Here is a 72,089-nt window from a genome sequence, read left to right as displayed (position 1 = left end):
TATACATACAATGGAGTATTCCTCAGCTATAAGAAAGAATGTGGTATTAACATATGGGATTACATGGATGAGTCTTGAAGACCTTATGTTTTTATTTTAAAGATTTATTTTTATTTATTTCTCTTCCTTCCACGCGCTCCCCCCCCACCCCAGTTGTCTGCTGTGTCCATTCACTGTGTCATCTTCTGTGTCCGCTTGTATTCTTATCAGTGGCACCCAGAATCTGTGTCTCGTTTTGTTGTGTCATCTTGCTGCATCAGCTCTCTATGTGTGCGGCACCATTCCTGGGCATGCTGCACATTTTTCATGCTGGGCAGCTCTCCTTACAGGGCGCACTCCTTGCGTGTGGGGCTCCCCTATGTGGGGGACATCCCTGCGTGGCATAGCACTCCTTGCATGCATCAGCACTGTGCGTGGTCCAGCTCATCACATGAGTCAGGAGGCCCTGGGTTTGAACCTTGGACCTCCCATGTGGTAGGCGGACGCCCTATCCATTGGGCCAAATCCACTTCCCGAAGACCTTATGTTGAGTGAAGCAAGCCAGGCACTGAAGGACAAATATGACATGACACAAAATCATTTTTTAAAATCTTGAAAGAATATGACCCTTATAACGTAGTGAAGTTCTTTTTTACTTGGTTTGAAAGTAAGCACTTCTCTATATCACTGGAGTTAGACTAATGTTAAGAAAAGAACTCTTCAGAAATACTTTCAAAACATACCTGTATAATAAGGTTATTAGAGGAGCCAATAGTTCTACTGTCTTCAACGTAATGGAGTTATGTAACCAGGTTAGCTTCACTCTTTATTTTATGGTCATGGAAGCTCCTTAACTATGTTTCACAATTGTGTCTTACTCAGTGTAAAAAGACATAAATAATGCTAGTCTAGGTCAGAACAATGATCCATCCACTTCAGCGATTTTCATTTCTTTTTTCCTAACCATAACCTAGTGGGTGAGGAAAAGACCCTGTAGGAAGGCTCTCCTTCCCTACATGGTCCCACTTTTTAAGATATAAAGAACTTGATAATAACAAAATGACAACTACACATAAGTTCACAAGAACAACTAGCAAATATACATGTGCTGTCCAATATGCTAGCCATTAGCTGCATGTGGCTACTGAGCACTTGAAACGTGGTACAGATTTGTTTGAGATGTGCTGCAAGTATAAAATACATACTGGATTCAAGGGTTAGTACTACAGAAATAATTAAGTAATATTTGTTTTATATTGAACACATATTGAAATGATAATATTTTGGATATATTGGGTTAAATGAAGTATTAAAATATTTTTTCTGTTAGATTTTTACTTTTTAATGTGGTGTCTAGGAAATTTAAAATTATGTATGTAATTCACATATTTTTATTGGACAGCATTGTTAGATACTACGTTCAGTGGTGAGGAGCACAGTCTGAAGTCAGACTACCTGTATTTGAAACACAGCTTTGTGACATTAAAAAAACTATTTATTCTTTCTTGGGCTTCACTTTCATCATTTGTAAAATTAAGTTAATAATAGTACCAATCTTAAATAGCTGTGATGATTAAAGGGGCTTTTACATGTAAAGTCCATATAACAGTGCCTAACATGTATTATGCAATCAATACATGTTCTCTGCTTATAATCCTGGTTATATTAATACTAGTGTGTGAACTCCAAATTTTAGTATTTCACTTAATTTTAATGACTTAGTGGCTTAAATGTGTATCAAACTTAAAGCTAATGGACTCATAATTTTGGATCTGTTAATAGCTCACCAAGAGGACCAGATGGCTACAGATCACTGAGAAATACTCATTTTAGTCAACAGTTATGGCATAAAGAGTATTTGGCAGAAGGGCATGGTGTTTCCCCATGACACCAACTCCAAAACATTTCTGTTTCCAAGTGTAATATAATTCATTTAGTATGAATTGAATAGTCCTGAATTTAAGAACAACGTTTTATCTATATTACTTCTTGGAGTATTGAGTTAATAACTGCCTGTTGGAAAAGGTTGTTTCTTCTTATTTATTCTAGTTTCTTTGTCAAATTCCAAAGTGTACCCCTAAATTTCTGAATTTTTGAATTTGACAGAAATAGTCTGTTTAAATCGTAAACAGTACCTCTTCTTTGCTTATAGTTTCTCTCAGACATAAACTCTCCACAACCAAGATCTGTGTTATCAGTCCATCTTTGCTCAGCAATCTTTTATTCTCTTAATCATTTTAGAACCTTTATCATTTTTTCAAGTTCTTTCCTTGAGATTCAGTATCCAAAATTAAACAGGTGAGGATAGGATGATTTTCTGTTTTGTTTCTAGTTTGGAGTTTGATGATGTGTTAACCATTTAACTTCTTTGTATGTTTAGTTCAACTTCTTTTTGCTTGTGTTTGTTTTTTGGCTGAGGCAACATATTAGGTCAAAGGCTCCAGGAAATAATTCAAATGGACTCCTATATCCTGTCCCTATGTTGGAAATCACAGCTTGGAATTCTTTAGCCATATGCATCATTCCCAAATTGCAAGTCTTATACTGACCCATCTGCTCGTAGCCTCATTATATCTTTCCACAGTTTATCAACATCAGCATGGTGTCTTCACTCTCTAGTGAGTTTAAATACCATGAATGCACTTCAAAATTTTCTATGTACCTCCTTTTCTGGACAATTTTTAAGTGTTAAATAAGTTCTATCACAGATTCCATTTCCATTTCTCTATACAAAGAAGTGACAGTAAATTTAACTCGATAAATATTTGCTAAGTACCAACTATATGTGAGACATTAAATGGGGGTAAAAGTTAAATGGGGAAAGCTAATGTATGTTTCCTTCCCATTTAGCAGAGAGGCAGCTATGTCAACAACTCCATGACAAGCAGAATTAAATAGTACCAACCAGATTTAAGTTTGACAGAAACTTCTAATTTCTAATTAGGGTGCCTGAGTAAGGCCCCACAGAGTATGGGACATTTGAACTGAGGCAGTAAGAATGAGCAAGTTTCTGACTGATACACCAGCATGAGGACAAAATCCACATACAAGAGCCAAAAGAGTCCCAGAGAAATGGAGCCAGAGCCCACACCTAGAAATCACCCTACCTATTATTTGCACTCTGACATAACTCATTTCAAACTCTAAACCTGTATTTGTAATGCTCAACTAGGCATCTCCAAATGTATTTCTCAATAACACCTCTTATTATAATGGGTTGTCTGAGAAGCAGATGCCACAATGGGATTAAATGTGCAAGAGATGTGCTGGAAAGGAAGATGTGAAGGGAGCCGGTGAGGCTGAGGAAGGCATCAAACTGCCTATGGCCCTTTTAAAGAGGAGAAGGATAGAAGATTGGGTGGAAGAGCCTTAGAATGCTACGCAGTTCTGAAAAAATTTGGCAAGACTGAAGGAAAGTCCATGAGCCAACATTGCTGGTGGAAGGAAAAAAATGCCTACATGTGCCAGCCACACCAGGTTACTGCCCGGGACCCAGTCATGGGAGAGGTGGCCTAGGTCTGATTGATGTAATGGATGTCAGAATGTTGCCACAGCTGGAGCCCTTGGTCACTCAATCTCCTGCTACTTAGCAAAGTTTCTGTAAGGTGCAGTTTCCTGGCCTCCACACCCCTTAACCTCACCCAAACTGTGTTTTCGTACCCAGCCCCCAAATCACTCCCTCCACCTGAGCTACCTACCTTCCTAGTCATCCAAAACAGAAATTACATAGTCATCCTTGAGTTCTTCCTCATCTTCACATGTCATACCCAACAATACCACCTATTTTAATGATTCTACCTCTAAAACGTCTCTTTCACCACCCCTTCTACCAGGCCTGTTGTCACTTGCCTAATCCAGACTTTCATCTCTTGCCTGTAATGTTGCAGGAATCTCTCCTATCTCCTAGTCCAGCTTTCTTTGCACTACATCAAACTACCTCCAACAAATTTATCCTTGGAAAGACTCTTAAAATGCCATCTAATTCATTCTTCTTCAGCCTTTGTACCGCACCTGAGAAATTCTGATATGCTGCTCAACTCCCCCAGTAAGTACTAACAATCTTTTTTTTTAATGTAGAGGGTTAAGGGAATCGTCCTGTGCTCAGAACACACCATTGTTCTGTGCAAGGTCTTCTCTGGTTTTATTTATTTAGACCTCTTTATCTTCATTCCCCACTCACATTCCTCTCTTTACCAATAGGTAACCATTCTAATGTGTCTGATGTGCATCCTTTTATTCATATGTGTTTCTATAATACACATATTGCTTAGCTTATATTTTTAATGTTCATAATTGGTATTTTGCTATAAACGTCACCTTATTTCTTACTTTTTTATTCAGCCCCAGATTTTTAAAGTTTTTACATATTGCTGTGTGAATACATGATTCATTATCTCTGAACTGCTTTACAGTATTCCACAGTGTGCATCTAGCACATTTTAAAATTTTCACTCCCTCAGTGATAGACACCTAATTTGTCCCCCAGCTTCCCAGTACCACAAACAACTCAGGGATTAACTTCCACATATGTGTTTCTTTACAGACCTTTGGAGTAATTTTCCTTGAATATACATATGCCTGGAAGAGAACTGCTGTTTCATAAGAACTAGGTACATTTAATTTCACCATATAGCCCAAATTGCTCTCTGAAAAGGCTTCAGCAGTCTTCTAAGTAGAGCTTGAGGGTCCCCTGCACTCAATGCCTGACAACATTCTGCATCACCTAACTGGCTAATTCTTGCCTATCTGATACATGGAAAATGCTGTGTCATTATTATTCTCATGCCCACTTTCTAATTACTAGTGTGCTTTAGTATCTCTTCATATACTTGTTAATCTTTTGAGTTTTCTAGCCTATGAATTGCTTGTTCATAACCGTTGCCTATTTTTCTATTGGAGTTCCTGTCCTTTACTTGCTTGATTTGCACGAGTACTTTGTGTATTCTATATAATAGATTATAACAAGTATCATTCCCCAGTCTGTCATCTGTTACCTTTGTCTACATGATTCTTTGTTAAGTGAAATGCTTGATTTTCATATAATGTGCTTCCCCACCTTGGGTCATAAAGATAGTATTCCTATATTATCTTCTATTAACTTTATAGTTCTAACTTTCTCATATAGGTTAAGTACTTAATCATCTTCCACCTACCTTTGTAAACAGAGTTAGATAAAGACCCTGGAAGCTTTCCTGAAGAGATTACATTTTTTTTTCTTTTGTTATTTGAGAAGTTGTGAGTTTTAACAAAACAATCATGCATACCACACAGGATTCCCCTACATCGCCCTACCACTGACACCTTCCACTGTGACACGTTTATTACAAATGATGAAAGAAAAACTCATCATCATATTACTGCTATCTGTAGGCTATAGTTTACATTTGGTGTATTTTCCCATATCCTATTGTTAACATCATGTATGTATTGCATATTTGTTATTGTTCATGAGAGAACGTTCTCATATTTGTACTATTAACCACAGTTTATCATTCACCATGGGGTTCACTGTGTTATACAATTCCCTGTCTCGTATAATCCATCCAAAGTGTACATTCATTGGCTCTCAGTTTCATCATAGAATTGTCCTGTCATCAGCTCAGTCCATTTCAGAACATTTTCATTACTCCAAAAGGAAAAAAATCCCATACTCCTTTACCCTCCCATTATTGATACAGCATTGATATAGTACTTTTTTTTTGCCTCTGCCACAAAAACATTGCAATATTACTGTTAACTATAGTCTATACATTACATTAGTGGTATTTTTTCCATATATCTCCAAGTTATTAACACCTTGTAATAGAGGAACATTCTCGTATTTGTACTATTCACAACCATCATCCACCACTGAAATCACTATGTCATACAGTCCCTAGATTATCCTCTAGCTTTCTCTCAATTGACATTAACCTTCCTAGATGACCTCTTTCAGTCACAATCATACTTATAAGTCAGCAATGTTGATTATAGTCACTATGTTACCATCAACTTTAACCATTTCCTCACATTTACAACCCCCCCTTATTAAACATTCTACATACATTCAGCATCAGCTTCTGCTTCTCAACCCATACTCTGTCTCCTAGTAACCTATACTCCATAGGTAAACTCCATGAATTTACTCATCATATTTAGTTCATATTAGTGAGACCATACAATATTTGTCCTTTTGTGTTTGGTTTGCTTTACTCAACATAGTGTCTGAGGAAATGACTTTTTAAGCTACAATTTGAAGGAAAAGCAGAGTTGTTAAGTTTAAAATGGGGAGAGCAGTGCTCCATGCAGAGGTAGCTGCATTTGCAAAGGCCTGGATTTCTATTTAAGTGAAAGAGGATTTATATTAAGTTTGAGTAACTAAAAGAAGTTCAACATGAATGGAGTATAAAGTCACGAGATGAAAAATGAGAGATGAATTGGAAGGGCAGTGGAGAAATAATGAAGGATATTATAAATCAAGTATAACCCAATGTCAACTAGATAAAGATCTAGATACACCAGATCTGAATCCTTATTCCATGGGAGCTGGGAAAGTACAATGCTTTCACCAGGGTTCCAGTGAATTTCTGGTAGGTTTTTATCACTGACTTTAAATTCCTGCTTTAGCTGAATTAATTCATTTAAGGATCATCTCTTTGATGAATGAGTAGTGGTCCTATTCCTACACAATGTTGATCAAGGCATGGGGCCAGCCTTTCTTCTCTTTTACTTACACACACGCACATGCACACATACCACAATAAACCACATAGCCAGATAATTTGTGTAAATGGCAGATTTTACAGAGAGTAAGAGAGACTTACATCATTGCAATGTAAAACTAAAGTGGACAGTAGAATCCTGATTCTCTAAAGTCCTCAGTTACTTCAACATTAGGAGTTTCACCAACTTCATATTTCTATTTATTTTACTCGGCAATGGTTTTTTTTGTTACTATGGCTTCTGGCATCTTATGTCAATAGAGCTTGTCCAGTCTATCCCCAGAAGTTCTTGAAGTATTTTTCTTAACAGAGATCATTTTCTCCCTAGTAAGAGAAATCCTGGTGCCTATTTTAGGATAATAAATGTTCAACCCTGCTACACAGGTTTAGAAGTTTTGGCTTTATTTAAGGGCAAAAGGAGGCCCTTGAAGTGTTTTAAATAGGGGCAATGCATGATCAGATGAGCCTGGGTGATAGATCTCTCTGAGTACAGTGTGGAGAATGGATTGGAGAAGCAAATGACTGAAAGCAGCAAGATAATTTAGGAGACTGTGGTAGGAGTCCAGGAGAGAAATTATGCAGAGCCATACAAGCATCTTGGCAATAGGGTGACGGAGACATTGATAGATACCAGAGATATTCAGTAGACAGAAGCAGCAGGACTTGGCAAATGACTGAATGTGAAAGGTTCCTCAGTTTCTGCCTCAGGAAACCCAGTGAACTATTTTTAAGATAGCAAATACTAGTGGAGGAAGAGGGTTGAGGGAAGATCCTGAGCTATGATTTGGTCATGTAAACTTTGAGACACTTTTGGGATATTCAGGTAGATATATCAAGCAGACAAATGGGCAAATTGGTTTGGAGCTCAGGAGAAATTTCAAGGCAAGAGATACAGATTTAGGAGTCAACACTTTGTAGATGGGGATGGATGGGATTGCCTAAGGAGAGAGTAAGTCTAAACTAATAAGAGAATAGGGCCCAGGGCAAAATTCTACTAATTCCAACATTTAAGAGACAAGTAGAGGAGGAGGAACTATGAAAGGAGAAAATGAGTAACCAGAGAAGTATAGCAAAAATAAGAAAGTTATAATATCTCGCAAGCCAAGTAGACTGAATATTTCACAATGGTGGGAGTGTCTGAAGCTCACCTTTACAGATAAAGAAACTAAGATTAAGAAAGTTTAAGGGAAGCAGATTTGGCCCAACAGATAGGGCGTCCACCTACCACATGTGAGGTCCAAGGTTCAAACCCAGGGCCTCCTGACCCATGTGATGAGCTGGCCCACGCACAGTACTGATGCGCGCAAGGAGTGCCGTGCCACACAGGGGTGTCCCCCACGTAGGGGAGCCCCGTGCGCAAGGAGTGCGCCCCATAAGGAGAGCCACTCAGCGCAAAAAAAGTGCAGCCTGCCCAGAAGTGGTGCCACACACATGGAGAGCTGACACAGCAAGATGATGCAACAAAAAGAAACACAGGGAAGCGGACTTGGCCCAGTGGTTAGGGCATTTGTCTACCACATGGGAGGTCCTCCTTGACCCATGTGGAGCTGGCCCACACACAGTGCTGATGCACGCAAGGAGTGCCCTGCCACGCAGGGGTGTCCCCTGCGTAGGGGAGCCCCACGCGCAAGGAGTGTGCCCTGTAAGGAGAGCTGCCCAGCGCTAAAGAAAGTGCAGCCTGCCCAGGAACTGTGCCGCACACACGGAAAACTGACACAAGATGATGCAACAAGAAGAAACACAGATTCCCGTGCCGCTGACAACAACAGAAGCAGACAAAGAAGAAGACGCACAAATAGACACAGAGAACAGACAACCGGGGTGGGGGAGGAGGGGAGAGAAATAAATAAATAAGTCTTAAAAAAAAAGAACACACACACAGATTCCCCGTGCCACTGACAAGAATACAGGTGGACACAGAAGAACACGCAGCAAATGAACACAAAGTGCAGAAAACAGGGGGTGAGGGGATGGCAGGGGAGGATAGAGAAATAAAAAATAATAATAATAAATCTTTTTTAAAAAAGTATAAGATGCCCAGAGATACATACACGTAAGCTGGGATTCAAAGCCAGATCTCTCTGTGTTCTTAACCACTTTATCTTTGTGGACCTGCTTCCTCCTCTGTAATGTATTAAGGAAGTGGGGTGAGGAGGAAGAGATTGGGCTGAATACTTTGTATGATCCCCTTCCAGCTCTATGGTTGTGTAAATGAGGAAGAAAAGTCTGAAATATAGTGTATGGGTAATTGTTGGTGCTTCATTCCTTTACTCCTGGGAGTAGAACAAAGCAGACATGCAATAATCATTTGCTGTTTTGAACATGGACACACAATGATTATTACCAAAGCAAATTCTTCGGCTGCCATTAAATGTCCACGAATTTAGTAGGCATTAGAAGCACAACTAAAATCTATTAGTAAGTTGTCATTTGTTCCCCAACTGCCATTTGCCCCTGCCAAATGCTGGTTTCCTTCCCCCTAGTGGTTGTTTCTTGGCCTGCCCCCTCAAAGAAAAAAGAGTGGTAGTAGCTGTAGCTATTACACTGTTATGTGGAAACATGATTCGAACTGGTTTAAAAATGGGGTTACTTAATATGTATGGTTGGAGGGTGAGGCTGTATGTGCCATTAATTTGAAGAATGAAATGATCAGAAATTGGGCCTAGGGCTCTCTCCAAAGCCCAGAAAGAAAGATGTTTGGGTTTAGTTTTACTGAGAAAGATATCTCTACTCTATAAGGACTTCCTTCCTGCTGGACCACCCAGGGCAAGAGCCAGATTGGTGAAGGAAGAGCTCTTCTCTCATCGCAGCCCCACTCGATGCCTTCCACATTCCCTTAACCCCATGCCCGTGTCAGAACCCTATGAACCAGGAGACAGACTTGGTCCTATTGGTTCATTTGTTACTCAGTAGTTGAATTTCACCTCAGCATTCCAAGTGGAGGCTTTTTTTTCAATCCAATGCCCTAATGTAAAATTCTATGCCTACAACTCCTAGAGGCTGTGTGGTATATTGGAAAGAGGCAGCTTTTGGAACTAAAGAGATAGTTAAGAGTCCCTACTCTGATGCTTACAGGCTATGTGACTTGGGGAAAGTCACTTAACCTCTCCAAGGATCAGTTCCCTCATCTCTAAAATGGGACAATAGTACTTACCTTGTACGGTTGTTCTGAGGTTTTGAGATAATATATGCAAAACATCTGGCATAATATCTGGTATTGAGAGGATTCCCATTAAATGGTATTTTCATGAACACACAAAAAATACACATTTCAATTTAAAGAATGATATATTGTAAAGCACGAGTTTGCTTTTCAAAAATTCAAAATAATATACTCTTGTCAATGTCTATTTGCTAAAGAGAAACTATTTAATATCAAGATACTTTATTCCAAACTTTGGCTTCACCATCATTTCATTTCTGATTTGTTCATAAATCATGATAGTAAAATACTGCCTCCCTGTGGGTCTGAATCTCTGAGCTCCAAAACCCAAAGGATTATTCTGTTTTTCATCTCCCTTGGGGTTTCAGCTTACTAATATTTTCATTAAACATTTAATTATTTTGTCGTTAAGTTATTCTTTCTCCATTCAATACCCAATCAAAGCTAAATAAGTGGAAAGATTTAACATAATTCTTATAGTAAAGCATCTAGGGTTGGAGTTAATCCCTAAATTACCTGTATGTAGACATAACTTTAAGAAGACACACTAAGAAGGAGAAAGCAATTCCTTGTGTCCTGTTTTGTAAGGGAACAATAAGGTTAAAGGCAGAAAAACAGCTTCTGTTCAGAGGAGGCCCACAATGAATTAAGGTTAAAGGGATTTGCCCTTGCAAGCCCCAGGTCTCTAATGGGGGCCTTCAATTTTCGTAATCCAGAAGGACTGGGACCAGACGCTTCTAGATTACTGCCAAAACCCACAGGTGATTTGTAAGGAAAAAAACAATTAGTGTCCAAAAAAAAAAGAGAAAAGAGTCATTTAATGAAACCTGATACAGGCCCAGCCAAGGCAGAGGTGCTTAGTGAATATTCAGCCATTAGCAAAGGAGAGGCAAGTCTATTTATTTTCCCTCTGCAGTTTTAAATCTCTCTGAATATATGAGGTTTTTCTTTCCAGAGCACATTAATTTACCACTTTAATGGGAACGCAAGGGTGATTAGACCTATACTGAAGAAAGATGGTTTTCTTTGTAACTCTACAATCTGTAAAATAAGAGTAATAAAAATAAAACCCATCATATAAAGGACTCGAATTTCATGTACTTTTGTTCTGTTAACAACATGAAACCTATGTGAAGAATATAAAATCTTGCAAGCCCATTAAACTGCAAGAGCAATCCAAGTAGGAAGATTGGTGTAGAAGGAAGATTCTGGAAGTTAGGCTTCAAACTTGCAATGGTTCTCAGTCTGGGCTACGCATTGTAAAGATTTGAGAAACATTAAAAATACCAATGGCAGGAACCCAACCCTGAAAATTGTGATGTAATTGATCTGGGGGTAGCCCATGCATTGGGATTTGTAAGAACTTCCCAGATGATGAAGAAGTGCAAACACTCGTGCTTTACAGAAAAGTCAAAAAGGAGGATGGAAGACGATTATCTGCTCCATTCAGAACTAGCTGTATAATTTTTGGGACCCTATGCAAAATGAAAATGTGGGGGCCTTTTTCAAAAATTATCAAGTATTCAATATAGTGACAGAAGAGCGTTAAACCAAGCAGAGGGCCCTATGTGACTGCACAGGTCTCACACCCATGAAAGTAAGTCTGCTTCCAATCTTTACTAAATAAAGCTATTTTATTTTTTAGGGTTTCTTTGGAATGGTTAGGAAATAGGTCTTCTCTCAATGCAGTGTTAATTGTGTCAATAGGATCTTCCAAATAAATAATCTCCATTATTTATTTAATTAGACAGTATTATTGTCTAATTAAACAGCTTGATTTGTTGAAAGCTTCCTTACTTTGTCAAGACTAACAAAGGTTGAACTATATAACCAATGTGTAGTGACATTTGGGAATTATACTTTGTATACCCAACCACAATAGGTATATTACCTATGAAAACTGAACTCTGAGTGAAGACTTCTCTGTTTGAAAGTAAGGCAAAACAAAACAAAAAACCTGAGTCTAGAACTCATAATTAATATATTTTAAAAATTCACTAATTCTCATGTATCTGTCCCACACATCTCAAAATGATGTATTTGACATTACAAATTTTATTACCAATATCTATAGTAAAGACAAACTTTCAAGCCTCCATTTAATTTGCAAGTTGTTCTTAATTACTTACCAATCAGTAATTTTAAATCCTTGTTATCATTTCAGGAAAAATATAATCATCAAAATAGTGTAGAAATTCCCCAACTGCAAATTTTTGGAAAGCTTCTGATCAATGAAGATATCAGCATAAACTGCTCCACAGTGCTGTTTCCCACACAAAATCTTTTGACTATCTAGCAAAAACTTGCAGAGCCATTTTCCTCAAAACTCCAGTAAAGAGAGGATCTCCGAACAGGGCAAGGGCCTAATCTAGAAAACACAGCTTTAGCAATAGTAGGAGAAGCCCATGACACACTTGCTGGTCCCTCCCCCACCGCCTCCCCAGCACATTGTGAAGCCAGTCTCTACTCCCATTGTGGGTCGCTGGTCCTGTCTGGGAGGGAGCAGAGTGACTCAGGCACATACTGGGGTGCCTGTAAGTTGGTGCTAGTGGATCTGGTGGCAGGAAACTCAACTCAGGCTCACCCTCCAAGAACTTATCCTGGAGGCAAAAAAAGGTTTCTGACAGCTAAATTAGCGTAAGAAACAACTGAATCAAAGTGGTCTGAAGCAAAGGTTATCTGTTAAGTAATATAATAGAGCACCCAGGAAGGGGAGAAAGTCTGTTTCACAGGGAATAGAGGGAGCATTCAAATTCCTATAATCTGCTGGGGTAGGGAGTGGGAGGAAGAGATGAGATGTGGGGGCGTTTTTGGGACTTGGAGTTGTCCTGGGTGGTGCTGCAGGGACAGTTCCCGGACATTGTATGTCCTCCCATGGCCCACTGGGTGGACTGTGGGAGAGTGTGGGCTGTGATGTGGACCATTGACCATTAGGTACGGTGGTGCTCAGAGATGTATTCACCAAATGCAATGAATGTCTCATGATGATGGAGGAGATTGTTGTTATGGGGGGAGGATAGTGAGGGGGGTAGGGGGTGTATGGGGACCTCATATTTTTTTAATGTAATATTAAAAAATAAATAAAGACAAAAAAAAATTCCTATAATCAGGGCAATTCCTAAAGCCATGAGCAAGCATAAGCCCAGGACAAACCCCAAGCTCAGAAAAGGAGAGGACCCTGCACTTCACATTCAGGCTGATCTTCTACACTGAAGGCTACACTGAAGAGTGCCAGCCAACACAGAGGCCATTTGCAATGACTTTTTTGCATTTGGTTTGTTTGGTTTTGTTAGCTTGTGGCACTCAAGGAAATCTCTGTCATATCATTAGCTGAATACAATCTTAAGGAACGATCAGTAACTAAATCCCAGAGTTAATGTTTAAAATATTAAAAGGAGCAGTGTGCAACAAAATACTAGAAGACAAAAAAAGAAACAGGAAATGATGAGCCATCTAAAAGAACAAGATAAAAATCCATAAACCATCAACAAAGAAGAACAGGCTTTGGACAAAGCAGATGAAGACTTAAAAATAAATGATCCTGGGAAGCAATGTAGCTCAAGGGATTGAGCTCCCACCAACCACATGGGAGGTTCTGGATTCAGTTTCCAGTGCCTCCTAAAGAAGATAAGCAAGACGGCTAGCTGACGCGACAGGCTGGTGTGGCAAGCTGATGCAACAAGATGATGCAACAAGAAGACACAAGTAGGAAAACCTAATGAGAGACACAACAAAGCAGGGAGCAGAGGTGGCTCAAGTGATTAGGCACCTCCTTCCCACATGGGAGTTCTTGGGTTTGGTTCCCAGTGCCTCCTAAAAAAGGAAGATGACTACACAACAAACAGACACAGAGAGCCCAGCGAGGGGGTGGGAAGAAATAAAAATAAATCTTTAAATAATCTTCAGTATGCTCAAGGAGAAAAAGGAAAACAGAAATAACTAAAGGATATCAGGAAAACAATGAATGAACAATATGAGAATCTCAATAAAGAAATAGGAATTTTAAAAAAGGAACCAAACATAAATACTGTAGTTGCAGAAGTCCCTAGAGGATTTCAATAGCAGATTGGAGCTGGAAAAAGAATCAGTGAACTGAAAGACAAAAACAGAAATCAAAAAACTGAAATGCTTGAGGTTGAAGAGTAGAAAAAGAAAAAAAAAGAAAACAGTGGACAGAGCCTAAGTGACTTGAGGGACACTCTCAAACATACCAATATGTGCAATATAGGAGTCCCACAAGGAGGAGAAAGAGGAAAAGGAGCAAAAGAAATATTTTAAAAATAATGGCAGAAACACCCCAAATTTAATGAAAGACATGAATATGCACATTCAAGAAGCCCAAATAATCACAAACTGGATAAACTTCATGCCCACATAGAAGTCAAACTACCAATCGCCAAGAACAAAGAGAGTTCCAAAAGCTGCAAGAGTAAAACAACATGTTATGCGCAAGGGAACCCCAATAAGATTAAGTGCCAATTACTCATCAGAAACCATGAAGGCAAGAAGATAGCGGGACAGAAAATTTAAAGTGCTGAAGGAAAACAATTTCTAACAGAAAATTACATATTCAGTGAGACTGTATTTTAAAAATGCAGGAGAGATTTAAGACATTCCCAGACAAACAAAAACTGAGTGAGGGACTACATCACCATCTGACCTGCTCTACAAGCAGTGCTGAAGGAGAGAACAGACAGCATAAGGAAATAAAGATTTTGGTAAAGGTATCCATATGGGTAACTATAAATGCCAGTATTATTGTACTGTACTTTTTGGTATGTAACTCCACTTTTTACTTCGTATAGTTTCTGAAATGCAAATGCATTTAAAGTAAAGATGGGAAGAGGTTGTGGCTCAAGCAATTGCGCTCCTGTTTACCATATGGAGGACCTGGGTTCAATCCCCAGGCCTCCTGGTAAAAAAAAAGAAAAGAAAAGAAAGGAAAAAAGGCCTCAGCTCAGAGATAAGTGCAGGCCCTTAGGTGGCAAAGCGACACACCAAAAAAGACAATGACACAAATAGATAGAGAAAAATAAATAAGTAAATAATGGTAAATCTAAGGTTCTGGACATATGAAGAATAAAGATAGAATGTGTATCGTACAAAAACAAGGTGGATAGACAAAAGGGTACAAAACAGTATATTTGGATACTATTGAAATTAAGCTGGTATCAAAACCACTATCCTTGCTATAGATTTAGGATGTTAAATTTAAGCCCCATGGTCACCACAAAGAATATATATGAAAAATACATTCGGAAAGAAATTTTATGCCAACTGGGCCATGGGCCCCAACAGAGTTGCAACACCTACTCTCCATTTCGTTGGACTTTCCAAGGTCAGCAACAGGGAAGTGAGGATGGTCAACCACCACAACAGGGAACTGAGATAGTTTACAACTGCAAGCAGGAGAATCCTATCCATCAGCCATGTACTATCTAAGCCTCCTCTCAATTTAGAGGTGGCGTGGACATCACCACCCCAGGGTCCTCAGGATGGAGGAATAAGATATATATTACAGTGAACTTACTGGTATTTTACTGTAGAATTATTGGGACTCTACCAATGGAAGAAACTATATCACTGATGTGGAGACAGTGACCACAAGAGTTGCTGAGGGCAGGGAGAGGGAAGAAGAGGCATGATATGGGGTCATTTTTGGGACTCAGAGTTGTCCTGAATGATATTGCAGCAACAGATGCAGGACATTATATATCCTGCCATAACCCACTGAATGGACTGGGAGAGAATATAAACTACAATGTAAAGTATAATCCATGCTGTGTAGCAATGTTCCAAAACACATTCATTAAATGCAATGAATGGGCCACACTGATGAAAGAGGTTGTTGATGTGGCAGAAGTGGGGGTGGTGGGGAGTGGGGGTAAATGGGAACCTCTTATATTTTCTAATGTAACATTTTGTGTCATCTATGTATCTTTTTAAAAAAAGATAATAAAAAAACTACATTTAAAAAAATAAATTTGAGAGTAGGTACTAATAGAAGAATTGAGGATCAAAAAATGTATAAGACTTACAAAGACAAAAGAGCAAAATGGCAGAAGAAAGTCCTCCATTATCAGTAGTTCCTTTTTAAAAAAAACTTATTTATTTCTCCCCTCTTCCTCCCCCTTCCCCATCTGCTTTCTGTGTCCATTCACTATGCATTCTTATGTGTCTTTTCTGCTCTCTGTATCCATTTGCTATGCATTCTTATGTGTCTGCTTGTCTTCTCTTTAGGCAGCACTGGGAACTGATCCTGGGACCTTCCAGAGTGGGAGTGAGGTGCTCAATCTCTTGTGCCACCTCAGTTCTCTGATTAGCTGCATCTCATATTGTCTCTCTTCTGTGTCTCTTTGTTGCATCATCTTGCTGTGCCAGCTCTCTGCTCGGGCCAGCTTGTCACATGGGCCAGCACTCCTGTGTGGGTCAGCACTCCTGCATGGGCCAGCACTCTGCTCAAGCCTGCTGACCACTCAGCAGAGTGCAGGCCAGAAATCCATGTGGGCCAGCTCTCTGCTCAGGCCAGCTCACCACATGGGCCATCTTGCCTTCATCAGGAGGCTCTGGGAATTGAACACTGGACCTGCCATATGGGAGCCCAATTACTTGAGCCACATCTGCTTCCCATCAGTAGTTCCTTTAAATGTAAATGAATTAAACTCTCCACTTAAAAAGTAGAGATTTCCAGAATGGATAAAAATGCATGACCAACTATTTGCTGTTAACAAGAGAGTCACCTGAAATTCAAAGACAGAAACAGGTTGAAAGTGAAAGGATGGAAAAATATATGATGCAAATTGTAACCAAAAGAGATCTGGAGGGGAGCAGGTGTAACTCAGTAGCTGAGTGCCTGCTTCCCATGTATGAGGTCCTGTGTTCAATCCCTGGTACCTCCTTTAAAAAAAAAAAAAAAAAAAAAAGCTGGAATAGCTATACTAATATCAGATAAAATAGACTTTCAGTCAATAACTCTTACAAGGAAAAAAGAAGGTCACTATATACTGACAAAGGGGTCAATTCAACAAGAAGACATTACAATTATTAATATATGTGTACCTAATGGCAGAGGCCCAAATATATGAAACAAATATTGACAGATTTGAAGGGATAAAGAGATAATTCTACATTAATAGTAGAAGACTTTGATGTATCACTTCAAAAAATAAATAGAACATCTAGACAAAAGGCAAATAAGGAAATAGAAGAGTTAAATGATACTCTAAACCAACTAGACCTACTAGATACATAGAGAACATTTCACCCGAGAGCAGCAGAATACACATTCTCCAAGATAGACCATCTGTTAGCAAAGAACAAGTTTCAATACATTTGAAGATATCAAAATCATACAGAGTATCTTCTCCAACCACTGGAATGCAACTAGAAATCAATAATAGGGAGAACTGGAAAATTCACAAATATGAGAAAAGTAAAAATTTGCTCTTAAACAACCTATGTGGCAAAGTAGAAATCACAAGGGAAATTAGGAAATATCTTGAGATGAATGAAAATGAAAACACAACATATCAAACTTATGGGACGCAGCAAAGGCAGTGCTGAGAGTCCTCCAATGGCAAAAGGCTTGAATAGACATTCCTCCAATGAAGATATATAATTGACAATAAGCACATGAAAAGATGCTCAACATTATTAGCCATTAGGAAAATGCAAATCCAAACCAAAATGAGATACCATCTCACATCCACTAGAATGGCTACAATTTAAAAGATAGAAGACAACAAATATTGGAGAAGATGTGGAGAATTAGGAACACTCATTCATTGTTGGTAGAAATGTGAAATGGTTCAGCCACTATGGAAAACTGTTTGGTGGTTCCTCACTAAGTTATATACAGACTTGCCATATGATTTGGCAATCCCACTTCCAGATACTTGCCCAGAAAGATTGAAAGCAGGGACTTGAATAGATATTTTTATTCTGATTTTCATAGCAACTTTGTTCACAATTGCCAAAAGTTGAAAGCAACCCATGTGTCCATCAATGGACAAATGGATAAACAATGTGATATACATATACAATGAAATATTATTCATCCATAAAAAGGAATGAAGTTCTGATGTATGCTACAAAATGAACCATGAAGACATCATGTTGATTAAATAAGCCAGATACAAAAGGGCAAATATTGTATGGTTTCACTGATATGAAATATATAGAATAGGAAAATTTCATGATGTCAAAAACTAGAATACAGGTTACCAGGGGCCAGGGAGTTAATGCTTAATTGGTACAGATTTTCTGTTTGGGTGATAAGAGTTTTAGTAATGGATGTTGGTGATGGTAGCGTAATCAACAATACTGAATTATGTATTTGAATGTGGTTATAATGGGAAATTTAGGTTGCCTATGTTTTACTAGAATAATTTTTAAAAAACAACAACATAGGACTGCACGGCACAAGTAGTGAACCTGAATGTAAACTATGGACTATGGGTATTAGAATAATATTATAATACTATTTTTTCATTTGTAATAAAGGTGCTACATCAATGAAAAATGTTAATAATAGGGAAAACTGAGGGGGGAGCCAAAAATGGGAACTCTGAATTCTATATTTTTTGCATGATTTTTCTGTAAACCTACAACTTCTTTTAAAAAAAAATCTCTAACATTTCTCTCTTCCACAACTGGAGTATTCATTTATACAATGTTAGGAGAGCCCTCTGGTGGTAACAGTAAAATTCTACCATCGGCAAATTCTAAATAAATGGAGCACAACAGGAGATTCCCTGAAATGAAAAATTCCAGAAGAGGCATGTATAGCTTCCATTCCCTACCCACCCCATCATCTCATTATCACTGCTATTGAACCTAATGGGAGAATATTTGCAATTTTTAGAGGACCCATAGATTCAAAATTAGAAGCAGCTGTGAAAAACAGAGTCCAACTTATAGGGGGATAAACATCACGGTAGAACTCCTAGAGATGGACTTCAAGATGTCCACTATCCCCAACACACAAACACATGTCTCAGCCTCTACCTCACCATTCTACACTACACTTCCTTCCCGTTTTCATTTTGCAGTGCTCCACTCTGTGAGATCCACCCCATTTAGTAAGTATCCTTTTTTAAATGCAAACCTCATTGGATTCTATAGTGGCTATCTAATAGACTAATGGTCCTCAAAGCGTGGTCCCTGGACCAGCAGGAGGAGTGTCACCTCGTACTTGTTAGAGATGCAAATTCTCAGGCCCATCTCCAGTAGCAGTGAATCAGAAACTCTGAGAGTGAGAGTCCAGAAATCTGTGTTTTAACAAGCACACCAGGGGATTCTGATGCATGCTAAAGTTTGAGAACACTGATTTACACTACTGGTTCTTTTGATGAAAGAAGAGATTTCATTTCAGAGGTACTGGCACCAACTGTGCATAAATTATTCAAGGAGTTGGTTATAAGTCTAGATACATTCCCAGCCCCCAGCATTGGAAATTCTGACTCAGTAGGTCTAGACTGGGATCCAGAAATCTGTTTTTAACAAGCACTCCCAGCGATTGTGATGCAGGAGGTGCAAAAACCATACATCCCAAATCACTGCTATAATGAGCAGCATGGGTAATTTTAGAACATGAAACACATTAGGAATACGTTATACTTGGGTTGGAGCCACAAGGTGGGAAACATTTAGGATAGTGGGGGATCCTGGATCCCTGGGAGAAGGATGCAAAAAAGGGAAATTGGCACTGGCCAAATATAAATTTTGCTTGTTTTAAAATTGTTTGCCTAAGGTTGGCTTCAGCCTCATAAAAGCAGAAAAAAATCGACCTCCTTTTCATCTTTATACCGCATGGCTCCTTTCCCCAAAGCCCCAGAAATCAGACTGGAGTTATTATAAATGTGACTATGGCTTAATTGAGATGTTGTCAGCTAGCCATAGAAACTAACCATCATATTTGATCCTTTTTATAAGAATGTGTTCTGACTTCCAAACAAAGATTTTTTAAAAAATTTTGTAACCCAACCCATTTACAAGTTGGGGATTGGCTGATGTATTTAATTTTCCATAATTTTGTGTTGAATTTATAGGTATCCGAAAAGCAACAAGAGTTTTACAGAGGGTAGGTGCCAACTTAATATTTGTTCATTTGACTTGAACTTTAGACTATATAATTAATGATTTATATAGGCCTGAGTCTTCTAAGTAGTAGTCCTTTTATGGCTTGCTGTGTGTCCAACAATACCCAAAAAAAGCAACTGCATACATTATTATAACAAATGTATGCAATTTATATCTACATTAATGTTGCATAAATCACACATGCATAAGGTATTATATACTTGTCGGATGTATTTTCATATATTATATGTATTTTACATACTATACTGCATATATTGACATTTAATCATACATATAATCAATTTAGGAAAAAACAGTATCATAAGAGGTTATGTGGCAGTACACTGTTTTTACCACCCCTTGCACTGAATAGATTAGAAGGACATGAGCACTGGTATAGTTCCATTATTCATACCACTTATTCAAAACAATATTTTGCAAAGAATATATGATATAATTTTCATAGTCTTTTGAACATATTTTATAGATTTTTTTCCAAGAATATTTCAATCCTGAATGCTAATGAGACCCATGACCAAATGCCAGATTCTAAAGAGCAAGTGTAGACTGTGGTTTCCAAACGGGGCCAGATGAGAGAGTGGACTCAGTGCACCTATCCTGCAAAAACCAGTTCAGGAGAGCAAGTGAGGCTCAGTGGTTGAGCGCCTGCTTTGTATGTACAAGGTCCCAAGGGGTGGGAGTGGGGACAAAAAGCCTATGCAAAGTAACCTCATCTCCAATGGGGGGAAATCATATTTTTCTAAAGCAGCAACCCCAAATTATTAGACTAAAATTAAAATTCTTCCCCTTTGTACCCTGTGTGGAACTTTTTCTTTTAAACCTCCCTCCATAGCCTGCTTTCTGCCACACTTCCTGGAGAAGGCATAAGCGGAGAGAGCCCTCCACTAACTGAGCTGGAAGTCCTCCATTTAGCAAGAAGGTGGGTGTGGCCCAGCAGTCACCTCAGTGGGAAGAAAACCTGTATTCCTGATCCACCTGGTCAAGCCAACCCATTCTCCCCTGGGAAAGCCTCTAGCAAGCCCTTTCGTCTTGGACTGCATCCAGCCTACCCTCCCGCACTACAACTGCTGCTTTAAGCTGATCACACCCCTCAACATTCCCAACTAAGGTCCTGCTCAGAGTGTTAAGGGCCCCCATGTGGGTATTTTAACATGGACTCTGCTTTTTTTTTCCCTTGGTCTTTTGAAACATCCATAAACACCTAATAACTTTTCTTACCAGAAATACTGCAGCAATTGTTAAAAACTCTAATGCAATTCAATGCTTTGGGGCCTCCCGCTCCTGCCTCCATTTTAAACTTCCAAGAAGCCTTCAACAGCTAAGCCCATTCCAAAAATTTGTCAGGCCAACCAAAATCACAAAATAAACAAAAAACCCAGGGAATTTAAGTAGTAAATACCATATTTCTCAAGAACACTCCCAGGAAAGCCCCAATAACATTTAGTGCAAGCAAAAGCATTCCCTCGTAAAATGGAAGACAGCGTTTCAGAGATCAAGTAGGGCTTTTCATTCATAAAGCAAGTGTACCAAGGAATTAAAAGCTCTGTAAGTGCAAAGAGAATAAGGTCTAAGAATTCAGTTATCAGCACTGGCCAAAAGATGATACATGATTCCAACCTACCTCGAAAAGAGCCAGCCAGTTCTTGCTACAGAGCAGCAGCACCACCTCGTGTACAAAGGCTTTTCATTTTGTTTCCCCAACAACTAACCAGTAGCCTACATTTCTCTGTGCTTTGAATCATGGATTCTTCACCAGTTTTTCAGAAAAGGACCGCTGGTAGAGAAAGACCATCCCTAGCTTCCCTCTGGCAAAAAGGAGGAAACTGCTGGAATTAGCTGTAAACTTTATCTCTAGTACAGCCTTTAGTATGTCGTATTTTAACTATTTGTTTACTCACCTGATGCCCACTGACTGTGGACTCCTTGAGGGAAGAGACTATGGCTTCCATCTCTGCATTCCCAGAAAGTATCTCAGCCTTTGGCACAGGGACTGGCACACGTTAGAGACTCAATAACTGGCTGATGAACAAAAGGACTCACTGGAAGCTTTAGATGGGAAAACATATCAGCCCTAACACTAATAGTAAATATCTTCTGTCTACTAGCTTTGCAGCTTAAACTACAAAACTTACCATTAGAACATGATCAGATTCAAGAGATGAAACCAACTTTGGTATATTTTACAAAGGGCCATCGATGTGACTGGAAATTTCAAGGTTGGAAAATTAAGTGATTCCTAATTGGTTTCTCTCAGGGACGAATTATGATGTAAATGAGAATTTCTTAAATAGGTAGTCTCATCACTTACATAGACAAAATCTCCAGAATCATCTTGCCAACTCTCATGAACCTAAATTACATCTGATATTTTATATTCTCTGCACAATGAGAGATATTTTTGAGAATCTTACAATGGTGAAACAACCTAAGAACACCAGGGTTTTCTTACATTCATACCTACCCAACTTCTTTCTAGGAGTCCTGTTAATGTGCTACCATTCAGAAAGTAAATAAAATTGATTTATTAAAAGTTACCCCACCCCATGTAATGTTTTGCCTAATATAACAAAGAAATTGCAGCCAATTCACGTACACCCTTCATCTGTCAAGAACCACAGCAGTGAATTCAGCAAGCCAACAAAACTAACAAAATTACATAGGCCTCAGCTTCCAAGAACAGTCTCCATCCAAAACCCTTACAAATTCCAAGGCCAGAGAACAGTGTGACTAATTCTAACTAAAATAAAAACCAGCTGTCCAAAGCACTATAACCAGTATAAATAAAAATTTAAGAACAATGCTCTGTGATTTAAGTAGAGGTAGAGAAAGGTACTGAATATAACAGTAGCGAGGAGAGGTGAGTTTGAGAATAACCCCAGCTGGCTTCTAATTCTCAAGTTCTGTTTTAACAACAGTTCAAAGAGAATACCCTTTTTTACTGATTACTGACAAAAAACTTTGAAACTGACAGTCATTCCTAGTTGATGATAAAAGTCATGTAGGTGGTGGCATCATTCAAAATCCTGATTACTGAAACAACTACATCAATGTTCTGGGTGGAAATAAGATTTATGTATTTCATCATGGCTGGAAATCAAAATCTTTTCCTGTTTAGCCATAATGTTAAACCTTTATGGACCTTTTAGTCCATAAAATATATGCAATTCATATGATGGCCCCTCTGAGCTTCTAAAAGTAATTATTCTTTTCCTTTTAAGTTGCCCATTAAATCTAAAAATATAGTTGCTTTTTGGAATTTCAGGAGGAGGGAAATAAAAGGGCAACGTTAAGGCTTTAAAAGCAGCTGTCTGAAAAGCTTAATTCTTTTTGAAATTAGGCTTTTTGCTATTTACATTAAAATGACCATTCATGATGAGGCCACACTGAAGGAAGACTATACTAAGATACCTGGCGGTACCGACAAAGTCAGCCAAAAATAAATACTCGGAGCTCCAACACGGGCTGTGGGGAAACTTTGTGTCTGTTTTCTTTGAATATTTGCAGATTGAAGGCACATTGGAAATGCCATGGTGATATATAGACATTTATATTTTTCATAGCAGCTCTGGGAAGTAAATTGAAATAACTAGCCCCTCCCTCTTCCCAGATGAGGAAATCAAGACACAGGGAATTCAGGAAACCTAATCAGCAGCACTGGGCAAGACTGAAACTGGTATGTGTGGATACCGCATTTCAGTCAAGTTGATGACCTTGCATGTTGACAGGCACTGTGATATGAAAACAAACTCTAAAGTACAATCCCTGTCCGCAAGAATTAGAATTTAATTAAGAAGAAAAGATACACCTTTGAAACATCTATGAGCAAGAGAGCATGGTGTACGCTTATAAATGCTTCCAAGGTTGTATGTTTCTACAGGCATTAATTTTGTGACCATCAAGAGGATTAGATAAGACTGATTACCTGGATAAAATAGCACATTTGAAAGGCAAAGGATTTGCATGATTCTTGGCTAAACCATTTGACAAGCAAATTCCACCAGCAGTTAATCAGTTTCAGGCACTAAGAATGTTCTCTAACTCCCATAGTTCCATTAATGTGCATTAAGAACCAAAGAAGCTTATATTCATTAATGAAAATATAATTAACATGTACTAAGAGCATGCAGAGGGCCAGACTGCTTGTTAAGCACTCGATATGTATTATTTCATTTAATTCACACTACAGAGGAAGAAAATGAAACTTAGAGTTGCCCAATGTCACACTGCTAGGAAATAGTGGCATTAGCACTGGAAGCTAGTCATCAGACTCAAGAGCCCATATTCATAGTATAGAGTTCTTTACCCTGCCTGCAAATTCTTATTATGTGGGGAGTTCGAAAAGAAAAAAAAAAGATACCCATGCCAGGTCCAACATCATACCCAAAAGAATCAGAACCTCTGAGAGTGAAGCCAGAGCACTAGTTATTTTTTAAGTCCTCCCAGGTACTTTCTAATGCACAGCCAAGGACCAAATGTGCAGTGCAGAGACCAAAACTATTTCATACATGCCGAAGACTCTTCATCTTCATCTTCAGCAATGAGCTTAGGTGATTCTAAAGCAGGTGATAAACAGTTTGAGAAAACTAGTCTACAGCAATGGCTCTCAAACTTTAGCATGCATCAAAATTACCAGGAGGGCTTATTGACACAGTTTGCTGGGCTCCACTCTCCCTGAATTTCTGATTCAGGAGCCTAAAAGTTGCCATACTAACAAATTCCAAGGTGATACTGACAATGATGGTCATGATCACATTTTCAGAATCAGTGCTTTAGGACATCAGCAGGGAAAATACATGGAAAAATCATGGAAGGAAAAGATAGGTAGATAAAAGATCATGTGGATATCTACATACATGTCCATAATATACATTTGTGGAACTTTGTTCATTCTTTCTTTTGATAAACATTCAAAGGTTTCCATAATGTATCAAGCTCTGTACTAGACTCTGGGATTTAAATATGTATCCTGCTCTCAAGGAGTTTATAACCTCTGACTGAAGAACAAAAGGGTCCATGACAGCCCAAAGAAGGAAGGGCTTAACTCTACACAAGAATAAGGGGAGGTTAGAGTGAAAGACTCTTTAGCAGGAGTGATGCTTAAATTGAATGGTGAAAGTGAAGTAGAAGCTGCCTGGGCTGACAGGGCAGGGAAGGGCAGTCCAAGCAGCTTGGAAATTTCAAGCCAGAATAAGGTTGGAGCATGGAGTCCAAGGTGGGAGATGGTGAGAATTAAGGCTGAGGAGAGAACAGACCATGAAGAATGGTGCAAGGAGTTTGGGTTTTATCCTGCAGATAATGGGGAATCCTTGCGTGGTTTTAAAAGTGGGGAGTAACATGATAAGATTTGCATTTTGTAATACCCATTCAAGCAGCAGTATTTGAAAACAGAGAAATGGGGCCAAGATCTGAGTCAGGAAGACAAGTTAGGAGACTATTGAAACAGTCCAGCAATAGAAGATTAGGGTATGAACTAAGCCAGTAACAGTGGGTGTGCAAGAAAAAGATAGAAACCTTAGATTTCATGGAAGTAAAGTTAATAACAAATAGAATGTAAGATCTAAAATGACTCCCAAGTTTCTGACTTCGGTGATCAGTAGACCATGTGGCTTTTACAAAAATAGGAAGTGGGTTTGGGAAGAAATAATTAACATTTATGGGGCACATGTCGAGCACTGTGCCAAATGTCTTGCATGCATTATCTCATTTAACCTTAACAGAAACAACAACACCAACAACCATGCAGTAGCACTATCAGTCTCATTTTCCAGGTGAGAAAACTGAGACTGAAAGAAGTAAAATAATTTTCCCAGGTTACATGGGGAGTAACCTGAGATTCAAATCTCAGCCTATTTAACTATACAAGAGATCAGCAAACTCTTACTATAAAGGGCAACATAGTAAATATTTTAGACTTTGTGGGTCATACAATCTCTGTGGCAACTACTCCTCTCTGTCACTGCACTGTGAAAGCAACCATAGACAAACATAATAACATAAACAAATGGATGTGACTGTGTTACAATGAAACCTTCCTTATGAACACTGAAATTTGAATTTCATATAATTTTTACATGTCACCAAATATTATTCTTCCTTTGATTTTCCCCCAAACATTTTCAAAGGAAAAATCATTCTTAGATTGCAGATTGCACAAAAAAACAGACAACAGGCAAATTTGGCCCATGCATCTTGTTTTGTCAATTCCTGAGCTATACAATACTACTTTTCTTTCTTTTTTTTTTAAGATTTATTTTTATTTATTTCTCTCCCCTTCCCTGCCTCCCCCCCCCCCCCCCCCCACCAGTTGTCTGCTCTCTGAGCATTCCTCTGTGTCTACCTACACTCTTGTCAGTGGCACTGGGAATCTGTGTCTCCTTTTTGTTTTGTCATCCTGCTGCGTCAGCTCCCCGTGTGTGCAGCGCCACTTTTTTTGTGCTGGGTGGCTCTCCTTACAGGGCGCACTCCTTGCGTGTGGGGCTCCCTTACGCGGGGGACACCCCTGTGTGGCAGGGCATTCCTTGCACGCGTCAGCACTGCATATGGGCTAGCTCATCACGTGGGCCGGGAGGCCCTGGGTTTGAACCCTGGACCTCCCATGTGGTAGGCGGATGCTCTATCCGTTGAGCCAAATCCACTTTCCATTTTTTTTCTTTTAATTTCTCCCTACCCCTCTATGTTTTGCACTAGCTGTGTCTGTTTATTCTCATTGTTTCTTTAGGAGACACCAGAAGCTGAATCCCAGACCTCCAATGTGGGAGGGAGGTGCCTAATCACTTGAGCCACCTGTTCTCCCTGCTTTGTTGGATTTCTCCTTATGCTTTTCCTCCCTGTGTCTCTTGTTCCATCATCTTGTTCCATCAACTCACTGCACCTGACCATCGCGCCAGCTCGTTGTCTTCCTTAGGAGGTACTGGGAACCTCTGCTCCCTGCTCTGTTGTGTCTCTCATTATATCTTTTTTTCTTCTTGTGTCTCTTGTTGCATCACCTTGTTATGTCAGCTTGCCGTGCCTGACTATCATGCCAGCTCACTGTCATCTTTAGGAGGCACCAGGAACTGAACCAGGGGCCTCCCATGTGGAAGGCAGGATGTGCTTGAGCCACATCCACTCCCCAATACTACTTTTGAGAAAGATAACTTTCAGTTTTGGAATATTGTGTTGAGAATGTCTCTGGAATACCCAGGTGGAAATGTCCTGTTGCATGAATGGATCTGGAGTTCAGAAAAGAAATTTGAGCTAGAGAACTGAATTTGAGAATCATTCACACATTGAATATAGCAGTGGCTGCATACATAAATTGAAAGATTAGATTTGTACCATACTAATGAAGAAGTTTTTATGTGGGAAATGTGGGGGGTGTGGGTGTGGGGAGTGGGGCATATGGGAATCCCCTATATTTTAAAATGTGACTCTACTTGTAGAGTTCTCCCCTGGAGAACAGAAAGAAAGAGAACAGAATTATATGTGACACCAAAAGTAACAAGACAGGAAAGATGAAAAGCCAAAAGGGAAAACTAAGAGAAATCAGACAGAAAAATCAACAACAAAAAATTAAATAGCTAAAAAATGGGCAACCCCCCAGCAAGGGCAATGACTCCCAGGGATGAGCCTCTCTGGCACTAAGGGATTACTACCAAGCACTGGCTGGTGATGCAACTAGAAAAAGGCCTTGAATTAAAGGGGAAATTTTAAAGACAAATTAGTTTGCATGGGTAAGAGACTTCAAAACTAGTTGGGAGTTAATCAAAGGGGTGGTGCTTATGCATGTCTCAGCAAGATCTCATAGGCAGCCAAGGAAGATCCTACCCCAGGTAGTGGTGCTCCTTAGGTCTACAGAGACACCCAAGTCCTGTGGTCATGGTAGATGGCTCCGGAGTTTGGTGCCTTCCCAGTGGGCCCTACTTTGGAGTTTGTGCTCCCGAATGTGACAGACTTGAATCAGATGTGACTTCTTTACATATGCCCCTTCTGTCCCTTTTATTGAACCTGTGGCTGTCACTGGGGTTAGTGGGTATATGTCCAGGAGACTTGAATCTCTGGGTATCCATGTGCCAACTGGGCTCTGAGCCTCAGCAGAGTTGCAATACCTACTCTCCAGTTCGTTGGACTCACCCAGGACAGTTAACAAGGAGGTGAGGATAGACAACCATCATACCAAGGAACTGAGAGAGTCTGCAACTGCAAGCAGGAGGGTCTCATCCATCAGCCATGTGGGATCAAAGCCCCTTCTCAATTAAGAGATAGAATGGGCATCACTGTCCCAGAGTCCTCAGGATTGGAGAATAAAATATGGACTAGAGTGAACTTACTGGTATTCTACTATAGAATTATTGTGATTCTAGTAATGGAAGAAATTATATCATTGATGTAGAGACAGTGGCCATTGGATTTGCTGAAGGCAGGGAGAGGGAAAAAGAGTTATAATATGGGGGCATTTTCGGGACTTGGAGTTGTCCTGAATGATATTACAGGGACAGATGCGGACATTATATATCCTGCCATAACCTACTGAATGGACTGGAAGAGAGTGTACACTACAGTGTAAACTATAATCCATGCTGTGTAGCAGTGCTCCAAAATGTTATTCATCAATTGCAATGAATGCACCACACAAATGAAGAAGTTTTTGTGTGGAAAAAGTGGGGGGTGTGGGGAGTGAGGCATATGGGGATCCCCTATATTTTTTTAATGTGACATTTTGTGTGATCTATGTATCTTTTAAAAATAAATAAAAAATATATATATTTAAAAATGGGCAAAAGACTCGAATAGCCATTTCTACAAAGAAGATATACAGAGACCAATAAGCACATGCAAAGATGCCCTATATCATTAGCCATTAGGGAAATAAATGCAAATCAAAACCACAATGACTACCACTTCATACCCATTGAAATGGCTACTATTTAAAAAACAGTGGAGAGGATGTGGAGAAATAAGAACACTTGTACATTGTGGGTGACACTGTAAAATGGTGCAGCTGCTACGAAAACAGTTTGGCAGTTCCTTAAAAAGTTGTAAATAAAGTTGCCATATGGCCTGACAATCCCATATCTAGGTATATACCCAAAAGATTGAAAGCAGGGACTTGAACAGATGTTTGCATACTTATGTTCACAGTAGCATTATTCAAAATTGACAAAAGATGGAAGTAACTCAAGTGTCCATCAACAGATAAAAGGATTAAAAAAATGGAGTATATATACACAATGGAATATTATTCAACCATAAAGAGTAATGAAGTTCTGATACATGAGACAACGTGGATGAATGAAATAAGCCAGACACAAAGGGACAAACTTTGTGTGATCTCACTGATATGAAATATTTTAATATGCAAATTCACAGAGTCAGAAACTAGAATGCAGATTACTAGGCATCAAGTGGGAGTCGGGAATGGAGAGTTAATGCTTAATTGGCATTGAGTTTCTGTTTGAAATTATGGCAACATTTTGATAATGGACGGTGGTGATGGCAGCACAAGATTATGCATGTAATTAACATCAATTAGTTATATATTTAAAGGTGGCTATAATGCGAAATTTTACGTTGTATATGTGTTACCAGAATAAAAACTTTTAAAAAAACATGAAACTGTACAACACAAAGAGTGAACCCTAGCGTGAACTATGAACTATAGTTAATAGTATAATTATAATAATATTGTTTCATCAGTTATAACAAAGTTACTATACTAAAGCATAATGTTAATAATAGGGAAAACTGTCAGCAGGGGAACTCTATACTTTCTGCATAGTTTTTCTGTAAACCTACAACTGCTCTAGTAAAAAGAAATGAAAAAGAAAAAAAAAAGGAATGTATTAGTCTGCCAAAGGAGTGCCAATGCAAAGTACCAGCAATCTGTTGGCTTTTATAAAGGAGGTTTATTTGGGGTAAAAGCTTACAGTTCCAAGTCCATAAAAACTCTAACTCAAGGCACCATAAGGGTGCTTTCTCACCAAAGTCAGTTGCCACATGTTGAAGCAAAATGGTCACCAATCTCTGGCTGGTCTCTGCCTTCCCCTCTGGGCTCACCCTTTCCTCTTGAGCTTCATGAGCCCAGACTATTGAGGCTTCATGCTTAAGTGATCCTGTAGTTCTCTCTCTCCTGTCTTGTTTCTTTCTAGGCCTCCTATATCAATCTCGACTGTTCTGCTCCCTTCCCAATCTCAGCTGTAAACTGTCAGGCAAATGAATGGCTCATCTCTCCCAGGGGTCTCAGCTGTTCGAGCCTTCTCCTTCTTGTCACATAGCCAGATCAAAAATGACAGAGCTCTCTCTCCCTCTGTGTCTGTCTGGCCATGTGAATCCATTTGTATGAGACCCAGCAAGGGCGTATAGACTCGACCTGAGTCACACCTTACTGACATAGTCAAATCAAAGCCCTAAACTGATCTTATCAAGTAATCTAATCACAGTCCTTTCAGCTGAATTTAATGCAGTCAAAGGGTATCAGCCCAGAGGAAGAGATTAGTTTACAAAGATAATCTTTCTCTTTTTGGGATTCATAAAATAATCTCAAACTGCCACTTGGAGGGGAAAATTAAAAAAAAGGAAGTCAAAGAAAGAAAGTGTTAAAAAGGGAATGGGAGTGGTCAGTAAGGGTAAATGTAATTGCATTCCCAAGAAAGACCATTGGGAAGCCCAATGGATAGGGAGTCCGTCTACCACATGGGAGGTCCATGGTTCAAGCCCCGGGCCTCCTTGACCCATGTGGAGCTGGCCCATGTGCAGTGCTGATGCGCGCAAGGAGTGCCCTGCCACGCAGGGGTGTCCCCTTCTTAGAGGAGCCCCACGTGCAAGGACTGCGCCCCATAAGGAGAGCCTCCCAGCACGAAAGCAAGTACAGCCTGCCCAAGAATGGTGCCACACACACGGAGAGCTGACACAGCAAGATGACACGACAAAAAGAAACAGATTCCAGTGCCCCTGACAACAACAGAAGTGGACAAAGAAAAACATGCAGCAAATGGACACAGAGAACAGACAACTGGGGAGGGGGGAAGGGGAGAGAAATAAATAAATAAATCTTTTTAAAAAAAAGGAAAGAAAGACCATAAGCTATGAAGACTCCATGGATTTGGTAATTAGGAGTTCAATGGTTCCATTTGCGATAGCAGTTTCAGGGAATTGGTGGGGCTAATGTTTCACTGCAGTGCTTTTAAACTAAAGCAAATGTGAGATGAGTGAGAGAGAGAGCAGATACAATTATCTGAGAAGTGTGTCAATTATTTGAGAAGATATAAATAAGGAGATAGCCAGAGACATAATTAGCTATATGGACCCCAGGAAAAGACATCCTCCTTCCTGTCCATTCCCACATCAAGCTATCTGCCTTTCCTGAGTTTTGGGGCTGCTGGGATCTTTAGGCAACTGGTTGTAAGTGCAGCCATAGCTATGGGGGGGGGGGGGGGTCCTAGTGGTGTGACTGGTGTGCAGACTCAGGGATGAGGACCAGAAGCAGTGGATGCTGGGAAGAACTTGGCATTCAGCAAACTGTGGCTCCTAGAGATGGCTGAACTCTACACATTCCATAAGTAACTATCCTGGTCTTTCTAACCCCCAAAAGCCAGCAGAGAGCTAATGGTAGGGCTACCTTTTCCCTGATTTTTTTATAGTCAGGGTTGACACATGAACTTTACCATCACATCTGACCTCCAGTATGGTGGAACGCAGGACTGGCAAAGAGCAGATGGCCTCCTCCAGATACATCTTGGGCACTGAATGGTGAGTGAGAGACTCCTTTGCCTTGCACTTCCCGCAAGATTCCTGCCATTTAATAAAACACCAACAACCAGTCCTGAGTCTCCAAATGAGCCCAAGAAAAAAATAACGCCTTACCTAAAAAGAGGTGGAACAGGTAGGATAGTTAGGATGTAAACACAATGAAATAAAACTAGTCCTGGAGGAAGCAGATGAACAACTGAATCAATAATAGTAAAAATACTTAAGATGTCGCAAAGCAGCTGTCCCACCAGAGTGAAGCATTCGCATTAAAATAGGAGGAGAGGCGGTGGACTTGGCCCAGTGGTTAGGGCGTCCGTCTACCACATGGGAGGTCCGTGGTTCAAACCCCGGGCCTCCTTGACTCGTGTGGAGCTGGCCCATGCGCAGTGCTGATGCGTGCAAGGAGTGCCCTGCCATGCAGGGGTGTCCCCCGCGTAGGGGAGCCCCACGCACAAAGGAGTGCACCCCGTAAGGAGAGCCACCCAGTGGGAAAGAAAGTGTAGCCTGCCCAGGAATGGTGCCGGACACACGGAGAGCTGACACAACAAGATGATGCATCAAAAAGAAACACGGATTCCCATGCTGGTGACAACAACAGAAGTGGACAAAGAAGAACACACAGCAATTAGACACAGAGAACAGACAACCGGGGAGGGGGGGAAGGGGAGAGAAATAAATAAATCTTTTTAAAAATAAATAAATAAAATAGGAGGAGATGCAATCGGAAAAAAAGGGTAGGATCCAATTTTGGAAGGTTTTTAAAATTATACAGAAGTGTTTGGAATTAAGTGAAGACAAGTTGTGGAAAGCCCTTAGCACAGTGTCAACTCGTAATTAAAGGGCTTAGCAAATGATAGTTGCTCTTGCTCTTGATGCTGTTGTTCGATTGCTATGATTGTTGATGTTGAGCAGGGAAGAGCTGTGGGAGATTTCTAAGAGATGTACCACAAAAACAGTGCTTTGAACTAATTTGGCAGTTGTGTGCATGATGGCCTGAAGAGGAAACAGCTAAATATAAGAAAACCACTGAGGAGGTTGCTGGGCGAATCTCAGACACATGACCAGTGGCAGTCTCGCCGCCCTTGCCTTCCCTCCCCCACCTCCTCTTTTATTTCTCTCCCTTCACCCCACCCCCACCCTAGTTGTCTGTTCTCTGTGTCCATTTGCTGCACGTTTTTCTTTGTCTGCTTCTGTTGTTGTCAGCGGCATGGGAATCTGTGTTTCTTTTTGTTGCATCGTCTTGTTGTGTCAGTTCTCTGTGTGTGCGGCGTCATTCCCGGGCAGGCTGCATTTTCTTTCGCGCTGGGCGGCTCTCCTTACGGGGTGCACTCCTTGCGCGTGGGGCTCCCCTATGCAGGGGGGTACCCCTGCATGACAGGGCACTCCTTGCGCATATCAGCACTGTGCGTGGGCCAGCTCCACACGAGTCAAGGAGGCCCGGGGTTTGAACCACTGACCTCCCATGTGGTAGATGGATGCCTTAACCACTGGGCCAAGTCTACTTCCCCCTTCTTTTCTATTCTGTGCTGAGTTTCAGTCTGTTTCCATTCCACAACCCCAGGGGGGAAATGTTAGATCTAATGAAAAGGCCTGACCATACCTTAAACCCAGAAACCTGGAACAAGCAGCCCCAGATGCACATCAGGGCAGGGCCCCCTCCCCCTGGGTTGTATAAAAACTCAACACTCAAACCGCACTGGGTCTCTCCTCTCCTGCGGGAAGCAGGGCATGAGGAGCTACCATCCACCAATCCTGCCCAGAGCAGTTGGCCTCCATGGAAAACCAGCCACAATGGGATCTCTTCCCCTGTTCTTTTGGACCTTTTGTGCTGCGTAAGTAATAAAGTGATCGTTTGCTGAAAGTTTCTGTTGTCCCTGAGCCTGTGTTCCCACGATGCACCATGTAGCAACTCACTCCACAGAGGCAGTGGTCCAGGAGTGAGATAATGAGAGAAGAGGAAGGAAAAATAATTTTCACTGCAACTAGTAATTTCGGTCTGTCAGCCACTTCTCCACACAGCCACCAAGTGAACACTCAAAAGAGCAAAAATCTTCCCATGTTAGGATCCTGTGAAAACAGAGCTCAATAATCCTTCAGGCAGTCAGCTATTAGTCTAGCAGTCTCTGAGGTGATTCAAGTTTTGGGAGATTTTGTGAAAGGTGAGATTAGGCAGTAGAGGGACCATTTATTTAATCCTTAGCCTGCTCCACCTAAGCCCTGAAATCCCTGGTGGTACCCTCCCTACAGTATACCCAGGAATTCCTTGGGGAGCATTCTCATTGCTCAGAAACCCTGACTTTGCAAACTCCACTTAGTACCATATTAGGAGAGTAATAGGCAATTCTCCCCAACATATCAGGAGGGAATGAAGCCTGCAACTGCAGAAGAAAAGGCAGAGCCAGTAAGTGTCTTGGTTAATTTCCTTTCCTCGCTTAGATAGAGTTGCCCCTAATTCCTCATACAAGACAAGCATTCCAGCAAGTTAGAGAGCTTTAGTGGACATCACCAAGTCTTGCTGACCTTCTTTAAAAAGTTTCTTGATTAGTTGACCTCCACCAGGTAACTACATTGTGTATATGATATAGGTTTTAAAGCTAATAACTTACATACAATGCCTCTGGTTCTTAGTGCTACTGTTTAACTGAGTAATATTGGGCAGCTTCTAAAATGTTCCATATCTCAGTTTTCTGCTCTCTGTGCCAAAAAAACAATCACATTCACTTCACAGGGAAGATGCAAGCCTTAATTAATGTTTGCAAAACACAGGGACATCCTCTAATTAAAAGTACCATATCTCAGTGACATATAATTAGAGGCAGGTTTGTCCCTATGATTGTTGGGAGATAAAATCCATATAGAAGCAATAATTTCCATATCTATCAGTGTTGCTCATTCATCAATCAAATTCTTGGTAAATAAATCTTAAATACTTCTTAAACTCCTAGTAAAGAAACCAAGTCTTTAATGGCTAAAAATAAAACACATAAAATTACCACATTACCTCCTGCTTCTATAGACAAGGACACCTTTTCTTCTTCTACCAGAGCAGCAATTCCGGGATCCATTCCAACTTGTTTACATGCAGCAGGGGGAAAAATACCTAGACCCAAAAGAAATTAAATGACTTGTCTAAGGTCAGTCTGTATTTGGCCCCATTTATTCCAATTCTATATCTCTAATTCTTCTTCAAATTAGTCTGAATTGAAGAATCAAGTCATCGAAAAGAGTTTAAAAGGCAGAAGGAATTTTTTTTTCTGGTTGAAATACCAGAATTTTCTGAAACAGAAGTTATTCTCTATACCAACCGTGTTAAGGACTCCTGAAATGTCCTAATTAAGTGAGTATGGGGCAACGACTTCTCTTCCAAAATATTTCCATATCTGGGAAAGAGCATTTTTAAATACACAGCAGATTTCTCATATTTTCTCTGGAAGCCTTCCCCAAACTATTTCATAATAGGTGGTTTGCTTCTAAAGCCTATGCTGTTCCCTCAGAGCAAAACTCCACACATTCAGTTTCCTGATCCAGACACCACAGTGTATGGACAGGTCTGATACCAAGGAATTCTCTTCAAAACGTCCACATTTTTCCATCTGATTTATGTGCTCTTCCATCAAAAAGAGTTTTGTGAGAGGCAAAGTTTTTCTCTTTAATCTCAGTTGCTTATAAAAAAAATTGTGAAAGATCTGATTTTGCTCTGAAAAAACATGATTTATTGAGAATGGCTACTTTCGTGCCAATGACTCGCTTTCCTCCAAGGTGGACCTACAATAACACATTTTATGGATTCCTGAGAGAAAATTCTGGAGAAATTAATTATAAGAATATTTGGACCTACAATAACACATTTTATGGATTCCTGAGAGAAAATTCTGGAGAAATTAATTATAAGAATATTTACCTCATTTCAGTACTCTTTATTTTTTAATGTATGGGACTTAAATAAAGGCACTAAATATATTTATATATGGTAATATGGTTAATGGCCTATTATTCCGTTATTTAGTTTTTAATACAGAAATGTATTGGAATTAACCAGTTCAGTTTTTTCCAACAGGAAATTATAATGATTTTTTCAGTTTGAGGGAAAGGATGCTGGATGGAAAATTGCTCATTTCTAGAGAAGGAAAATTAGAATATTCCTCCCTTGATAATCCACATAATGTGTTTTTACTTTAGAGAAATGAAATAGCACTAATTATAAATACACTTACATATTCCAGTACTCTATACAATTTTTAAAAAGATGTTGGCTGTGCCATTCTTTTTTTCTTTTTTAAAGATTTTCATTTGTTTATATATCTCTCCCCCCCCCCCCCCCCCCCAGTCGTCTGTTCTCTCTGTCCATTCACTGTGTGTTCTTCTGTGTCCACTTGTATTCTTGTCAGTGGCACTGGGAATCTGTGTCGCTTTTTTTGTTACGTCATCTTGCTGTGTCAGCTCTCCATGTGTGAGGTGCCACTCCTAGACAGGCTACACTTTTTTCGTGCGGGGCAGCTCTCCTTATGGGGCACACTCCTTACACATGGGGCTCCCCTACGTGGGGGCCACCCTTGTGTGGCACGGCACTCCTTGCACGCATCAGCACTGCACATAGGCCGGCTCACCACACGGGTTAGGAGGCCTGGGGTTTGAACCCTGGACCTCCCATGTGGTAGGGGGATGCTCTATCCATTGAGCCAAATTCACTCCCCTCTATACAATTTTTTTTAATCCTGGTTAAATGATATAATAGCCTTGAAATATACAATTGGCTATTATTTAATCGAGAGGTTAGCAGCACCAACCACAAAGCAAAGCCAAGTACAACATGTTACAAGAGGGATACCATAACTTCACGTTCATGGTGAAACCCATATATGGAAAGAAAATCTGGTATTAAAAACAAACAAACAAACAAAACACAGAAAAACAAACAGGCTTGCAATGAATGCAATATTTGCTGTCATTTTTCCAGAAATGTTTTTATTATTAGAATTAATAGCATTTTTTAAGAAGAGAAAATAGAGGAGAAAAGGAATAAAGAAACACCTTCATTATTAGGCAAGAATACAAGGAATGTGATTAGATGTAGGAGTGGGGGGGAGGACAAAAAATTTATGTCATGTGTTCCATAGGTGTGCAGCTTCTTTTCTGAGCTTGTCACAGACTTCAGCCTTGTCCTTCCCCAATAAGGATGTGAGTATTACACATTTATGCCTGGTTTCAAACTCTATCTCCACAACCACTAGCTTTGTGACCTTGCTAAGCTACTTTACCTTCCTCTGCCTCAGTTTCCTTACTTGTAAACTTGTTTTATTAGTCCTTACCTTGTAGCCTTGATGTGATGATTAAATAAGGTGATTATGTAAAACATTTAGATTATTGCCTAGCATACAAGAAAGACTTTTAAGTATTAACATAGTATTATTATCAACAACATCTTCATTTAAAAACTTGCTTCCAACTAAAGTGCCTTTCTTGATAGAGTGAAAATAGGTGCTTCCATACCAAATTATAATTATTGCTATCATTTCCATGCAATTATGACATCACTGATTTGTTCTCACCATTCTGTATCACACCCTCAATTCTTTGGGGAGAACCTACAAAACACACATGTACACAACTGAATAGAGTACAAGTCATCCATGATAAGTGCATGATTGAGGGTCACACAAAGCCCTGGGAGGCAGTAAGGAGAGCACAATTATGTCTGCAGGAATCAGAAACATTTTATGGAGGAAATGACATCTGAACTAAGTCTTAAAGGATGAACAGGAATTTGAAGTGGAGAAAAGTAAGAAGGAAAGAGTCTATTCTAGATCATGGGAACAAATCACCCAGTGTGAAAGAGTCAGGGGAGGAGGTAAGGAAAGGAAGTGAGAAGATATGAGCCTGGAGAGTTGGCTCAAATCCTGAAGAGTTGAGATTTGGAGACAAGTATTATGAGGGGAAATATTCAAGGGCCTGAATTCCCAGCTCCCACCCTCCACTGCCTTCTGAGGAGAATTCTCTGGCTGTGCAAGAGTCCTTTGATGTGCTTCCAGGGCTAATAGGTAAAGTTGTAAAATTAAAGACTAAAGAAGGATTGATTTGCTAAAGTGAAGGCAAAAAGTTTCTCTTGCATTAAAGACTCAATTCAAATGGAGAAGGAAAAGAATAAAAGAGAAGCGGACAGATTTTTGAGGTGGTATTAGCAAAAAGAAACGGGGTTGAGTGCATACTTTGGATAGACTGTACATGCAAGAGAATATATAACACAGCAAACCATGTGGAGGAAGATGGACTGTGGTTAATAGTACAAATATGAGAGTGTTCTTGCATGAACTATACCAAATGTACAATACTGATAGATGGTGTTAATAATAGGGGTATGGAAAATGTACCCTATGTACTCGATGGACCATAGTTATTGGCAATATTCTGATGATGTTCTTGCATAATCTGTAACAAATGTTCCACAACAATGTACAGTGTTGGTGGAGAGTTGTTGTATGGGAATTCTGTACATTATGCACAATTGATCTCTAAACTCATGACTTTTCAAATTATATATATATATATATAAAATGAATGGGGGTAAATGTAGCTTAATTGGTGACTTCAGGTAGAAAGCTGAACAAAAAAGGATTGGGGAGAAGTTTTGCTGTGAGCCTAATGTGCTCATTTTCCCAGGAGACACCCATGAACACCACCACTGTTTTTTGGACAGATTTGTGTTTCATTGAGATGAACTATCTGCTGAGAGGGTCCTTAAGGTGGGAGCTAAAAGACCCAGCTTTATTTGAGTTGCTCAAAACAAGTTTTAAGGAAAAAATGAAAGTACAAATAGGAAGGAAAATTATTCACCAGAACTCCTTTCAGGAAAAGTGTTCTCCTCAACCTGGATTGCATTCAGCTGAATAGCAGAAACCCAATAGTGACTTGCCTAAATAAGGACTTTTGTTCTATCCCATACAATAAATCCAGAGTTAGACAACTCTGGGCAGTTTGGGCAGCTCAAAGAAGTCTGAAGGCAGTCCTCTGTGGTAGGTTGAATTATGTACCCCAACAAAAACATGCTCTTAATCTTAGTCCACATCCCTGTGGGTTTGAACCATTATAATTATGACTTTTTGAAAATGTTATTTTTAGCTAAAATGTGGTTAACTGATGCAAGGCAGGCCTTAATCCAGATTACTGGAGGCTTTATCAAGAGAATCTGAAAGTCACAGAAGCAAGAAAGGAGAGGGCCTCGCCACATAAGAGGGGGCAGAGATACAAGCCAGGGAACCCCAAGGATTGCCAGTAGCAAACACCAGATTATAGAGACTCCAGGAGAAAGTATGTCTTGCCAATATCTTGATTTTAGACTTCTGGCCTCAAAACCATTAGCCAATAAATTCCTGTTGTTTAAGCCAACCCGTTGCATGGTGTTTGCCATAGCCGACTGGAACACTTAGGCTACCCTTATTTTCCTGCTTGGTCATTCTTCATGGTTACACCGCCTGTAAATCCTTCTGTTTTTCCAAGCAGGAAGAAATGAAAGAACATCAGGATCCTATCAGCTGAGCCTGTCCCTTTATATCTGGAAATCATTGTTTTCCCTAAAGCCCCACCTAACCCGCCTAGGTCTCACTGGCTACAAGAAAAGCCTGGGAACTTTAATACTTTAGCTGGGTTCTACTGGGAATGGAAGGGAGCAGATGAGTATTGAGTAGGCAAGTGGCAGAGTGTGCCACATTCAAAACATTTATTTGGAAGAAATTCCTTGACAAGTCTATTCTGATAGAAGCTAAGACCTTGAGCTGATCTGAAGGAGGGCAGAACTGCCCTGCCTGAGAAGAGGACAGGAATTTCTTGATTGCTCCTAAAGCAGACAAGGAGAGAATGAGAGGAAGAAAGGCAGGGAGCCAGCAAGATGAAGTTAGGCAGAGCAATGCACATCACACCCTTCACTTTGATTCTTTCCAAACCTTCAGTTAAAGGGAACTATTCCCCCCACCTCCCCAAAACTCAAAAACATTCAATATTCGTAGATTTCTTACAGAAACCAGGAAAGGTGTGTGTATTAGTCCGCCAAAGGGGGGCTGATGCAAAATACCAGAAATTGGTTGGTTTTTATGAAAGGTATTTATTTGAGGTAGGAGCTTACAGATACCAGCCCAAAAAGCGTTAAGTTACTTCCCTCACCAACATCTGTTTCTACGTGTTGGAGCAAGATAGCTGCCAATGTCTGCTAGGGTTCAGGCTTCCTGAGTTCCTCCCTTCCAGGGTCTTGCTCCTCTCTGGGTTCAGGATTTCCTCACTTCCCAGGGTTCCAGCTTTAGCATCAAACTCCAACATCAAAACTCCAACATTAAGAACCCCTGTCCTTTGCAGTGCCTTTTATCTGTGCATTCCCATCCACCAAGGGGTCCTCACCCACCAAGGGGCGGGGACTCAACACCTTAATGATGTGTCCCAATCAAAGCTGTAATCCTAACTCAATCATGCCCAGGTACAGACCAGATTACAAACATAATCCAAGATGTATTTTTAGAATTCATAACCATATCAAACTGCTACAGTATGGAATTCCACATCCAATATTTTATGGGTTGGAATATTAAAATTCTTTTTGGTTTCAGGAGCATGGATTCAGTGAGAACTGGAAAGAAGTAAGCCACAAGAAGTCCTAGGAAGTGTCCATGGAAGTGCCTTACTCAACCACACACCCAAGCACAACAAAAACCCTTCATGTCCAACAATCAGAATTTTAATATTATACCTGCTTTTGCCAGAATGAGAATCCAAAGTTTCAACCTATTGCAATGAATCTATGTTCATTTTCACTATCTTCTTCAATCCTGTATCAAAATCAGGAGACATACTGAGAACCACCAACTGTGTTTTGTGAATGAAGTGATGTGTAGTATTTGGGTACAACCTCTTTCATTTACTTAGCAATACTCTTCTTTGCTGGACACATAAGTAATTCTCCATCAGTATCACCTCAAGACAAATTTTCCTTTCTGTATTAGTTTTCTATTGCTCAGTAACAAATTACCACAAAATTAGTGGGCTAAAGAAATACCATTATTATCTCACAGTTTCCATGGATAAGGAGTCCAGGAACAGCTTGGCTGGATCTTCTGCTCAGGTCTCACAGGCTGCAATAAAAGTGTTTCACCATTTAGGATAATGATTGCACTAGGTAAGTGATACATATTTTTATCCAGATAAAGTAGTTCCCTCCTACTTCTATTTACTGCGTATTTTTAATAATTAATATATTTTTCTGCAACTTTTGAGATGATCATATGGATTTTTCTTTTTTAATATATTAATGTGGTAGTTTTTGTTCATGGATCATTCTAATATTAAATCATTCTTGCATGTCTGGGATAAATCCAACTTGATTGCCGAATATTATCTTTTTTGATACACTGTTGGATTCAATTCACTAATATTTTGCTCAGGATTATTGCATTTATATTAATGAGTGAAATGGGTCTGTAATTTTCCTTTCTTATAACATGTTCTTGGTTTTGTTTTGAAAGGTTGTGCTGGCCTTGTGGTGGAACAAATTGGATAGAATTCTCTCTTTTTCCATTGTCTGAAATATTTAGTATATTTTGATTATGTGAGCTTTAAAAAAATTACATAGAATTTTTCTTAAAAACTATCAATGTTTTCTCCATGGAAAGATTTTCAGCCATTGCTTTAGTTCTTGTAAGAGAGTAAAACTGTTCAAGCCTATTATTTCTTCTGGTAAATTATATTTTTTCTTGAGTTTCATACTTTTCACCTAAGCTTTCAAAATTGTTGGTATATAAAAGAGAGTTTCACACCCTGTCAGGCAGGGATGAATGTCCCTACCAAGCAGAAAGCCGCTTCAGAAGAATGACCATCGCCCTTCAGCTTTCTTTTAAGAATAAGAGTGTAAACTCTCTGAGGGGGCAGTTGAGGCAGGTTAGTATAGGGAACAAGGGAAGATGTCCTGTCATAGCTGGGACACAGCAGAGAACATAAGACCCTGCCTGGACCCCCTGAGGGAAGGCTGCTACTCAGAGCAAAGCTGGGGGAAGCAGATGTGGCTCAAGTGATAAGGCCTCTGCCTACCATGTGGGAGGACCCAGGTTTGATCCCTGGGACCTCCTGGTGAAAAAGAAGAGAAAGCATGCCTGTGCAGTGAGCCAGCACCTGTGTGGTGAGCCAAGTGCCCACGTGGTGAGCCAAGTGCCCATGCGAGTGCCTGTGTGGCGAGCCTAGTACCCTCATGATGAGCCAAGTGCATGTAGTGAGCCAAGTACCTGTGCAAGTGCCGTGTGGCGAGCCGAGTGCCCACATGAGTGCCCACATGGCAAGCCAAGTTCCTGTGTGGTGAGCCAAGTACCACATGAGTGCCCACATGGCAAGTTGAGTGCCCACACAGCAAACCGAGTGCCCGTGCAGTGAGCCAGTGCCCACAAAATAAGTCACACAGCAAGGTGATGACACAACAAAAGAGAGACAAGGGGAGAGTCAAGGTGAAGCACAGTAAAGACAGGGAACTGATTTGAGGGAACTTCTCTCCAAATCAGAGATCCCCAGGATCGAATCCTGGTGAATCGTAGAGGAGAAAGACAAGAAGAGAAGACCAAAAGAGAAACAGATAAACAAGATCACACAGCTAATGGACACAGACAGCAAAAACAGTGGGGCAGGAGAGGTGGGGAGGAGAAGGGAAAAAATAAATATAAAAAATTTAAGAAAAAAAAAAGAACAAAGCTGGAAAGACCCCACCAAAACCCTGGCCACAAGATCCCATTTGGAACTCCCTGACTCAAGAGGAGGCCCTGGATAACTCCAAACAGGACTCCCCATTGGTCCCGTGAGAGCTAACTGGTGAGAATCAAAAGACAACCAACCAGAACAGCAAGCAGCTGGGGCCCCTCCCCAACATTAAGAAAGGGGAGGAAGGAAGAACAGCTTTAATAAAGGCAACCCCCCCCCGTCCTCTCTACCTGGAGGATGCCTGCATCCATGTTCTTTTCTCTCATTTCTCAAAAAACTCTTTTTTTTTACTGGCCTAAAAAAAATGTTGGCATACAAATTGTTGATAGTATTCTCATGTTCTTTAATCTCTACTTAATCTTAGTTATGTTCCCCTTTTCATTCATAAAATTGTTTGTATCTTCTTCCTTCTCTTAATCTTTTCAGTGGTTTTGAAAAATCACCTTTTGGTTTTGTTGGTCTCTACTGAATTCTTGTCTTCTTTAATTTTTCTTGAATCTTGCCTTCTGTTTTCTTTGTATATATATTCTGCGCTATTTTTTGCTTTTATTTTGTTTTTTCTTTGTTTATAGTCTGTAACTCTTTGACTAATATCTTAAGATAGACTTTTATCTCATTAATTTATCTCATAAAAATTTTTCCTAAAACCACAATTTTTCTTGCATCCCACAGATTTTTGATGTAGTAATTGTCATTCACCTCTAGGCATTTTTGAATTTTCCATTTTTTTTAAACAAATGAGTTAATTAGCAAAGTGTTTTCTAGGTTCTGAAATATTAAGGTATTTAAATTTTTAAAATCTTTTCGTAGTTAACATAACTTCACTGTACTAGGTCAGAGATCATGGTGTGTATGATGATTAATCTTTGAAATTTGTTGAGACTTTCTTAATAGCCTACTGCATGAATAATTTTTAAAAATATTCTAAAAGTGCTTGATAAAAGTATGTATTCTTTATTTGTTGTATATAGAACTCTATATTCCTACATGATTAACTTATTGTTTTGTCTAGTTCTTCTATATCTTTACTGCTTTTTGTCTGCTTGATCTAGCAACAATTAAGATTAACTGCTTGAAATCTCCCATAATAATTGTGGTTTTATGTATCCATTTATTTCTGTACAATTGTTTCAGATATTTTGAGCCTATTTTATTCTGAGTGTGTATGTATATATATATAAATTATATATCCATCATACAATGATCCTCTCCATCCCTAAAAATATTTTTTATCTTATGGTCCATTTTATCTGATAATAAAATAACCACACTAGTTATCTTTGACTTTTATCCAATGCATCTTTTTTCCATTCTTTTGCTTTCAAGCTTTTTGTGTCATTATTCTTTACATGAGAACCTTATAAATAGTATGTCTGGATTTTTTTGAAGTACAAACTATCTTTGTCCTTTAACTGTAAGTCTATAATCCACTCATATTTATTGTTACTATTAATATGTTTTAACCTGTTTTCACTTCCTGAATTTTGATATTTTAAATTGTCCTACCTTTTTATTTTTTTAGCCCTTTTAAAAAATTAATATATACACCCACCTTATAAGACAAGAAACTTTAGTATACTTTCATATCCCTTACCCTTCATTCCTCTATTCCCAGCTCCCATCACTCTGATATTATCCAGACTCAATTATGGTTTATTATAGGTATAGTTCTTTTATTATTTGGCCTTAACTCTATTTTAAAGACAAAAATAAACTTTACCAAAGTAGTTGATTGTTTTACTACATATATCTCTTGAAACATCACCTGGGTTTATTTTCATTGTGGTTCTTTTTTGTGGCAAAACTTCTCAGGCCTTGTATGACAGAATATTTAATTATATCCCTGAGCTTAAGTGACAGTTTGACTTGATATAAAGCTCTAAGCTCTCCATTACTTTTTAAGTATTTCCACTTCCATTTTTCTCTCTTTTTAAAGATTTTTTATCTTTAAAATATTTCCTTACCTGAAGAATAAAAATATTATTTATATTCTCATAAACATTTTAAAGTTTTTATTTTTATGTTTCATTCTTTAATCAACCTAAAATCTATTTTTCTAAATGGTAAGGATTAGGAATAAAATTTTACTTTTTCCATAAAGATTGTCAGTTGGCTCAGCACCATTATTGAACAGTCTATTTATCCCACTTACATGCAATGCTGCCTCTGTCATATAACAAATGTCCATATTTGCATGGTTCTACTTATAGGCTCTGTATTAAATCCATTGATCTCTTTGTCATCATTGCTCCATTATCACACAGTTTTTTTGTTTGTTTGTTTGTTTTTAAGGGTTTATTTTATTTATTTCTCTCCCCTCCTCCGCCATTGTCTGCTCTCTGTGTCCATTCACTGTGTGTTCTGTATCCACTTGCATTCTTGTCAGGTAGCACTGGGAATCTGTGTCTCTTTTTGTTGTATCATCTTGCTGCGTCAGCTCTCCATATGTGTGGCACCACTTCTGGTTGGGCTGCATTTTTTGTGCGGGGTGGCTATCCTTGCAGGGTGCACTCCTTGTACGTGAGGCACCCCTACACAGGGGGCACCCCTGCATGGCACAGCACTCCTTGCGTGCAGCAGCACTGCACATGGGCCAGCTCACCACATGGGCCAGGGGGCTCTGGGTACCAAACCCTGGACCTACTATATGGTAGGCAGATGCTCTATCAGTTGAGCCACATCCACTTCCCTATCACACAGTTTTGATTATTACAGTTTTACAATTAAGCCTTGATATCTGGGAGAAGTTTTATTTGTTTTGTTCTTCAAAATCATCTTGGCTATTCTTGGACACTTGTTCTTAAGAATTTTAACATTTTCCACTTCTCCCTCCATAATCCTCACCACAATCACCAAAAGTAAACAAACAAGAATACCTGTCAAGGTTTTAATTGGAATTGCATTGCGTTCATAGATTAATTTGGGGATAGTTATCAGCTTTATGATTGTTTCCCTTCAAGAACATGATACATGTTTCTTTTTATTAAGATATTTCATAACTTTCTTCATAAATATTATGCATATCTGGGAGTAGATGTGGCTCAAGAGGTAGAGCACCTGCTTCCATATGGGAGGACCCAGGTTCAGGTCCTGGGGCCTCCTAAAAACAAACAAACAAAGAGCAAGAACACAAATGACAAAATCAACTCAGGAGAGCTGATATGGCTCAGTGGTTGAGCACCAGCTTCCCACACACGAGATCCCGGATTAATCCCCAGCCCCAGTACCAAAAATAAAATAAAAATTATGGATATCTTTTATTAGAAATACAATAGCATTTCCATTGTAAATGGTATTTTTTAAAAAAAATATATTGTCTAGCTTCTTTTGGGGGTTTTGAGTTTGGTATATTAATCTCGTATTTCTGATACCAGCAATATTGTTGAGCTTTCAAATTGATTATAATCATTTTTCTGTAGATGTTTTTGGGCTATCTATGTAGACTATCATAGTGAACGCAAAACTGACAATTTTACTTTTTTCTTTCCAGTTCTTCTTTCTCTTGCTTAACTGATTAGTTAGGATCTCTAGTACAATGTTAAATTGAAATAGAATGATGAGAGCAGGTATCCTTGATTCATTCCTTATTTTAAAGTGAATGTTGCTAACATTTTACCATTAAATATGTTTACACTAGGTTTTTGATAGCTATCCTTTATCCAGTTAACAAAGTTTTCTATTCCCAATTTACTGAGTTTTATCATGAATGGGAATTGAATATTATTGAATATTTTTTCTGTATCCATTAAAATAATCATATTCCTTTTCTTTTTTAATAGTCTAAGAAGGTAGACAAATTTACTTAGACAAATTTTCTAACTTTTTTTTTAAAGATTTATTTTATTTATTCCTCCCACATACACACACCCTCATTGTTTGTGCTTGCTGTTTCTGTTCATTGTGTGCTTATCTTCCTTTTTTAGAAGGCACTGGAACCAAACCTGGGACCTCCCATGTGTGGTAGGTGGGAGCTCGGTAGCTTTAGCCATATCTGCTTCCCATAGTTTCTAATTTTCAAACATCTATTCTGCCCTAGGATAAACTCAACTGGTCACGATATCTAGTGTAAATAATTGGCCTATTACTGTCTTTCCTCAAATGTTCTTCTCATAATGTTCTTACCTGGACTTACTATCAAAGTTAAACTCATAATATTAGTTGAGAATTATTGTCCTCTTTTTATCTTGCCTGGAAGAGTTTGTACAAGTGTGGAATTATCTGTTCCTTGAATGTTTGGTAGCATACTCTAAAAAGTTATCTGGGTTTTGTGCTATTTGTGTTGGGGGAGAAAAGGGTCAAGGTAAGTAGATTGTTGTTTCAATTTCTGTAATACTTTTTCTTAAGTATTTTTTGGGCTGTCTATTTCTTCTTGAATCAATATTGACAAGTTATGTGCTTCTAGGAAATCATCTACTTTACCTATATTTTTAACTTATTAGTATAACATTGTTCATAGTTTTCTTGTATCATTTTCAGTTTCTGCTGATTGTGTACTATATCTCTTTTTTCATTTATAATATTTATTTATGCATTTTTTTCTCATCATTATTCTTGCCAGAGTTTTCTTAGTCTTTATGAAAAACTAACACTCTGATTCTATTTTAACCTTATTTTTTCCATTTCATTAATGTCTACTCTTAACTTTATTTCTTCTATTTTCTTTGGTTTATTCTGCTGCTCTTTAAAAAAAAAAAGATTTATTTATTTATTAATGTCTCCCCCTCCCTCCATTGTCTCCTCTCTCTGCCCATGTGCTGTGTGTTCTTCTGTGTCTGCTTGTATTCTCATTAGGCAGCTCTGGGAACCAATCCTGGGACCTTCTCGAATGGGAGAGAAGCAGTCATTCTCTTATGCCACCTCAGCTCCCTGATCTGCTGCATCTCTTATTCTCTCTCCTTTGTGTCTCTTTTTGTTGCATCTTCTTGCTGCTTCAGCTGTCCACGTAGGCCAGCCCTCCTGCATGGGGCAGCACTCCTGCACCAGGCAGCACTCCTGAGCAGGGCAGTAGTCTGTGCAGGCCAGCACTCCATGCAGGCCAGCACTTTGCGTGGGCCAGCTCTCCACATGGGCCAGCTCACCTTCATCAGGATGCCCTGGGCCTCCTATATGGTAGATGGGAGCCCAATTGCTTGAGCCACATCCACTTCCCTCTGTTGTTCTTTTACAATCTTGAATTAAGTTTGGCCTTTTTTCCTTTCTAATATTGACATTCAAGAATAGAAATTTGCTCATTTTGTACTTAGTGTCCCTATTGTGAGTAGTTCTAAGCATTTACAAATTTCTATTTTGATTATACTTTTATAAGTATAATAAATATATTTTGATTATACTTTATTTCATGAGTTATTTAATAAAATGCTTTTAAATTTCCAAATCTATGGGTTATGTGGGTTTTATTTTAACTTTTCACTGAAGAATGAATTGCACAAAGGACACATATAAATACACAGCTCAATGAATTTTCACAAACTAAATATACTGCATGTCACAAAAACCAAAATCGAGAAATAGAATTTTGCCAGCACTCCAGAAGCCACCCAGATGCTCCCTTCCAGTCACTATTCCTTCCCAAGAGTAAACACTTTCCTGACTTCTAACAGCACCTATCTATCTGTATTTAATATAAATGGAATCCTATGCTATGAAAGATTTGGTGTCTGACTTCTTCAACTCAAACATTATATTTTTTAAATTTATCCATATTGTAGTTTGTTGTTATTATTGCTATAGAATATTTCATTGTATAAATCTAACACAATTTCTTTATCCATTCTACTGTCATTGGATATTTGGGTAGTTTCTTGTTTGTGGCTATTGTGAATAGTGCTGCTGTGAACATGGCAGTACATATCTTTTTGTTGAACATATGTATACATTTCTGTTAGAGCAAAAAAATTTCTGGGTATTAGGTTATGTTCCTTTTATACTCACCTTTAAGTGACATGGCCAGAAAGTTTTCTAAAGTTGTTGAACCAATTTATACTTCCAGCAAAAGTGGTTTTTTTTTTTTGTTTTGTTTTTTGTGTTTTTTTAATATGTATTTTTATTTTTAAATAAGCTTTATTTTTTTTTTTTATTTCTCTCCCCTTCTCCCCCCCCCCCCCCCGCCCCAAGTTTCTGCTGTGTGCATTTGCTGTGTGTTCTTCTGTGTCTGCTTGTATTCTTGTCAGTGGCAGCTGGAATCTGTGTCTCTTTTGCTGCATCATCTTGCTGTGTCAGCTTTCTGTGTTATGCGGCGTCATTCCTGGGTGGGCTGCACTTTTTTTGCGCTGGGTGGCTCTCCTTATGGGGCACACTCCTTGTGCATGGGGTTCCCCTACGCAGGGGACACCCCTGCATGGCACGGCACTCCTTGAGCACATTAGCACTACGCTCGGGCCAGCTCATCACACGGGTCAGGAGGCCCTGGGTTTGAACCTTGGACCTCCCCTGTGGTAGACGGACGCCCTATCCTTTGGGCCAAATCTGCTTCCCTTAAATAAGCTTTAGATTACATAAATGTTACATCAAAAACATAAGGGATTCCTGAACCTCACCCATTCTCCCTCCCCACTTTCCCATAGTAACAACATCTGTCATTAGTGTGGTACATTTGTTACAATAGATGAACATATATTGAAGCATTATACTGGCCAAAGACTATAGTTTACATTAAAGTTTACACTTTGCCCAGCACAATTTTATAGGTTTTGACAAAATGTATAATGATCTATACTTATCATTGAAATGTTATGCAAGACTATTCCAGTGTCCTCAAAATGACCCCAAGTTGCACATATTCTTCCCTCTCCCTCCCTTCAGAACATCTGGTAGACATTGCCTTTATATCAGTGATACAAGTTCTTTCGTTGCTAGAATAATCATAAGTCTACTTTAGTCCATAGTGGCTTTCCACCCATATGTTTGTTCATCTCTCAATCGAGTATTTTGAGATGGTGATACCACCCTGTCTTCGACTGAGAGAGGTCTTAGATCCCATGGGATAGATGGATGGAACTGTCTTGCTTGCAGTTGCAGACACTCTCCATTTCCTGGGACAGGCATTGTCCATCATCATCCTTTTGTTGGTTGGCCTGGATTAGTCCAATGACCTGGAGAGTAGATGTTGCACCTCTGCTGGGATTCAGAGCTCAATTGGCATATGAACAGACCAAAGATTTGAGTCTCTGGGCATATATTTTAATGAGTATAGTGCTAATTATAGGTTCAAATAAAAGGGGCAAAAGAGCCATGTATAGGGAAATTATAAATGAGTCTAATTCTGTTACATTGGGGAGCATGTGTTCCAAAGTAAGGCCCATTGACAGGGTGCCAAATTCCTGAGATTGTCTGCCCTGTCTACAGTGTCCAGATGTCTCTAGAGCCCTCAGGAGCCCCACTGTTTGAGGCACTGTTTACTGTGGCAGTCAATGAGATCTTGCTGAGACATGCATAAGCGTAACCTCTGGAATAACCTCCCAACTCACTTTGAAGTCTCTTAGCCATAAATATTCATTGTTGTTGACTTTCTAACTTAAGATATTATGTCATAAAGTATGATTGGTATATTACCAATTTTTTTTTTTTTTAAAGATTTATTTTTATTTCTTTAATTCCCCTCCCCTCCCCCGGTTGTCTGTTTTCTGTGTCTTTTTGCTGCGTCTTGTTTCTTTGTCCGCTTCTGTTGTCGTCAGCGGCACGGGAAGTGTGGGCGGTGCCATTCCTCAGCAGGCTGCTCCCTCCTTCGCGCTGGGCGGCTCTCCTTATGGGTGCACTCCTTGCGCGTCCGGCTCCCCTACGCGGGGGACACCCCTGTGTAGCAGGGCACTCCTTGCGCGCATCAGCACTGCGCATGGGCCAGCTCCACACGGGTCAAGGAGGCCCGGGGCTTGAACCGCGGACCTCCCATGTGGTAGACAGACACCCTAACCACTGGGCCAAAGTCCGTTTCCCGGTATATTACCAATTTTTGAAGTTTGTTGAGATTTGCTTGCTGTTCAGTTTTCCACCAGCTTCCACGTGTACTTGAGGAAAAATGTGCCTTCTGTAATTATTGAATATATGATTACATATAGACTCAATCTTATCAACTATCAAAAGTTTTTCCATACTTTATTTTTGTCTGCTTGATCTATCAATTTCCCCTTTCCTTATTTATACCTTTTTTCTCCAACAGTGAGCAAGCCTACTCTCTTTTTTTTTTAAAGATTTATTTTTTATTTATTTCTCTCCCCTTCCCCACTGCCTCCCCCCAGTTGTCTTCTCTTTGTGTCGATTCACTGTGTGTTCTTCTATGTCCGCTTGTATTCTTGTCAGTGGCACCGGGAATCTGTGTCTCGTTTTTGTTGCGTCATCTTGCTGCATTAGCTCTCCATGTGTGTGGTGCCATTCCTGTGCAGGCTGCACTTTTTTCATGCTGGGTGGCTCTCCTTATGGGGTGCACTCCTTGTGCGTGGGGCTCCCCTATGTGGGGGACACCCCCGCATGGCACGGCACTCCTTGCGCACTTCAGCACTGCATGTGGGCCAGCTCCACACGGATCAAGGAGGCCCAGGGTTTGAACCCTGGACCTCCCATGTGGTAGGTGGACGCCCTATCCATTGGGCCAACTCCACTTCCACTACTCTCTTAATTTGCCAAAGGCTGCTGATGCAAAAAAAACTAAAATGAGTTGGCTTTTATAATGGGAAATTTATAGGGGATAAAGCTTACAGATCTTGAAGTCCTGCCACATGGTGAGGCAAGATGGTGGATCTGCTGATTTCTCTTTCTTCTTTCTCCTGGAGCTCAGCTGTGGGCAATCGGGCATCTGTCCCTAGACCTAGTCTCCTTGAGCCTTTCAGGGTTTCTCTGACTTTGTGCAGCTGTAGGCAAACCTGGAGTTCTCTTTCTCACCTGGCCAGGTCAAAATGACAGAGCTCCTTTGTGTCTCATCCTTCTCTCTGTGTAGTCTCAGTTTATATAAGACACAGCAAGAGGGTGGAGATGCAAGTGGGACACACCTTACTGATATAGTCCAATCAAAAGCTTTAAAGTAGGAGTAGATGTGCTCAAGCAGTTGAGCGCCTGCTTCCCTCATGGGAGGTCCTGGATTTGGTCCCAGCTGCCTCCTAAAAACAAAAACATATAACAGGGAAGCACACTTAGCCCAATGGATAGGGCACCCGCCTACCACATGGGAGGTCCAGGGTTCAAACCCCAGGTCTCCTTGACCCATGTGGAGCTGGCCCATGCGCAGTGCTGATGTGCGCAAGGAGTGCCATGCCACGCAGCAGTGTCCCCGCATAGGGGAGCCCCACATGCAAGGAGTGCGCCCCATAGGGAGAGCCGCCCAGCGCGAAAGAAAGTGCAGCCTGCCCAGGAATGGCACCACACACTCAGAGAGCTGACACAAGATGATGCAACAAAAAGAAACACAGATTCGCAGTGCTGCTGATAAGGATGGAAGCAGTCACAGAAGAACATACAGCAAATGAACACAGAGAGCAGACAACTCGGGGGGGGTGGGGGCGAGAGAAATAAATTAAAAATAAAAATGAAAAAACATATAACAAGCAAACAAAAAAACTAAGGGGAGCCAATGTGACTCAGTGGTTGAGCACCAGCTTCACACATATGAGGTCCCAGGTTCAATCCCCGGCTCTGATACTTAAAAAAAAAATTTTAATTTAAAAAATTTAAAAAGACCCTAAAGCAATCTAACAAGTGATCTAAGCAAAGGTCCCTTAACTGAATTCAATACAATTAAAGGGTCCCACACCCACAGGAATGGGTTAGTTCAAACACAAAATATTTTCTGGGATTCACAAAATTCAAACTGTCACATTGCACCATCTGAGTACCCAAAAGACTTGTCCTTTCCATATGCTAAATACTTTCAGTATATCACAATATTTCAAAAAGCCTTAAATCATTTCAGTATCAATGCTAAGTAAAAAATCTCATAAAAATCACTTAGAGGCATACAGTCTGTCTTGGATCAAAATTCCTCTCTGGCTCTAGACCTGTGAAACTTAGAAAACAAGTTATCTGCCTCCATTGTACAAAGGAGAGCAACAGAACTCCAGCAGGTCCTGAAGGCACAAGTAAGTTACATGAGGAAGTGGCCCAAATGCCCATGGCACCCACTCTTGCCGCCTTACCTTTCCCAGCCCACAGCTATGGCTACTTGAGGAGTTCCTCACAATCAGTTGACTAAGGAAGAGAAAACTCAGACCTAGTTTACAGATGGCTCTGTACAACAGGTAGGTACCACCCGAAAGTGGACAGCTGCAGCATTGCATTCCCTTTCTGAGATGTCCCTGGAGGACACTGGTAAGGGGAAATCCTCCCAGTGGGCAGAACTTCAAACAGTAAACTTGGCTGTTCATGTTGCTTGGAAGGAAAAAGGCCAGAGGTGAATCTGTACACTGATTCATGGGCTATCTAGTGGTTTGGCTGGATGGTCAGCGTCTTGGAAGGGACATGATTGAAAAAAAAATTGGTCTAGGGAAGAGGCATGTGAATAGACCTTTCAGTGTGGGTGAAAACATGAAGATATTTGTGTCCCATGTGAATGCTCACCAGGGAGTGACTTCAGCAGAGGAAGATTTTAATAACGAAGTAGATCAAATGACCCATTCTGTGGATAGCGGTTGGCCTGTTTCCCAGGCATTCCTTTCCATTGCCCAATGGAATCATAAACAAAGTGGCATGGAGGCAGGGGTGAAGGTTATGCATGGGCTCAGCAACATGGACTTCCACTCAACAAGACCAACCTGGCTACAGCCACTGCTGAGTGCCCAATGTACCAGCAGCAGAGACCCATACTCACCCTCTGATATGGCACCATTCCCAGAGGTGATCAGCCTGCTACCTGGTGACAGGTTGATTACATTGGACCACTTCCATCATAGAAGAGGAAGCAATTTGTTCTAACTGGAATAGATATGAGTTTGCCTTCTCTGCCAGCAATACTTCTTCCAAAACGACCATCTGTGAACTAACCAATGTCTTATACACCTCCATGGTATTCCACACAGCACTGCTTCTGATCAAGGAACCTACTTCACAGCAAATGATGTACAGGAATGGGCACATGCTCATGGAATTCACTGGTTTTACCATGTCCCTCTTCATTCTGAAGCAGCAGAACTGATAGAACAATGTAATGGCCTTTTGAGGACTCAATCACAGTGCCAACTAGGTGACAATACCTTGCAGGGCTGAGGCGATGTTCTCCAGGAGGCTGTGTAAGCTCTAAATTAGTGTCCACTCTATGGTACTATTTCTCCCATAGCCAGAATTCATGGGTCCAGGAATCAAGGGGTAGAAATGGGAGTGGCAGCACTCATTATTATCCCTACTTATCCACTAGGAAAATTTTTGCTTCCTGACACTGCAACCTTAAGTTTTGCTGGTCTATGAACCTTAGTTCCAAAAGAGGGAGTGCTTCCACCAGGAAACACAACAATTGCATTGAATTGGAAGTTGAGGCTGCCACCTGGCCTCTTTGGGCTCCTCATACCTTTGAATCAACAGGCAAAGAAGGGTATTACTATACGGCTGGGGTGATTGATCCCGACTATCAAGAGGAAATAGGACTTCAACTACACAATTGTTAAGTAAAGAAAAGTATGCATGGACTATAGAAGATCCCCTAGGGACTTAAAGTCCATGGAAAACTGCAAAAACCCAATCCAGGCAGGACTAACAATGGCCCAGAACCTTCAGCAATGAAAGTGTGAGTCACCTCGACAGGCAAAGAACCATGGCCAGTTGAGGTGCTTACTGAGGGTAAAGGGAACATGGAATGGGTAGTGGAAGAAGGTAGTGATAAATATGAGCTATGAACACAGGACCAGCTACAGAAACAAAGACTGTAATGGTCATGAATATTTCTTCCTTGTTTTGTTATGAGTATGTTGATACATGTACATAAAATGAATATTTGTTTTCTTCCCTATTATTTCCCCTTATCATATGACATACATTGATTAGTTTCATATCATAGTGTTTAAGGATGTCAAGTTTAAATGTAAAGGGAAGTGGACTTGGCCCAGTGGTTAGGGCATCCGTCTACCACATGGGAGGTCCACGGTTCAAACCCCGGGCCTTCTGGATCCGTGTGCAGCTGGCCCCATGCACAGTGCTGATGTGCACAAGGAGTGCCCTGCCACACAGGGGTGTCCCGGTGTAGGGGAGCCCCACACGCAAGGAGTGCATCCCGTAAGGACAGCCGCCCAGCGTGAAAAAAGTGCAACCTGCCCAGGAATGGTGCCGCACACACGGAGAGCTGGCACAGCAAGATGACACAACAAGAAGAGACACAGATTCCCGTGCCGCTGACAACAGAAGCGGACAAAGAAGAACACGCAGCGAATCGACACAGAGAACAGACAACTGGGGTGGGGGGAGGAGAGAGAAATAAATAAATAAATCTTAAAAAAATAATAAATAAATTTTAAAAAAGTTTAAATGTAAATATTACCCATGGACTTGCATCTTATCCTAGAAGGATTTGGTGCATTTCTGATTGTACACAGGATGGTTGAGTATTGTTAGGCAAAAAAAAAAAAAGTCCGTTGTTTTTATTTAGAGAGTAAGTATGATTTACAGTGGTGTGAATGGCTGCCAAGTTGGCAAGGAGTGGACTCTGATGGTTAGGCTAATGTGTCAACTTGGCCAGGTGTTATGCCCAGTTCTTTGGTCAAGCAAGCACTGGGCTAATTGTAATACCTAGACTTTAATCATCAGTGAGTTGATTGTATCTAAGGCTCATTACATCTGCAATTAACTGAGGAGATTACCTTCAGCAAATGAGTGATCTCTTATCCAATCAGTTGAAGACCTTAAATGCAATGACTGTGCCACACTGATGAAAGAGATTGTTGATGTGGGAGGAATGTGGGGGGGTGGTGATGGGGAGTGAGGTCTATGGGAACCTCTTATATTTTTTAATGTAATATTTTGTGTGATCTATGTATCTCAAAAAAAAAAGACATGAAAATTTTGCTAAAAAAAAAGTAGAAGTGGTTTCAACATTCAGGGAGAGAATTTCCATCTCTACTTCAGACATCCAGCATCTTCTAGGGAACTCATTGGGGATCTTCATCAGAGTTCCTGGCTTGCAGCTTGCCCTACAGAATTTTTTTTAAAAGATTTATTTATTTATTTCTCTCCCCTTCCCCCTGCCCCAGTTGTCTGTTCTCTGTGTCTATTCACTGTGTGTTCTTCTTTGTCCACTTCTGTTGTTGTCAGCGGCACGGGAATCTGTGTTTCTTTTTGTTGCATCATCTTGTTGTGTCAGTTCTCCATGTGTGCGGCACCATTCCCGGGCAGGCTGCACTTCTTTCGCACTGGGCGACTCTCCTTATGGGGCACACTCCTTGCGCGTGGGGCTCCCTACGTGAGGACACCCCTGCATGGCACGGCACTCCATGTGCGCATCAGCACTGCGTGTGGGCCAGCTCCACACGGGTCAAGGAGGCCCGGGGTTTGAACCGCGGACCTCCCATGTGGTAGACAGATGCCCTATCCACTGGGCGAAGTCCGCTTCCCTGCCCTACAGAATTTCAACTCTCGCTCCCCCATGGTCGTGTGAGATAATTTTATAAAATCTCATACAATGTACAGATATCTCCTGTTGGTTCTGTTTCCCTAGAGAACCCTGACTAATACACCTACTCTCTATGTAACCTATATTTTATTCATTATATCCTATATTTATTCATTTTATCCATTATATCCTAGATTACACATAAAGTAATTCCAGAATTGCTAGCCCATATGCTGTGAAAAACAAATTTGTTATCTAAATCACTGTATTTGAGTACAGTTCTTTATATTATCCAATCAATTGGATATTGTATTGCAATATTGTATTCCAAAGTTACTTACATTACTACTTTTCTTCCTTACCTCCTCCAGTGTGGATAGATATTTCATCTATAAAGCAGTTAGGTTTATTTCTTAATGTTTGTATTTAATCTTGTATTCCACCTAACTCCCAACATCCTGGTTAGTTTTCATTGTTTCTTTATTTTTAACAGCTCCAGTGGGTGTAGCTCAATGGTTGAGCATCTGCTTTGCATATACAAGGTCCCAAGTTTAATCCCTGGTACCTCCTAAAAGTAATAATAAGATGTACACTTCAGTGGTTTTTAGTATATTCAGAGATATGCACAATCATCACAATAAATTTTAGAACACTTTCAATTACCTCAAGAAGAAACCCCATATCTTTTAGCTATCACCTCCTATATGCCCACCCTGTTTCTCAGCCCTAAGCAATCATGAATCTACCTTTTGTCTCTATATATTTCCCTATTCTGGGTTTTTCTATGAATGGAATCATGTAGCATATGGTTCATCCATGTTTTAGTATGTATGAGTTCTTCAATCTTTTTGTGCCTGAGTAATAGTCCATTGTGTATGTATACCACATTTTGTTCATCCATTTGTTTAATGGACTTTGGGGTTTTTCCTCCTTTTGGCTATTATGAATAATGCTGCTATAAACATTCATGTACAAGTTTCTGTGTAGACACATGTTTTCATGTCTCCCAGCTAAATTACTAGGAATGAAATTGCTGGGTCATATGATAACTCTCCAAAGCGACTGCACCATTGTACATTCCCACCAGCAGCATATGACAGTTGCAATTTTTTCACATCCTCTCCAGCACTTGGTGTCACCTCATTTTTTGAATCTAGCCACCCTAGTGAGTGTGAAGTGATATCTCATTGTGGTTTTGACTTGAATTTTCCTGATGACTAGTGATGTTGAGAATCTTTTCATGTACTTATTGGCCATTCGTATATCTTCTTTTTTTTAAAAGATTTATTTTATTTTATTTTTTTAAAGATTTATTTATTTTATTTATTTATTTCTCTCCTCTTCCCCCCGCCCCGGTTGTCTGTTCTCTGTGTCTATTTGCTGCGTCTTCTTTGTCTGCTTCTGTTGTTGTCAGTGGCATGGGAATCTGTGTTTCCTTTTGTTGCGTCATCTTGTTGTGTCAGCTCTCCGTGTGGGCAATGCCGTTCTTAGGCAGGCTGCACTTTCTTTTGCACTGGGCAGCTCTCCTTACGGGGTGCACTCCTTGCGCATGGGGCTCCCCTACACGGGGACACCCCTGCACGGCAGGGCATTCCTTGCGTGCATCAGCACTGCGCGTGGGCCAGCTCCACACGGGTCAAGGAGGCCCGGGGTTTGAACCGCAGACCTCCCATGTGGTAGACAAATGCCCTAACCACTGGGCCAAGTCTGCCACCTCGTATATCTTCTTTGAAGAAATTACCTATTCAGAGTCTTTGTCCAGTTTTTAATTGAGTTACTTGTCTTTTGATTATTGAGTTGTAAGTGTACTTTACATATCCTAGATAGCAGTTCTTTATCAGATATATAATTTCCAAATATTTTCTTCCATTCTTTGGTTTATTGTTTCACTTTCTTGATGGTGTTCTTTTAAGTACAAATTGCCTTAATCAAATTCAAGTTGGGCTTCTGACAAAAAATTGCTTTGAAGTCTTTGGGGAGTAGATCAGTTTGGAAAGTATTAACATATCATCAAAATCAAGTCACCTAACTGGACCCAGAGGGGATCTCTTTTCATAAGACTATCATGCTACTTTACTGGAATTGTAGTTGGTATTGGGGTTTCAGATATATTTAGGGGATTGAATCTTTTTACTGACAATATGATAACCAGGCCCTGAGCCTCAACAGACTCCAGCTCCTACAATCTGATTTATTGGACTCACCTCACTCAGCTAAGATGGAGTTGAAGAAGGACAACCACCACACCATGGAGCCTAGAGTGCCTACAACTGAAAGCAGGAGGATTGCATCCAGTAACCATGTGGAATTTGAGCCTCCTCTTGACATAGAGGTGCAACGGACACAACCAATCCAAGGACCTCAGAGAAAAGGTGGCATTGGAGTGGGAAAAATGGACATGGTGGCTGATGGGTATGGGGAATGGCAGGAAGAGATGAGATGTGGAGGCGCCTTTGGGACTTGGAGTTGCCCTGGATGGTGCTTCAGGGGCAATCACCGGACATTGTTAATCCTCCCAGGGCTCACTGGATGGAATGGGGGAGAGTGTGGGCCATGATGTGGACCAATGACCATGAGGTGCAGAGATACCCAGAGATGTACTTACCAAATGCAATGGATGTGTCATGATGATGGGAGTGAGTGTTGCTGGGGGGGAGGGGTGCGGTGGGGGTGGTGGGGTCGAATGGGACCTCATATTTTTTTTAATGTAATATTTTTACAAAATCAATTTAAAAAAACCAACAACAACAAAAAAATCAAGTCACCTGATCCAAGAACATGGAATGTTTTCCCATTTATTTATTTTTTCTTTTTTTTTTAAGATTTATTTTTATTTATTTAATTCCCCTCCCCTCCCCCGGTTGTCTGTTTTCTGTGTCTTTTTGCTGCTGTTTCTTTTTTCCGCTTCTGTTGTCGTCAGCGGCACGGCAAGTGTGGGCGGCGCCATTCCTGGGCAGGCTGCTCCCTCCTTCGCGCTGGGCGGCTCTCCTTATGGGTGCACTCCTTGCGCGTGGGGCTCCCCTACGCAGGGGACACCCCTGCGTGGCACAGCACTCCCTGCGCGCATCAGCACTGCGCATGGGCCAGCTCCACACAGGTCAAGGAGGCCCGGGGTTTGAACCGCGGGCCTCCCATGTGGTAGACGGACGCCCTAACCACTGGGCCAAAGTCTGTTTCCCTGTTTTCCCATTTATTTAGAGCCTCTTTAATTTCCTTCAATAATATTTTGTAGTTTTCAGAGTGTGCATTTTACATTTCTTTTTGTTAAATTTATCCCTAAATATTTTATTCTTTTTCATACTATTATAAATGAAATTATTTTCTTAATTTCATTTTTGGATTATTCATTGCAAGTGTGCAGAAATACAATTGATATTTGTATATTAATCTTGTATCCTGCAACCTTGTTGCAACTCATTTATTAGTTCTAGCATTTTTTTAGTGGATTCCTTAGGATTTTCTTTTTTTTTTTTTAATTTATTTTTATTTATTTCTCTCCCCCTGCCATTGCCTGCCCTCTGTGTCCATTCACTGTGTGTTATTCTGTGTCCTCCTGCATTTTTGCCAGGGAGCACCAGGAATCTGTGTCTCTCTTTGTTGCCTCATCTTGCTGCATTGGCTCTCTCTGTGTGCAATATCACTCCTGGGTGGGCTGTGCTTTCTTCACACAGGATGGCTCTCCTTGAGGGGCAAACACCTTGAGCGTGGGGCTCCCCTACACAATGGAGACTCCTGTGTGCATTAGCACTCCTTGCACGCGGCAGCACTGCACGTGAGCCAGCTCACCACATGGGTCAGGAGGCCCTGGGTACTGAACCATGGACCTCCTATATTGTAGGTGGATGGTCTATCAGTTGAGCCACATCTGCTTCTCACTTAGGATTTTCTATATATCAGTACATGCCATCTGCAAATAGAGATAGTTTTATTTTTTCCTTTCCAGTCTGGGCGACTTTTATTTCTTCTCCTTGCCTAATTGCCCTTGCTAGAAACTCCAGTACAATGTTGACTAGAAATGGAGAGATTGACATCCTTATCTTGTTCCTCATCTTAGGGGGAAAGCATCCAACATTTCATCACTAAAAAGGATGTCAGGAAGGTGGATGTGGCTGAAGCAACTGGGCTCCCATCTACCATATAGGAGGTCCAGAGTTCAATTCCTGGGGCCTCCTGGTGAAGGCAAGCTGGCCCAAGTGGAAAGTTGGCCCACACAGAGTGCTGTCTCATGTGGAGAGCTGGCCCACACAGAGTGCCGACCTGCATGGCATGCTGGGCCATGCAAGAATGCTGGTCCATGCAGGAGTGCTAGCCCTCACAGAGTACTGGCCTGCTTGGAGAGCTGGCACAGCAAGATGATGCAACAAAAAAAAAGAGGCATGGGAAACGGACTTTGGCCCAGTGGTTAGGGCATCCGTCTACCACATGGGAGGTCCGCGGTTCAAGCCCCGGGCCTCCTTGACCCGTGTGGAGCTGGCCATGCGCAGAGCTGATACGCGCAAGGAGTGCCGTGCCACGCAAGGGTGTTCCCCTCGTAGGGGAGCCCCACGCACAAGGAATGCGCCCGTGAGGAAAGCCGCCCAGCGTGAAAAGAAAGAGCAGCCTGCCCAGGAATGGCGCCGCCCACACTTCCCGTGCCGCTGACGACAACAGAAGCGGACAAAGAAACAAGACGCAGCAAATAGACACCAAGAACAGACAACCAGGGGAGGGGGGGGGGGATTAAATAAATAAATAAATCTTTAAAAAAAAAAAAAAAAAAAAGAGGCAAAGAGGAGAGACAGTAAGAGATGCAGCAGACCAGGGAGGGAACTGAGGTGGCACAAGAGATTGCGTGCCTCTCTCCCACTCCAGAAGGTCCCAGGATCGGTTTGCAATGCTCCCTAAAGAGAAGACAAGCAGACCCAGAAGAACACACAGTGAATGGATTCAGGAAGCAGATAGTGAATGCAAAACAATGGGGGGAGGGATAAATAAATAAATAAGAATGATGTCAGCTATATAGAAAGAGATCCTACAACTCAATAATAAAAAGACAAAAGATCCAATTAAAATATGGGGAAAATACCTGAACTGAAATTTTTCTAAAAAATATCAAATGGTGAAAAAAAGACATGAAAAAGTGTTCAATATCACAGGCTATTAGGGAAATGCAAATCAAAGCTATCAATACAATGAGATATCATTTCATACCTACTAGAATGGTGACTATTTAAAAAAGGAGAAAGCTACAAGTGTTGGAGAGGATGTGGAAAGATAGGCATGCTTATTCACTGTTGGTGGGAATGTAGAGTGGTGCAGCCACTGTGGAAGAGTGTTTGGCCGTTCCTAAGTAAGTTAGATATGTATCTACCATGTGACCCAGCAATACTGCTCCTAGGTATACACCTAGAAGAACTGAGAGCAGTGACATGAACAGACATCTGCACGCCAATGTTCATAGCAGCCTTATTCACAACTGCCAAAAGATGGAAACAACCCAGGTGTCCTTCAACTGATGAATGGATAAACTGTGGTATAAACACATGATGGAATATTATCCAGCTGTAAGAAAAAATGAAGTCTTGAAGAATATGATGACATGGATGAACCTGGAAGATGTTAGGCTGAGTGAAGCTAGCCAGGCACAAAAGGACAAATATTGTACTACTTTACTATCATGAACTAAACATAATGAACAAACTTATGGAGTTAATAGCTAAATATAAGTCATCAGAGAATAGGATGTGATTAGAGAACAGAAAGCTGAGTTTTAATCTGTGCAGAATTGGTAAAAAGTTATTGGAAATGTTTGGCAATGAATAGAAATAGTGAAAGCACATCATAGGATCTGTAATTAAGTGCACTAACATATGGATATAATAGTAGTTTGTTGTTTTCTTCCTTTTTTGGGAAATAATGAAAATGCTCTAATATTGATTGAAGTGATGAATGCACAACTCTGTGATTATACCAAATGCCATTTATTGTACTCTTTAGATAAATTGCATGGTTTATGAACAAAAAAATATAGGGTATATGGGGGGGGGGGAACACACCAAATGTAAAATATGGACTATAGTTAGTAGTAATACTTGGACAATGCTCTTTCATAATTTGTTACAAATGTTTCACAACAATGCAAAGAATTGGTGGTGGAGTGATGTATTGGAGCCCTGTATGATGTTATGCATCTTTGCTTTATAAGTTTACAACTTTTACTATACACTTATTGTTAATGTATGTTCATGTGTGAATGATATACTTCAATGAATTTTTTTAAATAAAAAAAAGAACAATGTCAGCTAGGTGTTTGTCATAGATGTTCTTTATCAGGTTGAGGAATTTCCTCTTTATTCCTAGTTTGTTGAGTGTCTTAAGAAAAAGTGTTTACTAATCACAATAACTCATGAATAGAATATCATTAAGTCCACTCTAATCCATATTCTATTCCTCCACCCTGTGGACCTTGGATTGGTTGTGTCCATTCCACATCTATATCAAGAGGGGCTTAGATTCCACATGGATACTGGATGCAATCCTCCTGCTTTCAGTTGTAGGCACTCTTGGCTCCATGGTGTGGTGGTTAACCTTCTTCAACTCCATGTTAGCTGAGTGGGGTAAGTCCAACAAACCAGAGTGTAGGAGCTGAAGTCTGTTGAGGCTCAGGGCCTGGCTATCATATGCTCAGTCCAGAGATTCAGATCCCCTAGGTATATATTAAACCCCAGCACCGACTACAATTCTGGTAAAGTAACAGGAAAGGCTTGTGAACAAAGGTCACATCTGAGTCCAGCTCCATCACACAGATACACAAACTCCAAAGAAGGGCCAACTGACATGGCACTGAACTCCATCTGTCATGACCATAGAACCTGTGGATCTCTGTAGCCCTCAGAAGAACCATGGTGGCTGCTGGGTGTGGGGAGTGGGAGGAAGAGATGAGATGTGGAGGCATTTTCGAGACTTGAAGTTGTCCTGGGTGGTGCTGCAGGGACAATTACTGGACATTGTAAGTCCTCCCATGGCCCACTGGATGGAATGTGGAAGAGTGTGGGTTATGATGTGGACCATTGACCATGAGGTGCAGTGATGCTCAGAGATGTATTCACCAAATGCAATGAAAGTCTCATGATGATGGAGGAGAATGTTGCTATGGGGGGAGGAGTGGGGTGAGGGGGGTGGAGGGTATATGGGGACCTCATATTTTTTGAATGTAATATTAAAAAAATAAAGAAAAAAAAAGAAAAAATGTTGGGTATTGTCAAATGCTTCTTCACTTTCTATAACAATGATCGTGTGATTTTTGTCTTTTATTCTGTTGATATGGTGTCTCACATTAATTGAGTTTCTGATGTCAACCACCCTTGCATCCCTGGGATAAATCCCACTTGGTCATGGTGTATAATTTTTAATTTTGGAAATGAATAGAAATGGTGAAAGCACATCATAGGATCTGTAATTTTTTGTTTGCTGGTACTTTGATGAGATTCACAAGAGATATTTGTCTGTGGTTTTATTTTCTTGTGATTATTTTTGAGGATTTGTGATACATTACTATGGTTCTAATAGTCAGATCTACAAGAAAAATAAGCTCAGAAAAGTGACACTCCACCCACATGCCACTATCCTGTTTCATTCCCTTCTTCTTTCCACTCTTTTCCCACCAATCTCTTTAATTTCTGGTTTATCCTTCCTGTATATCTTTTTGCACAAATGAGCAGATTCATGTGTATTTTCTTGTATACCTTCTTTCTTACATGAATATCTACTTCCTAATTTTGTACTTTCCAGATGTTCTAGTTTTATATGCTTCTTTTTTCCTTTTTTTTTTTTTTACTGGTTCATTTTGGATTAAGTAAGCCCCCCCCCCACCCGCCCTTTCACTGTAATTAGAAAAGTATGACCTCTATTTCTATACTTCTAGTAGCTACCTTTAAACTACTAACTTGCATATTTGGTTAATGTCTAAAGTTCATCAATATCTCAACTTTTCTGCTAAACAATGCTGGGACTCATGAACATAAAACTAATATTTATTTAGTGTCTAATATTTGTCAGGCACTGTTCTAAGTACTTTACATATAATAATTTATTTAAGCCTAAAGAGTTCAACTAATTTGCCCAACATTACACAGATAATAAATCATGAGACTCAGATTCAAACCCAGGCAGTATGGTTACATAGTCTCCAACACTAGGCTTCATTTAACCTGGAACACAAGTTATGACCACACTCTTCCCATCCTATATTATTTCCATCTATTTCTATTCTAATTTCTTTTCTTTGCTCATAATTCCTTATGTCACACCTTCCTTTTAAGAACGTTTTCCTCCTTTCTGAAGTACATCCTCTTAGAAGTACCAGTGAGAATCTGTTGAAGGTAAAAATTCTGTTTTTACTTGCAGAAAATCTATTTCTTTAATGAGGTTGCAGGGTTTGTTTGTTTTTCTCTCAGCACTTCGAATACATCATTCCACTCTCTTCTGGTTTCCATTGTCACTTGAGAGAAACCTGCTCTAAAGTATAATTGTCTTACCATTTGTAAATAAATTGTCTTTTTTCTCCTTGACTTTGTAAATTTCTTTTTGTCTTTAGTGTTCTACCATTGTACCAAGACATGTCCAATTGTGTAGAAGTACTTACTGGAAATCTTGCTTAGGAGTGATTGTGATTCCTGAATCTGATGATTTATATCTTCATCAATTCCTGAAAATTATTAGATATAACCTCTTTGACTAATAAGTCTCTCCCGCATTCTCTATTCTTCCCTTCCTGAGACTCCAATTAGACTTATATTAGTCCTTCTCACCCTATCCTTAGTAATTGATATTCTTACAAAATTTAGGCATAATTGTTTCATTTACTCAGTGGTTGTTTCATTCATCTCTTCCTATCTTTTTCTTTTCCTCTGATCTTTATGTGCATGAACATAACCTATTTTCCATTGATTTGTTGGTACTTTCTTTGCTAATTTTAAGGGTGCTAAGAAAATTAGCCATTGTTAGTCTTTAAAATCTATTTTACCTGATTGACCTTTTAAAAATTGTGTTTATGGTATTCTTCACAGTGCTGCTATTTTTAAGTAATATATAGTCAGATATATCAACTTTATACATTGTAGTTTTTAGATTTGGGAAATTGCTTTAAAAGATCTTCCCCATTCCAACTCATATTTAAAAATTTCCCAGACTTTTAGCTGGTACTTTTATGATTTAATTTTTACTAATAAATAGTGAATTTATTTAGAACTTATTTCAGGATAAAGAGTGAAGTTCATATCCAGATTTACATTTTTCCAATTAACCAGCCAGATGCCTTAAAGTCATTCATCATATAAACAACATTTCATCCTATATATTTTAAAACTTACTTTTTATGCACACCCTATGATTTGGATCTATTTCTGGACATTCTATTTTGTTTCACTGACTTGACATTCATAGTATGTACATGTGCATTTAGGATGCATGTGCTTAACTATTAAGGCTGTAGGCATGACTGCATGATCATAGATGTCGTGGTATGTATAAAGATGCATGCAACAGGCATGTGGGCAGGGAACTCAGTGTGACACTGTCCATCACGTGTGGGCGCATATCTCAGCACCTGTGAGGACTAGGAAAAGGCTCACACCCACCTCTCCCTGCTTCTGAAAACTGGAGCCAGAGCCCATTTCTGAACTTCACCAGGACCAAGCCCACCTTTGTCTCTGCTCAAGTGAGGCCACCCCTGACCATATGTCAGATCTGAGTTTTCCCTTTCTGTTTCGATGGTATTCTAATTCTAACTTTAGTTTTCAAATTTGGCACTTTAATCAATTAATGAATCAATAAATATTTATTGTCACCTCAGTGCAGTGGGGGAAAGGATGGTCTTTTCAATAAAAATGCTGGATCAATTGGATATTGTAGAGAAATGGCTATTCTAGGATGTCCTGGTGACCTTGTATGTATCCATGTAGACCAGATGGGCAAAAGCTTGACTCACAGCTAATTTGAGTCTTGGCAGAATGCCTTGTGATCCTCCAGAATACAAGAGAATGGGAACCCTGTAAGGAGGCCCTCTGAAGCCATCTTCCAGTCATCTCCCTAACTCCCTGAGAATCTATTGTGACACAGTTTCCCATCACATCCTAGGTTCTAATGAGACAGAAAGCTTTTTCCTCCATCCTCTCCAGAAAAGAGAGCAGATTATAAAACTACTTAGCTGAAGTTTAGAATTAGCTCCATGGAAATGGAATACCCCACAACTCACATTGCACTCACCTGGTGCCTTTGTTTTTGTATTGTCCTTTTTTGGTTTATGGGACAAAGATCAGGGGAGCTCTGACTACTTGACCTTTCACTGTTTATGTAAGTAATAAGTTGTCTGAATCCAGAAGTGGTTCTTTGTTTCTTTACCAACCTCATCAGTCAGGCCTTGGCCTTACTTTATCACTATGTACTTGCCTTGTCAGTATGTGCTGACAATATGTGCTTGACAAATATCTTTTCAGAAAGAAAGCAAAACTTGATCCCTGCCTCACATCATACATAAAGTCAATCCCACATGGATTGTAAACTTAAATGTAGGGAAGTGGATGTCACTTAAGCATTTGGGCTCCTGCCCACCACATGAGAGGTGGTTTGGTTCTCCATGCCTCCTAGAAAAGACAAGCAAGACAGCAAGTTGACCCAACAGGCTGGCATGATGGCTGGCATGGTGAGCTGATGCAAAAGATGATGCAACAAGGAGACACAAAGAAGAAACAAAATAAGCAACACAACAAAGAGGGGAGCAAAGATGTCTCAAGTGATTGAGCACCTCTCTCCCACATGAGAGATCCTGGGTTTGATTCCTAGTGCCTCCTAAAGAGAAGACAAGCTCACAATGAATGGACACAGAGAGCAGACAGTGAACACAAACAATGAGAGGGAGGGAGAAATAAATAAATGAATCTTATAAAACAGTAGAGCTTCTAATTTCTCTTGAGACCTTTTCTTTGATCCATGAGTTATTTTCTAGGATGTTATTTAATTTCCAAATATTTTGAAATTTTCCAGTTATTTTTCTGTTATTGGTTTCTAGTTTAATTACATTGTAGTCTGAGAACACACTTTGTATAATAGCTAGAATTTTTAATTTGTTCAGGTGTGTTTTATGGTCTTGAAAGTAATCTATCTTGTTGATTGTTCCATGTGAGCTTAAAAATGTGCATTCTGGTGTTGTGGATGAAGTATTCTATAAGTTTCAATATTAGGTCAAGTCAATTAATGGTGCTGCTCAGGTCAACTATATCCTTACTAATATTCTACCTGTTGGATCTACTGGTTATTAAAAGAGAGGTATTAACGTCTCCAACTTTAATAATGCATTTGTATATTTCTGGCCATTTTTGTCTCACATATTTTGAAACTCTGTTGTTAGGCACATACACTTTAAGAATTGCTATGTCTCCTTGGAGAATTGACTCCTTTATCATTAATAATACCTCTCTTTATTCCTGATCATGTCCTTGTTCTGCAGTCTGCTTTATTTGAAATTAATGTAATTGCTTTAGCTCTCTTTTGATTAGTGTTAACATGGTATATCTTTCTCCATACCTCTACTTTTAATCTATCATTGTCTTTATTCTTAAAGTGGGTTTCTTACAGACAACGTATGGTTGGATCTTGCTTTTTTTTAAAATCTACTCTCACAATCTCTGTCTTTTAATTAGCAAATGTCTTAGTTTGCCAGGGAGTCTATAACAAATACCACAGACTGGTTGGCAACAAGTATTTATTGTCTCACAGTTTTGGAGGCTACAAGTCCTAAATCAAGGTGTCAGCAGAATTGTGCTCTGTCTGAAGTCTATAGTGGCTTGCTGACAATCCATAACTGAATCTCTGCCTCTATCATATGGCCATCTCACTCAAAGTTTGTCTCCCCAACTGTCTCCTACTGTGTCCAAATTTCCTCAACTTCTAAAGACTCCAGTCATATTGGATTAAGACCTATCCTGATTCAGTTTGGCCTTAACTAATAGCATCTTCAAAGATCCTGTTTATAAATGGGTTCACATCCACAAGGCGGAGGTTTGGGACTTAAACATGTCTTTGTGGGAGACAGGATTTAATTCATAGCAGTGTATTTAGATTATTCACATGATTTAACTGTATTTAGACCATTCACAAGTAGTCTAAGTCTACTCTCAAATAACACCATTCCATGTCATGGATAATGTAGGTACCTTATAACAGAGTGTTCCCAATTCCTCTTTCCTGCCCCTTATAATCTTGCTGTAATTCATTTCACTTATCCATATACTATAATTAGCCAATACATTATTACTATTATTACTTTGAACAGTTATCTATTAGCTCAATTGAGAATAAGAAAAATAAAATATTTCACTTTCATTTTATTCCTTGTCTATTACTCTTCCTTTTTTAAATGTAGATCTCAGTTTCTGTCTGACCTATATCATTTTCCTTCTCCCTCCCTGAAGAACTTCTTTTTCTTTTTTTTTTTTAATTAGGTCAGTAATTTATTAAGGTAGGGAGGGAAGAGAAATGGGAGAAAATAACAGATCATGAGTCCCAGATAGAGAGGAAGGGGCTGAAAAGTGATAAAGAGGGCTGATTTACAGACTACAATTACCCTTTATAGATTGTAAATGCCCAGGTTTTACTTGTGTGGCCATAATGGCAGAGGAAGAATGGCAAGAGCCGAGTGCAGAAGGCAGGAGAAGGGGTCCAAGGGTGAGAGAGCGAATTCAGACCTTGTAGCAGTTTGATATTGTTATGAATTCCAAAAATAGATATTGGATTATGTTTGTAATCTGGTCTGTACCTGGGCATGATTGAGTTATGATTAGGGCTTTGATTAGGCCACGTCTTTAGGGCACTGAGTCCCTGCCCCTTGGTGGGTAGGGACTCACAAATAAAAAGTGTGGCAAAGGACAGAGTTGAGGACTTTTAATGTTGTAGTTTTGATGTTGGAGTTTGATGCTGAACCTGGAGCCCCAGGGAAAGAGGCAGAGCCATTCACCTCATAGTCTACAGCTGACTTTGTAGAGAGAGGCAAAGTCTAGAGAGCCTCATAGTCTACAGCTGACCTTGTGAAGAAAACAGAGTAGTTGAGTCCAGAGGAACCCAGGAAGCCTGAACCCTCACAGACATTGATAGCCATCATGCTCCAACACGTGAAAATAGACTTTGGTGAACGGGAAGTAACTTATGCTTATGGCCTGGTATCTGTAAGCTCCTACCCCAAATAAATACCTTTTATAAAAAACAACCAATTTCTGTTATTTTGCATCAGCATCCCTTTGGCTGACTAATACAGTCCTTGAACCTGCTTTTCGAACTGTTAATTATTCCATCCCTTTGCTAATGGCAGGGAGGGGTTCCAGCTGTTTGCTGTTTTGATCGATTACCCCACCCATCAATCTCCCATGAGGGCCCAATGATAAAGTTCTTGGGGAATTTCCAGTGCTTCTCCTGGCTTCCAGAGGAAATCTTGTTCGGGATGGCAGAATCTTGTGTGGTGGTGGGAGATCTTCCAGAGCCATCTTGGGGTTATTGATGTCCATATGGACTTCTTGCCAGGTTCCAAATCCATCTATTGATTCCTTATCTTACTTGCCAGCTTCATTCCCCTCTCAGAGAGTTTACACCTTTATTCTTAAAGGGCTGCTGAAGGGAGATGGTCATTCTTCTGTAGCTGCTTCCTGCTGGTTTGGAGCAGTAGGCCCTACCTCACAAGGTATAAAACCCTCCTGCTAGTCTACCTAGCTGGAGGAAGATGGATCTGGCAACCTAGGTGAAGCTGGATGAAACCCCCAAATGGCTAACAAGATGTTGATTCTGGAAGAAATAAACTTGATTAGAATTTTGAGACTATATGGTCCCACTAAGAGAATACTGGACCACAAAAGTAGAAAAGGCCAGGTGCCTGCAAAGGCTGCATTTTTCTAAAGTTGTTGGGAAACAGTATTCTACCTTAAGTTTTTTTATGCTGTTCGTTAACTCTAGAGAGACTGCAATAGATAAAGGGGCTTGGTATAAATTGCCAATTCTAGTTCCTGTGTTAGAAGAGATGAATGAGAAGAGGCATTGCCCTTTTTAGCTAAGCTACAGGAGATGAAAACAGACCCAGCTTCTTAAAGGGATGTTTGGCTTGCCCTCCCCCTAGCAATAGGCATTTGGGCTAGAGTTAGAGGAAACAGTTAACTTTGACACAGACATTCTTAGCTTTTTCCCTTGAAGAGATATTTCAAGCCATCCAATGACTGGCATTCGTGCATCCCATCAGGTGCTTCTGGTGAGTTGGTATTTCCTTAGGCAGCTGGCTTCACTCAGGATTAGTGCAACAAGCTGGAAATTCCTTTATCTTTAATAGCTGTGGGAGTGATCAGAACTACAGAGTAAAGTTCCTCACATTTTGACTCTGATTGAGAGTGATGCTTGTTTTCTTACAAAGTTTTGATCAGAACCTGGTTTCCAGGTCCTGGGTGAAGAAAGTTGTCTATGGACTATCTCAAAGAGGTTAAGCTGAAGTGGGCCTTAGCCACCTTGTTTGTTGTTTCCCTTCTGGTGGGAAAATGCTTAGCCCTGGTAGGATGGCATGTGGATCTGCCAGTCCTCCCCAGGATATGAGTGGGGTAAGTTCTGGAATAAGGGCTAGGAGGGAGACCTGGGCTAAGCATGTCTTCCACCTGGTGTAGGGTGAAGATTGAGAGGTCACACCTACATTAATTTGGTGGCTCTTTAAATTAAAAGGGTTGTTGCCCTCACTGCTTTTAGGCAAGGTGGCTATTCCTTTATCTTATAAGCGCATTCATACTACTTAGAAAATGAAGTTTAACAGGACTTTTAACATATTCAGTGTTTCTCTGCATGTATCTAGAATAGAAAATATATCAACATAATCATCAGGCATATATCTAGAATAGGATATAGGTACAGTTCTTAATACTAATTAATGTACTACCCAATGTATAAGTTTTTCTTTGAGCTGCAATTAACAGATTTAAGTTCCAGGTTTGCAATACAATACATGTTATCTCTCCATGATAACAGGCCATAATGCCAATTATGATTAAGATCTACTCACAGTACTCTGGTGATCATTGCTCCATTTGGTATGTTCTTCATACAGCCAGCAAGCTGCAGTATCATTGACCCTAAAGAAAAGCTAGGAAGGTAGGCTCCAGTATTTCACTGGTCTGGTGCATAGCACCCTTTGGCACTATGAAACAGTACCAGTCTGGAAGTGATATTCACTGTATAGTACATTTGGCTATATTGAACTATTATTGGCTGCTGCAAGAGTTTGAAACTGCAACATAGTTTCCATTGACTTCAGGAGCACAACCAGAAATGGAGAATATACTTTTATTGTTTTAGGGGTCGATGACTAACCTAAACAATAATTCCAATGGAGAGGCAAACCTGCAGTATACTGAAGGCCTGGTTTGAATGCACTAGAGAGCTTGGCAATGCTGAAGTATATCTTTTGATTTTTATACACTTTTTAAACACTTCCAAGGCAATGTGTAACATATCAAATGAACTTTTTAGTACTTTGCATCTTCTACATTTTTACCATGAAGATGTTAATTAGCAGGTATTTTACTTTAGCAGTAGAGGAAAAACTACTTTTTCCATTTTTTTAAATGAAAACTGAAGATTCTCAATGAAATCAAGATAACTTTTCATTACCACCATTTGAATATGCACATTGAGGTGGCTTCCAGACAGGTCCATTATTAACTAGAAACTTAAATTAATATTAGTGGCAAAAAGTAACTTCATAGCGGTGAAGAACTTCTTTTATCATTTCTTAAAATCAGGGCTATTGGAAATGAGCTCCCTCCGTTTTTGTTAGTCTGAAGACACTTTTATTTCTCCTTCACTTTTGAAGGAATATTTCACTGGATACAGAATTATAAATTGGTATTTTTTCTTTCAATACTAAGTATTTCACTCCACTCTTTTCTTGCTTTCATGGTTCTGTCAAGAAATCCAATGTACTTATTTTTGTTCCTCTATAAACAATGGGGTTTTTTTCCCCCTTTGACCACTTTCAAGATTTTCTGTCTTTGGTTTTCTGCAATTTGAATAAGATATGCATAGGTATAGTATTTTTTTTTAAGTTTTATTTATTTTTATTTATTTAATTCCCCCCCTCCCCCCGTTGTCGGTTCTCTGTGTCTATTTGCTGCGTCTTGTTTCTTTG

The sequence above is a fragment of the Dasypus novemcinctus genome, chromosome 3 (genome assembly GCF_030445035.2).
Source record: "Dasypus novemcinctus isolate mDasNov1 chromosome 3, mDasNov1.1.hap2, whole genome shotgun sequence".
Lineage (NCBI taxonomy): Eukaryota > Metazoa > Chordata > Mammalia > Cingulata > Dasypodidae > Dasypus > Dasypus novemcinctus.
Note: the sequence above shows the minus strand (reverse complement) of the source record.